The following is a 59,701-nucleotide window of genomic DNA, read 5'->3' as shown; positions in this document are numbered from 1 at the left end:
CGCCAAGTCCTAACAAACGGATGGCCAGGGAATTCCTATACATGTTGTTATTTAGTACATAATAATTCTAGGTACCACCACATCCAATTCTGAACATGTATTTGCTATTTCCTCATCTGCTTTAGCTTTTGTTCAGTTGACAACCTCAGATAGTCCTGGTTCCATTCCATCCCTTCCACACTTTTCCTCTTCTTTCCAGCCTCCTCAGACTCATAGTGGAAGGATGGGGACTCAGAAGACTTAACAACACTGTGCACCCCATGCCTGCCTGCACCTCTGCCAGTCTAAACCTGGTGAAGGAAATCAGCCTATTTGGCTCCATTTTACTTGTAAGTTAAAAAGAAAGGGCAGAAAGAGGTACTGGTGTCTGAGGAGGCCTCTTGAAAAGGACAGAAGATCCAGGCACACCGATAGTGACTCTGTACTATCGTTCCTGCTATCAGCAAAGACGGGTGATGGTTAGAGCCTGCCATCCGTGAGGGGACCCTGTCAGAGGCCAGCAGTGAGGAAGATGTGGGAGGGGAGGTATGGAAAACACAGGCGGAGGCTTCTGGACTTGTTTTTCTCCTGCATTCTGAACTTTCACTTCCCAGTGGGAACTGAGATCCTTGCCCCCCAAATCCTTGCTTCCCATCCCATGATTTGAAATAACAAAGTTCATGCACCAAGAATGGAATGTCTACAGCTCTCCTAGAGGGAGTTTATTTTTCAGGAACAGCACAGAGTGGGAGGGTTGGTCTTTTGCCCCACCCCATAGTGTCCTAAATTGTTGAAAATTTTAAACCGGTACAGTAATAGAAATAATGAGTTAAAGTTTTTTCCATAGAAGCAACTGAATCGTACTGGCATGCTTAGGTTTATAGAAAACATTAAAAAGATTCACAGCACTATAGAATAAACATAGAATAAATATTCCCTAATATCATACATGGAGCTAAGATAGTGACACAACAAATTCCCAACCAATGTAATAGTTTGAGTCAGTGGGCTTATTTGGTTGAAGTTGGCACTGGGAACCAAGATTGCTGGCGGGGTCCCTGTAAGGGCCAAAGACCTCTCCTTTAACAGAGCATGTATCTCTCATCCCAGCTTTAACTAGGTCTTGTTGCCTGCACATTCAGGGGTATTTGTGAGTATTTAGTGAGGTAGTCTATGTGACAGTGGTATACACATGCTGTCACCTATCATATGCTTCTCTGTAGCTGATGATGATCCAAAAGAGACCCCTGCGAATGTCCCAGGATAAACTTCCTGCCACTGATGACAGAACAACGCAAAGCACAGCAGACACCTGAAGTAGCTTCTTGGTGCGAAAAAAAAAGGTGCATTATCACACATATTGTACAGGTAATTTATACAATATACCCATTGGAATTTCCTCTGACAGCATCCCAATACTTCATGTAAAACAGTTCTTGAGCATTAAAAGGACCAGACTATATATCCTAGCCCGATCACTTTCAATTCCAACCAAACTTCTGTGGGAAGCTCAAGTTTCAGGCTGTGGAGTGAGTGTGAAGTTGTGAAATGCTCAGAACGAGGGGCTATTTGTGGCTGTAATGCAAGATGAGGCCAGTATGCACACTTGATCCCCGAGAGGCGGTGTCTGTCGGAAGGGCTAGCATATTTCAGCGGTTTCTGCTGAGGAGAGCACGCCAGGAAACAAACTTAATACGGTTAGGCTGGAAGGGGGATGGCTCTGTCCCAGGTGCAGCCTATCACAGCAGGAAGGCTGTATGAGGGAAACAGGTTGCTTAAATGCTTTTCCAGCTCAGTGGTGCAATCAGGGCTTCTCACTTAGAAGCACAGGACTGGCAGTGCCGGGACGTCAACGTTTCCTCCTTCCCAACATCAAGATAAAGTGAAAGCAAGCAGGCGCCCGGAAAATTACTGGTGTTCTTCCTCATCAAGGCACATGGAAAAGGGTGGCAGAAAATTGGTTATGTTTCATTTGGGTTCAGTATTTCCTGTACTCAAAGCTATCCATAGCAGAGCCCCTAGAAAGTAGTTTCTTCTTGTTTTTTTCTTAAAAAAATTTTTTTTAAAAAGTTTATTTATTTTTTATTTTATTTATTTTTTTGGCTGTATTGGGTCTTTGTTGCTGCGCGCGGGCTTTCTCTAGTTGCAGAGAGCGGGGACTACTCCTCATTGCGGTGTGTGGGCTTCTCATTGCGGTGGCTTCTCTTGCTGCGGAGCACGGGCTCTAGGCACGTGGGCTTCAGTAGTTGTGGCACGTGGGCTCAGTAGTTGTGGCACACGGGGTCAGTAGTTGCAGCATGCAGGCTCAGTAGTTGTGGCACACGGGCTTAGTTGCTCCGCGGCATGTGGGATCTTCCCGGACCAGGGCTCGAACCCGTGTCCCCTGCATTGGCAGGCAGATTCTTAACCACTGTGCCACCAGGGAACTCCCCGAAAGTAGTTTCTATATGGCTCTCTTAAAGCACAAACTTTTATAACTGGCTTTTCTGCTTATGGTCGCTCTAAGAGGCAGAGGCATCTGAAAAGGCTTTGTGAGCCACCTCAATTTGCATTTCTGTGAGAAAGATAATTTATTCTTTAAACTGAAATTAGACATTCACCCCATATCTAGTCATCTGAGGCAGCAACATGCTTTTCCTGAGAGGAAGAGGAACGAGGCCATTTCCTGTAGTGCTCTTCCTGCCTTCAAATTTACATACTCTATCAAGATTTTTCTACTGGGTGAATTTTATTTTGAACAGTGATAAACTACCCTCAGGGAAATTGTTTACTTTGCAATTGGGTCTAAATTCAAACATCCCTATGTCTGATTCCTTGAAAATAAAACAAAGACTGACGTAAGAAGGACGTTAAAATAGTTAATCCAAACTGCGGACTCCAGCGTTTGCCTCTGTTTCTTTCGTAACTCTGGTTCCCAGGGTCAGTTGGCATGCTCATTCCCCCTGGATTTGATTGTTAGGTGGATAAGGACATTCTACAAGGCAGGTTTCAAAGGCTGGACCCTGTGAAGGAAAGTGTTCAATAAATCAGAGTGTGAGCTCCATGGGAAAAGGGGTTTGCTTTTTTCACGCTGTATCCCAGGTACAAGAACCAAGCCTGGCCCCTGATGAATGTGCGGTAGATATTTGTTGCATAACTGAGAGGAGAAGTACTTTGCCTATAGTGAACTGAGCTATTCTCAGATACTTTCAAAACCATTTACCAATGACCGCCACTTATAACTTACTTTGACGTGAGCACATCATTAATGCATTAAAAGGTGTTGCACATTTAAACTGCTTTTTTGAGAAGAAAACAACTTATTGAAAAAAACAATATATGAGATTTAAAAAATTCAATTCATTTAACAAAGGGTTATTTACTAAATATTTGTTAAGCAACTAAAATGTTAAGACAACACATATTGTTATGAGGAAGATCATGCTGAGATTAATCAAATGGACCACCCCCAAGATGCTTGTGGTGTGGGGCTTCCCTGGTGGCGCAGCGGTTAAGAATCCGCCTGCCAATGCAGGGGACACGGGTTCGAGCCCTGGTCCGGGAAGATCCCACATGCCGCGGAGCAGCTAAGCCCGTGCGCCACGACTACTGAGCCCGCGAGCCACAACTACTGAAGCCCACGCGCCTAGAGGCCCTGCTCCGCGACAAGAGAAGCCACCGCAACGAGAAGCCCGCGCACCACAACGAAGAGTAGCCCCCGCTCGCCGCAACTAGAGAAAGCCCGTGTGCAGCAACGAAGACCCAACGCAGCCAAAAATAAATAAAGAAATAAAATTGATTCTTTAAAAAAAGGTGCTTGTGGTGAATAACAGGGAGACAGACACAGACATGCGTTCCTGGGTATTGTACAGAGAATGCTGGGGGAGGAGCTGGGGGATCAGGGAGGCCGACAGTTCCAGGGAGACTTGCAGGAGGAAGAGGACTGTGTCAGCCACATATCTGTGTATCCTTACAGCCGAGCAAAGAGTAGATATTCATGTTTGTTGAATGAATGAATGACCCTTTCTTCATAACTGAGCCTGAGTCCTCAAGTTTAAAACAAAGCAAAAAACTCAAAATTAATAAATAATATGGTGTTGTAGTGGATCAAAGGAAGAGACCACATCTAGATCACAGAGGGTAGAAGAAATCGAGGGTCCTGAAGGAGGTGGGGATGAAGTGCAACCTTCCAGGCTCAAGGAAGGAAGTTCGTAAAGCTAAGGAAGGGGAGGGAAAAATGGAGAGTGCGGGAAGTCCCTGGATGTAGCTGAAACAGGCGTGGGAGATGAGGATGGAGCGGACCGAGCCTAGGAGTGAGGAGGGCAGGCTGCTGGGCAAAGGGATTGATTCCCGGGTGGGCGAAGGGAGGTGCGGGGGAGCGGGTTCACCTTGGGGGAGCATCCTCAGCCGGGAGAGGGGATGCATTGTACTTGGACCAATGACCCAGCACAGGTGCGAAGCTGGACATTAGAGGTTCAGACTAAAGGCAGTGAGACCACTTAACTTTTCTATTCCAGGTGGAAACAAGAGCCGCAGAGATCTTATTTAGGGGATGGCCAGAGGGATTTAAAAAAAAAAAAAAAAATCCAGAGACTTTAACGAACTGGAATGGAAAAGACAGGTGGTTAATTATACACAGGGTTGAGGGTGAGGTGGGAGATGAGGGAAGAGGAAGGATAAAAAACGACTCCAAGCCCCGAGCCTCAGTGACAGGGGTAAGGAGAGTGGCAGGAACAGTTGGTTTTATTGGGGGTGAGGGGTGAGGGGTGAGGGGTGAGTGTGAGGCTGGATTTAAACTTCTCAGGTGCAGTGAAGACAGCTCGCTGGGCATGTCCGTCGTGCAGTGCAAAGCCTGGGGGTGATCACACAGTAGCCTGAGCAGCAGGTGTCTTGTTTTTTTAAATGATGTTTTTACTTGGATAGGTTATACTGTCACATTCGGTAAGGTGAAAATGAATTCCCCGTCCCAGCCCTGGTTGCCAACTTTTTCTCTCTAGTAGGAACCACTATGTCCAGTTTCTTGAGTATCATTCTAGAAATATTATATATATATTTTGTGCATGTGTGCCGCGCCATGCGGCTTGTGGGATCTTAGTTCCCCAACCAGGGACTGAACCCGGGCCTTGGAAGTGAAAGTGCCGAGTCCTAATCACTGGACCACCAGGGGATGTGTGTGTGTTTTCACGCCCCCAGGAGAGTTAGGTATTTTTGTTTTTTTTAAAGGCTAGAAGGCTTGTGTGTCTTTGAGACAGAAGGGAAAGAACAAGAAAAGAGGTAGAGACTGAGGAAGAGGAATTACTGAAGCAAGGTCTGGAGGAGGTGAGAGGATATAATCAGTGATGCCGGCATATGCTTTAGCAGGAAGAGTGGACCCTTTTCAGAGTCAGGAAGGGCAGGCTGATGGCAGTAGGGGTTTCTGATGCTCCATCACTTAGAGGACCTATGTATCCTGGCTGCATGGTGGCAGAGATGTGGGTAGAGGTAGATCAGTGGTTGAGGAAGATGGCAGAAAAGATGTAAAATAGCCACTGTGGCTACTAGAAGGTATCACAGAACTGTCAGATCAAAAAAAAAAATCAATCCAAAAAGGTTTATTTTGATAATTTATAAAAGAAAAATCACCATAGCAACTTAAAGTTATTTACAGATTTAAAAATAAATTTACAGAAATGTATACACATCATATTACATTAAATAGCTTTAGTTAAGATGTTACAGGTAGTGTTAAACATACACAACAAAACATAAATCAAGTTCTAAACCACATAAATGCCCTCAAAGCACGCTCAAAAACCACTGGAAGATGGCCCAGGAAAAATCAGCAAAATGAGCTTTCAGAAACCAGCAGTAAAGATGGTCACCCCACTGGTTGCAGGTGCTGCGGAAGTAAGAGTCACCCTAACCTTGAGCTGCGACCAGACACGCATTAAGAGAGAGAGAAAACACGTGAGGGTGCTTTTTTTTGAATTTAATTATCCTGGTGGAGCTCATAGAATGCAGGGCTTGAAAATTTATACTCTGATCCACGTGAAGGTGGGATGATGTTACTTGTGGCTAAACTGGGCATCATACTTTCTTTTGCAGGTTACATGCCAGTCAGTATTCCAGCGTGCTGGGAAGGGAAGGGAGAGGGGCACGGAAGCCATGGCTGAGGACCGCAATGTCCCTGCCGGCTCAGGGCTTCATCCACTCGTTAACAGCCCCGGGGGAACGACACCATCCAAAGCCTTGGCGCTGACCCTGGTCAAGCCAGAGAGGGAATGCCTGGCAGCTGCCTGGGCGTGCTTCCCTCAGTGAAGCTGCCAGGCAGAATGATACAGTGGCTGGCGGCTCTGTGGAGATGCTAAAGTTTGAGATCTAAGTGTCAGGGAATGTTGATGACTGACAAATCATTTTTTGAGGAAAGGGTACAAAAAAAAGGTGTTTACCAAGACCTGAGAATTATTATCCAGCTTAAGCAAAGGTATAGAGGGGGTCCATTTCTGCTCATCCCTTTCAGTGTGGTCTTAAAAATAAATAGAACTCCCCTATTTCAGATTGCCTGACTTGCAGCCAGGTATGTGACCCTGAAGTGTAAGTTCCAGCAAATGTGTTATTAATCATTAAAAACAGCTAATTTTACGAATCTGGCAACTAGTGACATTTCATGATTACAAGCCTTAAAAATTTAATACAGTACAATTTTTTTCTTGTATATAGATTGCTTACACATTAAAATATCAAAGGCACTGTTAGGTTACATGATAAACAAAAATACATTGAGACAGGATTATTTATTGGTTCCTTCAGTTTCTGTGTCCACGGTGATCCCTAACAGCCCAGTTTTGTACTTCACCTTTGGCGAACAGTGTGAAGAAAATGGCACCAAATACGTTGATAGTAGCGGCAGTGCAGAAAACAGTTTGCCATTCTCCAACAGTGTTCTGCAGAGAAAGAAAGAAAACGATGCAAATGGAAAAGGGTTTTGTTGGTAGTCCGCTTTCAAAAAAGGTGGCGTCACAGGATTGTTTTTATACGGCAGTAGCATTATTCATAAAAACTGGAAACAACCCAAATGTCCATCAACAGTGAGATGGTGGCATATGTGTTCAACGGAATAGAGCAATGACAACGAATGACCCACAACAACATCGATACGCCTCACAAACAAAGGGTGCACACTGAACGATTCCATTGATATAAAGACCGTCATCAGACAAAAATAATCTACAGTGTTAAAAAGGATAGTGGTTCCTCTTGGTGGGGGTGAAAGAGGAAGGAAGGGCTACCTGGAGGCTTTGTGAAGGAGGTGACGTTCTGTTTCTTGACTGGGTGGGCACTGGTCACACAGATGTATTAACTTTGTGAAAATTTGTCCAGCTTGTCTACTGAGGATTTGTGCATTTAAAAAATGCATGTTACACTTCGATAAAAAAGTTTACTAAAAATAAAACATTGGCATGTCCTCAACTCGTGTGTTACTCGGAAAGTATTAGTATTATGCCTGCACATCATCTCCCAAGTTCTCAGGTAGGGGGTGTCAGGGGCAGATCAAGGAAGGATGAGTTAAGATGGACGTTGAAGTTCAAGTTCGAGGCCTGGCCTGAAAGATCTTGCAGGGCTCTTGAATGGCACACAACACAGGACACGGATGGGATCTGTCAGTAAGAGATCAATAAGACACAGTGTGTAATCCAGTGGCATAAAAATATCCAGTAGTTATCTACATCTCTGGGTCGTGTGACTATCTTTAACAACCTTTGTTTTTGGATTTTCACAATTTCAATGTAACCAGAGTGCTTCATTTGCAGCAGTTAGAAAAGAAAAAACCAAGCAGCTGAATTGGCAGTGAGGAAGAAAAAGGAAAGGCACCAGCAAGTTGGCATGAAGTCATTTATTTAGGAAAAAAGGAAAAACACGGAGAAAGAAAGGAGCACTCCATGGTTAATTATACTTATCTGAGATGAATGTATTTTGGTGAAAAACAAAATCTTAGAAATCATCTTAAATTTTAGGGACTATTTAGATATGCTTGCTAACAACGTGTTACCATCCTAGAGTAGAAGTCGGTCAGTAATTACTAATTACGTCATATACCTGAGAGACAGGTTTAAGACAGCTTCTTAGGATTCTAAGAAAAAGCTGCTGTGTGATCTGCAGGATAAAATAATACCTCAGTGTTATCTGGAGGCAACGGGTGACTTAAAATCAGTCAACTGTACCAGAAATCGCACAAAGCGCCTAGTTTTGTTTTGTTTTGTTTTTAATTAATTAATTTATTGTTATATTTTATTTTTGGCTGTGTTGGGTCTTCGTTTCTGTGCGAGGGCTTTCTCCAGTTGCGGAGAGCAGGGGCCACTCTTCATCACGGTGCGCGGGCCTCTCACTATCGCGGCCTCTCTTGTTGCGGAGCACAGGCTCCAGACACGCAGGCTCAGTAATTGTGGCTCACGGGCCCAGTTGCTCCGCGGCATGTGGGATCTTCCCAGACCAGGGCTCGAACCCGTGTCCCCTGCATTGGCAGGCAGATTCTCAACCACTGCGCCACCAGGGAAGCCCCCTAGTTTGTTTTTTAACAAAAACTCCACCAGTTTTTAGAGAATACTGTTTTGTCTGTAACAGAATTGAACCTCAGACACACTTTGACCTTTATTTCATTATTATTATTATTATTTGGCCACACTGTGAAGCGTGTGGGATCTCAGTTCCTCAACCAGGGACTGAATCTGAGCCATGGCAGTGAAAGTGCCAAATCCTAACCACTGGACTGCCAGGGACTCCCTATTTCATTATTTATTTATAATAAATAAATTATAAATTATAAAGTGCAGTAAACTTTAATTGTAAGCAATTACAATTGTGCAGGTAAATGTGTTTTTCCTTTTTAAAAATAATGGCCTTTTTAAATAACATTAAACAAATGCTCTAACAATAGATCTGAAATCCAGTTCAGTTCCCACTTTACAAACATTCAAGACTTGAATTCAGGAGTCCATATCTTCCCAGCAGAAGTGCCAGGGCTAGTGATAATGAATGAAATTACTCATGGTAGTGTGCTGACTTAGGTTCTTGTGTTGCCACAATGCTCCATGAAGGTAAGGGTAAACATCTGTGATGTGACATACTGAGCGGTCCCAACATTCCTTTCTGTTAAGCGAGAGAAAATGGTAACAAGGAGGCACTGATTCACTTGAGTAAGGAATTAGAAATGGTAGAGTACCACCTGCAGTGAACACCCCTGTGTCTGAAGTCAGAGTATTTGGTAATAAGACAACTTGTAGGCATATACTGAAATTCTAAGGATTAGACAGTGTTAATTTCATCACAGAGACAAAACAGAAATTAATTCTCTTTTAGAGGTTTAAGTCAGCCTCTTGAAGAATACATTTCACTAGTCCTTTAGATTTTCTTAAGTAGTAGAAAACTGGAGTTGGAAAGGGCCTTTGAGGTCGCTGAATTTGACTTCTTACACAGTATAACTCAGTGTCTCTGCTTCAGGCCACACCAACCCCGGGCCCGCCGTGCTTCTGGGGCCTCAGTGCCCTGACACAGGCCAGATGCCAGCCCTTCCCACACCCTGGCTCACTCCTCCAGGCTCCGTCCCCACAAACTGGTTGTCCCCTCCTCTGTGTCCACAGCAAGAGCATACATTTTTTCTGCAGTTTTTGTCACACTGTACTTTCATTACACATAATCTCCAAATAATGAATTTCTCAAATGTGGGATCTTATAATTTTGCCTTTGAATCCTTAGTATCTGTCACAGTAATAAGCACTCAAGAAATGCCAGTTGAATACATGTTTGACCGTTTCAGGGCTCACTAACTCAAACGGCAGCCCATTCTACACGGTAACAGCTTTAAACAGAAAACTTGCCTGTTGTCTCCTCGTACCTTCTCTCCATCTGGCTTTGTGGAACCACCGAGAATAAGTCACCATCTTTCAAATATGTGAAGACACCTATACGTCTTCCTAAGTATTCTGCTCTTCTAAACGTTCTTGATTATTTCAACTGTTCCTATTCATTCTCACCTGATTTCCTGACACTTTCGTGGTTCCATTTCTGGAATAATTCTACATTGCCAATTTTTATTTGTTCAAACCAAAGATACAAGTTATTTATCTGGTATAATATCACAGCTTTTAAGTACCTGTGTGGTTTCAGTTACAAGATCTTCATTTAACTTAGTTCTATTGTTCTGCCTAAAATTCAAACAGTGTTCTTTGAAAATATACTTTCCTACCTATTACGGTATTTAGCTTTTTGTTGCTGTAAATAATTGCATAAGAACAGACATTCAGAATTTTACCCTTAATTAAAATTTACTCAACTTTGACACAGATGTGCAGCTTCAAATGAACTGTTTAGAGCTTTTCAGTTTATAGGCAAATTATCTACTTACCTCAGGGGTCAGACTTCTAGCAATGATGGGCCCGATCATTCCAGGTATAGTGGCAAATGTATTTGTGATGCCCAGGAGGATACCAGCATACCTGCAGAAACATTTTCATAGGGGTTTATTATTGTGTTACACATTTTTGGGGGGGGCGGGGGGCACCGCGCAGCTTGTGGGATCTTAGTTCGCCAACCAGGCATCGAACCCGTGCCACCTGCGAATGCAAGTGTGGAATCCTAACCACTGGACCGCCAGGGAATTCCCTGCATCACACATTTAAATAGCTTCTGTCCATAGATAGCTAGACCATTCCCAGGCTGTATTCTTGTGAAATTTTATGTCTAAATGAGACGTCTTACTGAAATAGGACTAAATATTTGGGGAGTTAAAAACCTGCATTTCAATAGTTCTAACATCACATAGAGAAACAGAGCCATTGAAATGATCCCTTTTACAGTGAAACAGAAAAGTGCTGAGATATGATTTTCATACAAGGCTGTATCTAGATAGGAAGCTTCATGTGCCTTAAAATTTTTTAAGTTAAAAAGAGAATTTATTTCCTGATTACAAAATTTATGTCATTGTTAAAAATTAAAAAAAAATATTACAAAGAAAGTAAAATTACTTATAATCCTTCTATATAGAGATAATCAACATTAACATTTTGGTAAATATCCTAATTATTTTTTTCTGTATATATATTATAGAAATGAGATCATACTGAACACACAATTTCACAACTTACCTGTTCAACTTATTACGTATCTTCTTGTCGCTAAATCCTTGCACACTGTCCCAGAAATAGACAAGTTTGGTTTATATATATTGTAGGTGTATGACAAAAATGCATTTTGAACTCTGTCTTTTCAGAATCTTTACTGCCCTCAAAGCTAGTAGTTTGTGCTTTAAGAGGTACTCGTTCTCTAATTCAAGTTCGCTAATTCTGACTCCATGGTCTCCCTGAAAACTCATGTTTTATTCCCCTTTATTATTTCCAGCAGCCAGTGCGACATCTATGCCCATTCAATACATGCTGACCACAGAAATGCGTGTGACCCGCAGCTGTTCAGGCCCATGCGTGGTCCTGTGAGGCTGCACTGCACGGACTGCTGGAGCTTGTCCCACGGAGACCAGCACCCCTTCGGTGCTTTGGCTCCAAAGGGTCGTACAGTATGCAACATTTCGGATTACATGCTAGGGTTGCTGAACATTATTTTAAGTTGTTGTTTATGTATCGATAGCTGTGTGTGTCAACTGAAGAACCTGGGATTTTGTCCTGTAGATGGCCCTACGTTCTGGAGTTTGTAGACTGAGGCATCATTTGACATAGAGTTATGTCCCCTGTATTTCCTGCACACTGGTAGTATCTAGACTCGAGATCCTAAAGGGTTCATTAGATTTAGGTTTGACATTTTTAGCAAGAAAACTTAATGGTGGCGGTGGAGTTAAAAACTAGTTAAGCAGGGACTTCCCTGGTGGCGCAGTGGTTGGGAATCCGCCTGCCAATGCAGGGGACACGGGTTCCTGGTCCGGGAAGATCCCACATGCCGCAGAGCAACTAAGCCCGTGCACCACAACTACTGAGCCTGTGCTCTAGAGCCCGCGAGCCACAACTACTGAAGCCCGCGAGCCACAACTACTGAAGCCCGTGCGCCTAGACCCCGTGCTCCGCAACAAGAGAAGCCACCGCAATGAGAAGCCCACGCACCGCAATGAAGAGTAGCCCCCGCTCGCCACAACTAGAGAAAGCGCGCATGCAGCAACGGGGACCCAAGGCAGCCAAAAATAAATAAATAAATTTATTAAAAAAAAAATTAGTTAAGCAAGTAAATGGCATTTATTAACTTATTTTTCATAAAAGTCACCTAGGTATATTCAAAGTCCAATTAGAGCTTTTAATTGTTTAATGAGATAATCAGTATTATAAAATTGTGGTCAAAATTAAAGAAACTTGATGTTTATTAGACCATATAGTCTTATTGTGGGATAATACTGTTTCTGTTAGGGTTTAGGATACTCAATACCTTGGTTGCAGACTACTTATCTGAAATTCCTCTCCCCATTTTAGACATGGAAAAGTGCCTGCAATGGACTGAATTGTGTCCTCCCCCAATCTATACCTCCAATGTGACTGTATTTGGAGATAGGGCTTTTAGGCGTTAATTAAGGTTAAATGAGGTCATAAAGGTAGGGTCCCAACCTAATAGGATTGGTGGCCTGACAAGAAGAGGAAGAAAGAGAGATCGCGTTCTCTGTCTCTGTGAGCATATATGGAGGAAAGGCCACGCGTGAGGACGCAGTGAAAAGGTGACCGTCTGCAAACCAGGAAGAGAGCCCTCACCAGAACCTAACCCTGCTGGCACCCTGACCACGGACTTCCAGCCTCCAGAACTGTGAGAAAATCAATTTCTGTTTTTTAAGCTACTCAGCCACATGGTATTTTGTATGGCATGCTGAGTTGATTGACACAGTGCCTAAATAAAACATCCTGCTGAACCTAATTCAGTTATCTAGAAACGTCACAAATTTTTATGTTGAAAACTCGTGTATACAGGGCACAATAACAAAACCACGTGGCACAGATCTTTTTGGCTTATGCCCTTTAGGGAGTGGATCTTAAATTAACCAAGCTTGGCAGAACCTGTCCTTTTTTTTTTTTTTTTAAAACCATTAACACCTTGGCAGTAGGAGGAACCGACTGCAATGTTGCCAGGCCTTTTCAGTGACAGATATTAAGTGCAGATGAATGCTGTGAAATTCTAAATGTCAGCACCAAGAAGCTCATTCAAGTATTTATATTACACTTGGCCAGGAAAGGCCATGAAAGATTGATGAGAGCCTGGAAAAAAGAACATGTTGTATGGACTCAGTCTGGATTCTGTGCTATTGGAGTCCTAGAATTCTGTGGGATTAACGGTTAAAAATCTATCCCAATCCCTTGAATCTGGGCAACAAAATTATCCACAGAAAATATCTATTTTAGTCTACAGAAGAAAAGACTTAGAAAATACCATGTAGACATATATTTATATGCTAATAGGAATACTGACTGCCTATTGAAAAACCTTATGTCAGGCAGGGCTCTAAGTATTTGATATATCTTATCCCACTTTAATAGTAAAATGAACCCCAAGAGGTAGGGATTAGTACCTTCATTCTATGGATAAGAAAGAAAGACTATAAAATGTTACCCAATTTGCCTGATTCCAAATCCGTACTTAATATTGGGATGTTATATCTATAATGCTGGGGCTTGTGGTGAAAAACTAAGCAAGAGAAAACTGATCTTTCCTACAGATTGAATTCAGTGGTGACTATGTTTTCAATAAGGCAGCATTATAGATATATAAAATGTCCATCAACAGAGGAATGGATAAAGAAGATGTGGTATATATACACAATGAAATGTTAATCAGCCATGAAATAGAATGAAATAATGCAATTTGCAGCAACATGGATGGACCTAGAGATTGTCATACTGAGTGAAGTAAGTCAGACACAGAAAGACAAATATCATATATTGCTTATATGTGGAATCTAAAAAAAAATGGTACAAATGAACTACTTACAAAACAGAAATAGAGTCACAGATGTAGAAAACAAACTTATGGTTACCAGGGGGTAAGGGGGAAGGAGGGATAAATTGGGAGATTGGGATTGACATATACACACTACTATATATAAATAGATAACTAATAAGAACCTGATGTATAGCCAGGGAACTCTACTCAATACTCAGTAATGGCCTATATGGGAAAAGAATCTAAAAAAGAGTGGATAGGGACTTCCCTGGGGGCGCAGTGGATAAGACTCCACGCTCCCAATGCAGGGGGGCCCGGGTTCGATCCCTGGTCAGGGAACTAGAGCCCACATGCATGCCACAACTAAGAGTTGACATGCCACAACTAAGGAGCCCACCTGCCGCAACTAAGGAGCCTGCCTGCTGCAACTAAGACCCGGTGCAACCAAATAAATAAATAAATATTAAAAAAAATAAAAAAGAGTGGATATATGTATATGTATAACCAATTCACATGAAACTAACACAACATTGTAAGTCAACTATATTCCAATTAAAAAAAAAACAAAAAAAACTATAGTCTCCTTGAGGATAGAATCTGGGTCTGCCTAGGGCACATACCACTTTGGACAGCTGACGCTCAGTAAATATCTGTTGAATAGATTTTTAAAAATGATGTTTTATTTTCCCACAATTTATCTACTATTCTCAGAGTAAGGGAGGAAAAGGATGAACCAAACCAAATTGTTGATTATGAAGATACTCCTCAAATGTGCGAGAAATACATCCCTCACCCCACTGCCTCGCTTGGATGCAGCCAATTCTCATCACAGTTTCCAACCAATTATAATTATAATGCACGAAGGAGAGCCAATGGTTCAAACCATTTTAAAAGTAAATACCAGTTACTGTTGCCATCCACCCATCCATTCATTCATTTAACAAACAATTCTTAGGTATGTCATTTGTGTCAACCACTATGGAAGACTCTGGTGTCCAACAATGAATTAAACACAGTTCTTGTTCTCAAGGAGCTCAGTTTACTTAATGAGAAAGACTATGGGCCAGTAATGTAATTAAACGTAATAGCCTGAATAATCAAACTATGTTAGAGATTCGTACCAGGTTTTATAGAAGCATAGAGGTGGGGCCTTAATCAGCCCTCTGTGTGGGCGGGGGACATTTGAGGGGACCAGGGAGGGGACACCTCAGGAAAAGCTTCTTAGAGGAAGTAGTGCCCGAGTTTGGCTGTAAGAGATGCGTGGGGGCAGAGGAAGTACAGGAAGGGGATGAAAACGTGTGAAGTCTCGGCAGTTGTCGAAGTAATAGGACAAGGGCCCACGCGGCATGTCCAGACATGGAAACTGCTGGGCTTGCCAAATTTCCACTCATTTTCAGCCATTTAGCTTGAGATTTGAACTCTAATGAGGCCTAGGAACTGTAGCCTGTTAGTATCTTCCCAAACTTTCTTTCACCGTATTACTTTCTGTTCTAAGCTTAAAGGCAACCACGTGCCCACTGCATTCCTGAAATATGCCTTTGATGTTGAGAAGCTCTACTGTTTTCTGTGATCGCTCATTGGTTTTTGGCTTATTTTTCTAAAACAAAGTGTGCGCTTGAAACATTTATAATGAATACTATATTAAGATGTGATATTGGTAGAATGTCTTTGTTTCATAAAGGTTTTCTTCTATATGATTTAATATGTGTGAGAAAATTCGAGGTTATAAAAGCCAGATGATTTGCAGTGAGACTGATGTGAAGTCATGTATCACAGCTAGTGTAACCTCTTAAGTCAAATAAAAATTAGATCCTTTATTTCAGCCATACAAGGTTTATTTTGTGGTTTAAATGGAATAACTATGTTATTCTTATATTATTTTGAATTCCAAGTATTATTTTATTTCTAGTCTGTTTTACTGATTTGTACTGTATGGAACTTTAATAAAATTACTGTCATTTTAACAGCAAAATAAACAAACAAATAAATAAACAAACAAATAAACTGTTTAGCTTCATACCATATCTAGATAAATTTTTTTTTTTTTTTTTTTGACTTACAGGATTCATAAAATGTCAGGGCTGAACCAGGGCCTTTAAGACCGAGAGTTCAACCACCCAGCTGATGCTTGAAGCCCAGTTCCAGGATACTGCCTGCAGGTTGTCCAGTAAATGCTTCAGGACAACACCATATCACCCTCCAAGCCAGCAGAAGCTTACCCAGGTGCAAGCAGGGTTTCACGTTTATGTCTTCAACATCTGCTACGGTGTTTGGCACAGTGCTTGCTTAATGACTAGGTCCATTAATCAGCATGCTATGACACTGAAGTTTAGTGATTACAAATCCACCTAATTGTACATCCAGTTCATGTCTCTCCATCCTGTCTAAAAGGACATCATGGGAGACCTTGTTGAAATCCTGATATACCAAATATATTGTGTAGACATGGTCGAAAATGATGCTGAGAAATTTGCTATTTTGGGGCTTAGTGACCCAATGGTGTGGCTCCTTAGTGATCAGTATTTTCTTTTCCAAGAGCTCACCAATCATCCCTTTAGTATTTTGCTTGGATTGATTTGTGACCCTGATCATGGTACCTGACTCAGAGTTTGCCAGAAAATAATAATGAAGTTTATCGCATTATGTGCAAATGCATTTATTACATTATAAGCTAAGTGTTCTCTCTCTCTCTCTCTCTGTGCTCGATTTAATCCTCAAAACAATTTTATAAGGTAGGTACCATGGATATTTGTCTTTTTCCTTCTCTAGCATGCACTTTCATCTTCTTTTGACAATAGCTCCAATTTCTATTTAATGATCCAGTTTTCCTTCACTACCAGTTTAAGAGAGCATAGTGGGGCCCTTGCCAGATTCCAGAGCTCTGACAGACTTCAGGCACCTGATCAGACCCAGACTACATTGCAGCTTCAAGAAATGGAGTGGGTAGCTTACCACCCTCCTCCTGGCTGGGTGGCTGCTCGGCCACTTTTACGTTCCTTATCGTTTCTATTTCCCGTATTTATTTACTTAGTTTTATAATAAAATCACATTAACTGAGGCAACCAAAGTACGTATCTGTTCTCGGCAATGAGTTCTTTTTCCTGAGTTTTCAAAGTAACTGCTAGTGCCTCTTCAATGACCAATTCTTAAGATCTTTTAAATAAGTCATTGAGAGGCACCTTGATGTAGCAGAAAGATCCCTGGACCACAGAGCTGGGAGACCTGGATGCAAGCCTTCGGTCTGCCATTTGCTAACTGTGACTTTGCAAGTCACACAGCTCCTCTGTGCCTGAGTTTCTTCATCTTCCAAATGAGTTCTTTTCTTTGTGTTCATATCTTCACGTGTTGTGTGGACGTCACCAATGGCTCCCTCAGCATCCATTCCCATGAGGCTTAGGGGCACTGACTCCTTCACCTCTAACTTTAGGGGCAGGTGTGCTGATTGTGCGGAAGTCTAATGGCATTCCCTTGGCCATGGGGGTTGGTTCAGGGGGTGGATATGTGACTCAGTCTGGTTCCAAATGAAGCCTGTATTTCCATGATGGAAAGAGGAAAAGATTATTTTCTTTCTTGCTTGATGTGAATGAAGAAGCATGCAATCCTCGTTGTTAACCGGCAATCATTTCACTGTATGATTTTATAAGCAGATCCAGCCTTAGGATAAAACTGGTATGCAAGGCAGAGTAGAGAGTGGAAAAGAAACGAGTCTTGGGTAAGATCAGTGGACAGCTGGATATCAACTCCTGCTTGAAGCCTACCGTCTCTGGACTTTACACTAATAGATTATGATGGTTAGCCAGCTTGAATTAGGATTTCCATTCCTTCAACTAAAAGTGTCTGAGAGATAACACAGCCTGGGCCTCTTCTGTGCCCAAACTCCCAATTCCCAGATCCCTTTGACTCAGCTTGTTAAAATCTCAAGCCTAGATCAATTCAACAGCACATTTTCAGTCCTACGCTTGGGCTGCTGAACAGCGCTTAAAGAAAAAAGCACCTTGTAAACTAGTGAGAGTACACGATTCCTCCCCAACTTCAGCTGAACCTCATCAATGCCCCAAATCCCTTCTAGGAGTTCTTAGTGACTATTTTTCTCAGGAGCCATTTTGAACTTTTATCATTCTCAAGTCTTTGGTTTTTTTTTTTTTAAACGTATTTTTTAAAAAAATTTAATTAGTTAATTAATTTATTTATGGCTGTGTTGGGTCTTCGTTTCTGTGCGAGGGCTTTCTCTAGTTGCGGCAAGCGGGGGCCACTCTTCATCACGGTGCGTGGGCCTCTCACTATCGCGGCTTCTCTTGTTGTGGAGCACAGGCTCCAGACGCGCAGGCTCAGTAGTTGTGGCTCACGGGCCTAGTTGCTCCGCGGCATGTGGGATCTTCCCAGACCAGGGCTCGAACCCGTGTCCCCTGTATTGGCAGGCAGATTCTCAACCACTGCGCCACCAGGGAAGCCCCATTCTCAAGTCTTTTACTCTATTTTTTTCTTAGTCTCAGCAATGAACCTGACTCCCATGTCACAGAGAAAATCAAAAACTAACAGTGAAGATTTTTTAATCAGTTATTTACTGCCACATAATAAATTACCTCAAAAGGCAGCAGCTTCAGATAACAAATATCTGTCATCTCACAGTTTCTGCGGGTCAGGAATGTAGGAGGGGCTTAGCTGGGTGATTCTGGCTCCGAATCTCTCAGGAGGTTTCAGAGACGCTGTTGGCCGGGGCCGCGCTCATCTGAAGGTTTGCCTGGGGCTGGGGGACCAGCTTCTCATCCCACTCATGTGGCTGCGGGCTGGAGGCCTCGTGCCTCCCCTCTGGGCCTTGTACTGGGTGCTGCGTGTCCTTACCATGCGGCAGTTGGCGCCCCCAGTGTGAGTCATCTGAGAGAGAAAGAGCAAGCAGGGTGCTACGCTGCCTTCTAGGACCCACTCAGACACCATCCCTTCCGCCGGATTCTACTCCTTAGAAACAGGTCACTAAACCCAGCCCACGCGCAAAGGGAGGGGACATAGGCTCCACCTTTTGAAGGGAGGAGCGTTGAAGAACTTGTGGAGTTATTTTATTTTATTTATTTTTAAAGCTTTGTATATGCATTTTATCTTTTGAACCAGAATCTTTTAAAAAAAAAATTAATTAATTTTTAAATTTTTGGCTGCATTGGGTCTTCGTTGCTGCACGCGGGCTTCCTCTAGTTGCGGCGCGCGGGCTTCTCATTGCGGTGGCTTCTCTTGTTGCGGAGCACAGGCTGTAGGTACACGGGCTTCAGTAGTTGAGGCACGCGGCTCAGTAGTTGTGGCTCACGGGCTCTAGAGCGCAGGCTCAGTAGTTGTGGCGCGAGGGCTTAGTTGCTCCGCGGCATGTGGGATCTTCCCGGACCAGGGCTCGAACCTGTGTCCCCTGCATTGGCAGGCGGATTCTTAACCACTGTGCCACCAGGGAAGCCCTCTTCTCAGTTATCTTTGCATCAGGCTCTTCTTTCTCTTAATGGATTCCCAAGGTTCTCGTCACAGTTTACTGAGTAATTTTATCCAATCCCACGGTTTCATCTACTACTCATATGTTGACCACTCCTACATCTTTATCTCTTGTTCAGCTCTCATTCTTGAATTGAAGACTGGATAGTCTTGGCTTCCTTGACACCACATTCTTGATTTTCCTTCTATCTCCCTGGTTGCTCCTTTTTGGTCTCCTTTTCTGGTTATTTCCCCTCTTTCTGGTCTCTACATGTTTGTCAAGATCCAGTCCTGGGGGTCACTTATCTTGTCATTCTACTCTCTCTCACCCGGCAATCCTTGTCTTTAAAAACTCTGAAAAAGTGGACTACTATTCCCTAATTTTCATTTCTGGTCAGACTTGATTTTCTGAGTTCCAGATCCAAATGTCAAACTGCCTACAACTACTATTTTCTAAACGTTTTTCACAAATATCTAAAATTGAAGGGACTTCCCTGGTGGTCCAGTGGTTAAGACTCTGCGCTTGCAATGCAGGGGGCCCGGGTTCGATCCCCGGTCGGGGAACTAGATCCCGCATGCCTCAACTAAAGATCCCGCACGCTGCAGCGAAGATCCCACGTGCTGCAACTAAGACCCAGCGCAGCTAAATAAATAAATATTAAAAAAAAAAAATTTAACATGTGAAATTTTTATCTTGCTCCAAGACTCTTCTTCCTCCAGACATCCCAGTTTCGGTAAGTGGCACAACTATCTGCCCATGCGAGATACATGGAAATCATCAACCTTGGTATCTTCCTCACTCTTCAGGTCTAATCTACTGTCCAGTCCCATCTATTGTGATCACAAAGATCTCAAGGCTACCTACTTCTTTACACCTCCGATCCCCATTCCAGGCCGTCATCACCTCCTGTATGGATTACTGCAATAGCCTCCCAACTGGCTTCCTCTACTTGTATTCATCCTCACAGAGTGACCTTAAAATACACAGAATGCCACTTCTTACTTGCTTTGGATACAATATAAAACGCTTACTATAGGCTCCTGCTTACTCCCCAGTGGCTTTCTTCCCTGCATCTCAGCCACAAATGACCTTCTCTCAGTTAAGTGAAATACACTGTTATGGACTGAATGTTTGTGTGCTTCCAAAATTCGTATGTTGAAGCCCTAACCCTCAGTGTGATTGCATTTGGAGACAGGGTCTTTAGGAGGTGAAAAAGGTGAAATGAGATCATAAGGGTGGGACCCTAATCTGACAGGGCTGGTGCCCTTATAAGAAGAGTAAGAGACACCAGAGCTCTGTCCCTCTCTGCACACACCCGTGCACGCATACCTGAAGAAAGGCCGTGTGAGCACACAGCAAGGGGTCAGCTCTTCTGCAAACCAGGAAGACTCCTCACCAGAAACCAATTGTGTTGGCACCTTGATCTTGGAATTCTAGCCTCTAGAACTGTGAGAAAATTTCTGTTGATTAAGGTACCCAGTCTACGGTATTTTGTTCTGGCAGTCCAAGCAGACTAAGACACACACCAATTTCTTCTTCCTGTCATGTAAATTCCTCTGTCAGGAATACTACTTCCTTTTTGCCTTAACTTCTTACTCATTCTTCAGGCTTTAGCTTAAATACCACTTCCTCAGAGAGACCTTCCCTTGTTCCCTGATCTGCATTGTATCTCCCTACTATATGCTCTCAACTTTCTCTTCAAAAGGTTGGTTTTTATTTCTTTCATGTCCACCACCCTAGACTAAGAGCTCCACAGGCCACAGTTGTGCTGTTGTGGCTGGTACCTGGTAGGCATTTGATAATTACTTTTTGAAAGAATTAATTATCATCACAATATATTACAATTGTTTATTTTTTATTGTTTCTTTCCTGAACTAGACTAATCTCCTTGTGAGCAGGAGCTGGGTTTTATTTCCTGTAGCACCAAGTGGAGGACTGAAGGTATAGCAGGTACTCTATAAATGTCTGTTGTATGCATGAGAGGACTGGACCAGACCAGGGTCTCACGCTCAAAGGTACAAGGGATCTAAAGGATCCCTTAGATCCCTGAGGATCTAAAGATGCAGATTCTAGTTCAGTTAGTCTGGGGAGATGCCTGAGAATCTGCATTTTGCACATGGACCACATGTGCATAGTAAGAGACAAGAATACTCTAAATCCTTCCTAGTTCTAACTTTCTATGATTCTATAAACCACGCACTTATAGTTTATAAAAACAATGTCATTTGTTTAACTTATTTCAAGGGAAATCCTTTCCAGATTCCTTTTCTAATCAGTAGCATAAAGGAACAGTCCTTTAATTACTTCCTATTCCTTGAATCCTTTTCTCTACTTTGTAAATCTCAAGTCCAAGTCTCAAGCCCAAGCAGAGATTTGTTTAGGGCAGTGGGCTCCTCCTAGTCTCCACTGAAATGGCATCTTATGCCTTTACTCCTTCCACTTCAATGGGCTCTTTATTATTTCAGTTATGTTTGTATCCAATCTTTCAAACTTTCACTATGTTTTTTGTTTTTTTTTAAAGGGAATGCTATTTATTTATATATTTATTTAATTAATTATTTACGGCTGTGTTGGGTCTTCCTTTCTGTGAGAGGGCTTTCTCCAGTTGCGGCAAGCGGGGGCCACTCTTCATCGCGGTGCGCGGGCCTCTCACTATCGCGGCCTCTCTTGTTGTGGACCACAGGCTGCAGACGCGCAGGCTCAGTAATTGTGGCTCACGGGCCCAGTTGCTCTGTGGCATGTGGGATCTTCCCAGACCAGGGCTCGAACCTGTGTCCCCTGCATTGGCAGGCAGACTCTCAACCACTGCGCCACCAGGGAAGCCCTGAACTTTCACTATGTTTAAAAAAGTTTTCTTGAGATTAATTTACTTTCCAAGTAAATTAAATTAATTTACTTTTTATTTTAAATTAGTTATTATTTTTAACTTAATTAATTTACTTTTCAAGTTAATTTACTATTCTTCTTCTCTTTCCTTATGTTAAACTCCTTTAGTTCTTCTTTTTTTTTTTTTGGCTGAGCTGCACGGCATATGGGATCTTAGTTCCTTGACCAGGGATTGAACCCATGCCCCCTGCATTGCAAGCGCAGAGTCTTAACCACTGGACCGCTGGGGAAGTCCAAAACTCCTTCAGTTCTTAACTCACCAATATGTATACTTAACAAACATTTTCTAGCTTGTAAAGTTCACAAAATTCTTCCCTTATTTCTTATTTCTCATAAGAAACAGCTTTAAAGAAAAGTGTTGACTGACACACAGTAAGGTCAACACACAAATAGCTTTTTAGAAAGAATTTTGACATGGTACTGAATATGAAAGTCTATTTTCATTCTTCCATTCATGTAATTGATTGAGCACTGACCATGGCCCAGCACAGGGCCAGGTGCTGGTACTGCTGGGGTTAATAAGACAGACTTGGGCCCTGAACTCTCAGAGATGATAGCCCTAGAGCTTTTGCTTAGGCTACCTTTTGTTTCAAATGGTTTCTTGGCCCAATACACAAGTGTTGCTGGTTTTCTTTCTTTGGTTCCCCACTGTTAAGGGTATGTAGCACTGAAGCTCCTATTTGCTTAGTATGATCAGATAAATCAACCACTCAGCAAGTATGGACTGGGGGTGCCTCTCCTTCTGCAGAAGCTGTGATATGGATATATAGGATGCCTCAGTCTGAGGAAGCTTACATGCAAATTGGGGAGGTAAGAAAGAGAAGAGTTAACATTTAGAAATAATTACAAATTAAGGTATGGTATCCAGCATAAAATTATAAATTGAGAAAAGGAAGAGAAAAAAGCACAATGGCCTGGAAAGGCTTAATGAAGAACTGGGATGTGAACTGGAAAGGGTTCAGACGGATGGAGAGGAAAAGGCAATGGACCACGGGCTGAGAACGAGCCCCCGTAGGAGGCATTATGCAGCAGCAGACAGGACTCCGCCCAGAGTTAAGCACACGAAGACTCCGATGCTATATGGAGCCGTCCTGGACTTCTTACATGAAACGAGAGACTGGATTAGAATGATTTCAAAGGTCCACTCAAGTTCCGTGAGCGTCAGTTTGTTGGAGCTAATTTAGAAGTGTTTATTGAAGGGATGGGAGACAAGGATTAACAGGAATCAGAAGATTCTGTGGTAGTCTAGGTGGGAGGAACTGGGGGTAGGGGAAAGGTGGCAGGAGACCACTGGTCTTTTCTCCAAAAATAAATTCATATTCATTATTTAAAAAAAAAAAATTAAGTGCATCAAATCCCCTGGGTTAAAATAGTTACATAGTCCCCTCCTCTACCTCGTCAACTGGCACAGGCCCAAAAAGAATATTTCCAGAGAAATAGCTGTAGATGGAATTCTGGGATTAAAAGTAAGATCTTAGGGGGAAGTTTTGGCTCTATCATTTATGAGCTGTGTGGTGTCATTCCTAGAGCAGTCAAATGCATGGAGACAGAAGGTGGTAGAATGGCAGTTGCCAGGGGCTGGGGCGTGAGGGAGGGGGAATGGGAGTTAGTGTTTAATGGGTCCAGGGTTTCAGCGTGGGAAGATAAAGAAGTTCTGGAATGGATCATGGTGATGGTTGCATAATAGTGTGAATGGATGTATTTAATGCCACAGAACTAGACACTTGGTTAAAATGGCACATTTTATGTTATATATATTTTACCACACTTAAAGAAAATAAAGTCAGTCAGAACGAATCTTTATATCAGTACTCACGAAGGAGCAATGTCCAGATGGTTGATGCTGAATCCAGAAGAGCAGAAGCCCCCCAGTGTTGTTGATATGGTTAGGAACGCAACAGCCAAAGAATAATCGCAACCTATAAATCCGGCGGCTACCAGGAATACTGCAGGTCCAATCATTCCTGGAGTTAAAAAATCATAAAAAGAAAAAAAGGGAGCCCCAGCATTAATATTTGCTTGCCCTTTAATAGAGTATAAATCTGAGATTTGATATTACTGCCATCTACTGTAGAAACAGTATACTGCCTAGAAGACTCAGTTTAAATTACAGTTTCATGAAAAAAAAATTTGCTGGAAAACATATAGGATTAATGCAACTATCATAAAACGTAAAAAAAAAAAAAAATCTCACTATGCAATGTTATTAAATCTACGTGTGACCAGGACTCGGTTAAAAGTTCTACAATACTTAAGGAAAGAACAAGAGAATGACTGAAAAATATAGTTCTAGAGAGAAGCAATAGTTGATACAGAATGGGATTCAAAGTTCACATAACCAAAGAAGATAAACTCAATAAGAAACTTTGCTGGATAAAGTTAGAAAAACAGTCCATCTAGGTTTTGACAACTGAAAACAATACGTGGAGTTTATTACAGGCAGTTAAGCATAAAATACAAGTAATATAGGAAGGGGCCTAACGGGTGGGCTATTGTTTTCTCTCTGTGTCAGTAGCAGTGCCATCCAACAACTCTCTGTGATGATGGAAATGTTGTATTTGTATATACTGTAATAACCGAGGAACTTATTTTTAAATTTCAATTACATTTAAACAGCCACATATGGCTAGTGGCTACTGTACTAGATAGAGCAGGTCCACAGAAAGTCAAAAAAGAAAAAATCGAATTAAATCTAAAGGGATTTATTTCACTTGTAGATGTGGAAAAATTTCTCGAGCCGAGGTCAGTAAGCAGTGGGATTGGACAGCACATTCTAGCTGTAGGTGCTCAGAAGGTGTTTTCAGAATTACATTGAATAGGGTCCCTTTACAATGTAATTATTGAAGTACAGTCATCACTGACTTTGAGGGTCTCTACTTACTCGAATAATTGTCCTACATGGGTTTTTGTTTTTTTAAAAATTTATTTCCTGGCCACGCCACATGGCATGTGGGATCTTAGTTCCCAGACCAGGGATCAAACCCGTGCCTCCTGCAGTGGAAGCCACTGGACTGCCAGGGAAGTCCCTGTCCTACATAGTTTTAAAATTCACTTTTCTGAAATCAGACTCTGAAACACATGATTATTTAAGGTTCCTTTGACTTACAGCTTTGATTTATAGCTCCTCATTTGATATAATGATGTTAGTATACATTTTTGATTGAAATTTAAAATAGAAAAGGGATGGAGACATTTGATATAACGATGTTAGTATAATTTTTGATTGAAATTTAAAATAGAAAAGGGATGGAGACTTAAAAATCTTATTTTCATTGCAAACTTAGAGTTGAAAACAAACTGATTTTTAAAATCCTGGGGAAGACGGACTTCCCTGGTGGCGCAGTGGTTAAGAATCTGCCTGCCAATGCAGGGGATATGGGTTCGAGCCCTGGTCCGGGAAGATCCCACATGCCGCGGAGCAACTAAGCCCGCGCACCTAGAGCCCATGCTCCGCAAGAAGAGAAGCCACCGCAGTGAGAAGCCCGCGCACGGCAACAGAGTAGCCCCCCGCTTACTGCAACTAGAGAAAGCCCGCACGCAGCAACAAAGACCCAACACAGCCAAAAGTAAATAAATAAAATAAATAAATAAAAAAAAAAATTCTGGGGAAGATATTCAGCAAAGCATGCCATTTTTTATAGTTACAAGAGTATGGTAGAGATAATAGGATATTATAAATCTTAATCCTCAAAATGCATCATTCAAAAAGAACCATCTTGTATAGACATGCACTACATGCATTAAAATATATTGTTTTAATATGTGAACAAATGACTACTATTATCATTTTTATTTTGCCTTGCCTTGTAAACACAGTAAATAATTGTAAACCAAAACAAAACCTGATTCATTTTTACCTACCTATAAGGCTAAAAACTCTTCGAACACATAGAGTTGAAAAATTCCATTTTGCCCTTAAATTGTCGGCGGCCTGACCAGACAGGATCATACATAACCAACAGCCTAAATAAGGGACTGCAGATAAAAACCCGTTCTGGAAGGAATAAGAAGATCGGGAATTAATTATGGAGGGAGGAAGAACCAAAACAACATATACACATACACATCTGCTACCATATGAAAGCAAAGGAGATACACAGCAATCTTCTGTTAATTTTTATATAATACAGTAAATAAGTCTGATTTTTATAAGGATTATGGGATTCAGTTCAATGCAGTCCCAGAGAGCCTGTCTCAGAGGGAACCAGAGCTCCCCATAGTCTAGCATGCTCAGGGTAATCCTGAATGTTATTTTGGGACTTGGGCTGTAGCTTCAAGTGAGAGAAGACGTCTTCCTGTTAGCCTATGGATTTTCCCCACGGGACAGTTTTCATTTATTTCATTATTTATTTACTTTAAAAATATTTTTTATTATAAAATAAAATTCAGATAGAGAAAAAGCACGTAAGTCAAATGTATAGCTTAATGAATTATTCTAAAGTGAGCACCGTCTAGGTGCTGTTCGAAACTGTACTGCTCTCTTCCGGCTTCTCGCTGGAGGAACCCCAGACCCGCTCCAACCGCCTCTACTGCATGATCGAGCTGGGCATGGGCGCTGATGAGGATGAAGTGACAGCACGGGAGCCCAGGGCTGCTGTTCCTGATGAGATCCCCCACCTCGAGGGGGATGAGGCTGCCTTTCGCCTGGAAGAAGTAGATGAGGAGTTTCTACCTGCAGACTTTGTTCCCTCCGTACAGTGACCCCATGGCTCCCCCAGCGGCAGCCCCAGTGGCCCTGGCCCACCTGGCTCCCTCTGCTGACGTCTAGTGGTTTTATTTTTGTCCTTCTGTCTAAGGCAGGATACAAGGGCCTCAAGTCCTATCCCTTTCCACATTTGACATGGGGTTTGAATGTTGTGTATTGTGTTTTTTTGGTTTATTTTGTTCTGAAATTTAAGTATGCAAAATCAAGATGCAGTTAAAAAAAAAAAAAGTGCCTGGGGCACTCGCACATGCTTTGAGCAGAGCACAAAGGCGGTGAGGTGATAGAGAGAGCTCTATTTTTTCCTCTCTTCTTTCACTTTACATCACCACCTAAACAAAATGAAAACACCACGAGATGTGAAGCAGAATTTATCATGGAAATGTGTTATTTGCTTTGTAGGAAATGACTCGACAGTCAGCTTTTTAGGAAATCACAAATTCTGTAAAATGAAGAAAATATACTCAAAAAAAAAAAAAAGAAATTTCTTTCTTCTATTCATTTTTCCTTAAGCACAGACCTGAGGTGCTAAGCCTAAATGGCCCAATTCTGACAAAAACAAAAGTTTTTTACAGCCTGAGAGAGATGGGTACACCTGTTAGAGATTTACAAACACAAAAAAGGTAGAAAGATACTTTATCGTTGATATTTAAATCTGGTAATAATTCTATCTAAGCATCATTAATGGTACAGACCAGCAAAATTTGTTAATATTTTGAATTTAAGTGTGCTTAAGAAAAGATTTAATTTTTTTCATCATAGTCTGTGGTCTATTTTCAGATGTTGCATGCTTCCAGTTTTACTTCTGTGGCTGAAGAGTTTTGTTTCTTTCTGGTATTAAGCTGAGTAATTTCCTCTTTAAATTTTATTCCATTTAGAATTCTGCACAGTGGGATCACATCTATCATTATCTGTGGCAGAACCCTACACATGAACTGCAGCAAACAGAGAAGAGAATTTTCTGATCTTGGCTTTGTCCTCTGGTGGGATAAGACCGGTACTTCATCAGAGTTACTGAATTTTCCCACTTAAAATTCCAATGGTAAAAACTCCCCTGACAGAATCTTCAACATTTATACATCCATGGGTATCTCCCACAGTTGTTAAGCATTCTGTTCAAGGATATGGTTCCTTGTATTCATTTATTTAAAAAAAAACGGATTCCAAAATAGGGTAACAGATATTTCCCCAACTCTCACTGAGCTGTAAGAAATAGGGACACTAGGAAAAAGGGAGGAAAAAAGAAAAGTGGTGATAACTAATGAAAATAAACTTATGTAACAAAGCAAGCTTAAAACAAAGGATAAAGAGCTTTAAAAATTTTAATTAACTTGATTATAATTTTAAATACAATGCTTCTCAAAGCAAGCTTTATTTTGAACAAAGGCCATTTCACGAATGTAATATGCTGATTTTTCAAGAAAAGAAATCCATTAAAAAAGAGGCTTCTATACAACAAGAGAATTATTTTCAAACTCTGTTCACATTTCTTTTAATTTTGATTCAGAAAGAAAATGCCTTTTTTGGTATGAAAATGCAAGAAAAAAATATTCTAGTTTTAAAGTTTCTCATTATAGAATTAAAAAAAAATTAATAAAAAATAAATGAAGGCAATTAAGTACCTATACTAATTACCAGTCAGCTATTGATATTTCATTCTTTCTATAGTTCTCCTGGGAAAATTTCAAATAGAACCATCAGTGGAATGATCTTTAAATTTGCATGCAATTTGTCACTACAGTAGGAGACTACAGTCGGGCTCTGTTAACAGAGAGCTTAGGAAAAGCAAGGTTGCTTGCAACAAATCCATCCCACGCTATTGGTGAAGCCTCATTTCTGTTTAACTTCTGTCAGTACAATTGGTGGCTATATTTCAGTATAATGGATCTCTTTTTTCAAAAGTAACCAGAGGAGTTCTTCACAGCTTAGCTGTTCGGGTGAAGTTTAAGGTTCGGTCCATGTGGCCAGTGTTTTCGGTATGCCTTGGAAGTGAGGTGACGGACCGGTTCACTTCAATGCTGTTGACAGCTCTAAGTCCTTGTAACCAATGCAGTTGTGCAGTCAGCCTTGCTACCGTCACATTCACCACCCAGGCTGCTGCTTTACTTCCAGGGCTTCCGCTCCGTGGCTGAGTAACAACCCACTGTGGAATACACCATACTTTGTTTATCTATTCGTCAGCTGATACATATTTGGGTTGTTTCCACTTTTTCATGATTATGAATAATGCTATGAAATTCTGTGTACATGTACATGCACATGTTTTTGTGTGCACGTATGTTTTCAGTTCTCTTGGGTATAGACCCAGGAATGGAATTTCTGGGTCATAATAATGACTTTATGTTTAACTCTTTGAGGAATTGCCAAACTGTTTTCCATAACGGCTACACCACTTCACATCCCCACCAGCAACGTATGAGGGTTCTGTTTCCTCTACATCCTCACCAACACTTGTTATTTTCTGGTTTTCTGATTCTAATAGGTGTGAAGTGGTATCTCATTATGGTTTTGTGTTCCATTTCCGTATTTTTTTTTGGCAAGTCAATTTTATTTTATTTTATTTATTTATTTTTTAACATCTTTATTGGAGTATAATCTCTTTACAATGTTGTGTTAGTTTCTGCTGTATAACAAAGTGGATCAGCTATAAATATACAGATATCCCCATATCCCCTCCCTCTTGCGTCTCCCTCCCTCCCTCCCTATCCCACCCCTCTAGGTGGTCACAAAGCACGGAGCTGATCTCCTCGTGCAATGCAGCTGCTTCCCACTAGCTATCTATTTTACATTTGGTAGTGTATATATGTCAATGTTACTCTCTCACTTCGTCGTCCCAGCTTTCCCCCTCCCCGTGTCCTCAAGACCATTCTCTACATCTGCATCTTTATTCCTGTCCTTCCCCTAGGTTCATCAGAACTTTTTTTTTTTTAGATTCCGTATATATGTGTTAGCACATGGTATTTGTTTCTCTCTTTCTGACTTACTTCACTCTGAATGACAGACACAGGTCCATCCACCTCACTACAAATAACTCAGTTTTGTTTCTTTTTATGGCTGAGTAATATTCCATTGTATATATGTGCCACAACTTCTTTATCCATGCATCTGTTGATGGACACTTAGGTTGCTTCCATGTCCTGGCTATTGTAAATAGTGCTGCAATGAACACTGTGGTACATGTCTCTTTTTGAATTACGGTTTTCTCAGGGTATATGTCCATTAGTGGGATTGTTGGGTCGTATGGTAGTTCCATTTTTAGTTTTGTAAGGAACCTCCATACTGTCCTCCATAGTGGCTGTATCAATTTACATTCCCACCAACAGTGCAAGAGGGTTCCCTTTTCTCCACACCCTCTCCAGCATTTATTGTGTGTAGATTTTTTGACGATGGCCATTCTGACCGGTGTGAGGTGATACCTCATTGTAGTTTTAATTTGCATTTCTCTAATTATTAGTGATATTGAGCATCCTTTCATGTGTTTGTTGGCAATCTGTATATTTTCTTTGGAGAAATGTCTATTTAGGTCTTCTGCCCATTTTTGGATTGGGTTGCTTTTTTTTTTTTTTAATTAATTAATTATTTATTTATTTTTGGCTGTGTTGGGTCTTCATTGCTGCGCACGGGCTTTCTCTAGTTGTGGCACGCGGTCTCAGTAGTTTTGGCTCGCGGGCTCTAGAGCGCAGGCTCAGTAGTTGTGGCGCACGGGCTTAGTTGTTCCGTGGCATGTGGGATCTTCCCGGACCAGGGCTCAAACCCGTGTCCCCTGCATTACAGGCAGATTCTTAACCACTATGCCACCAGGGAAGACCCTTGCTTGTTTTTTTGATATTGAGCTGCATGAGCTGCTTGTATATTTTGGAGATTAATCCTTTGTCAGTTGCTTCGTTCGCAAATATTTTCTCCCATTCTGAGGGTTGTCTTTTCATCTTGTTTATGGTTTCCTTTGCTGTGCAAACCACTGAGTAATGATGTTGAGCATCATTACATGGGCTTATTGGTCATTTGCATATCTTTGGAGAAATGTCTATTCAAATCCTTTGCCCATTTAAAAACTTGGGTTAGTTATCTTTCTATTATTGAGTTGTATAAATTCTTTATATATTTATCAAATATATGATTTGTGAATAGTTTCTCCCATTCAGTGGGTATTTATTCTTGATAGTGTCCTTTGAGGAAGAAAAGTTTTCAATTTTGATGAAGCCCAATTTATCTATATTTTCCTTTGGTCATGTGTGCTTTTGGTATCATATGTAAGAAACTGTTGCCCAGCCCAAAGTCACAAAGATGTACACTTCTAAGAGTTTTATCATTTTAGCTCCTAACATTTACATCTTTGATTTATCCTTCATTTTGAAGGCAAAAACACTACCAAACTTCCTTACGAACTGTGCCTCTTTCTCTTTAGGTTTTTCTTCCATCTCTTTAAAGACAAAATCCGTCAACATAGAGATAATAGGAATTGCCTCAGTTTGATGAGTTCAGAAGGAACTGGCAGTTTAGTGGGGGGTCTGTCTTACACAGCTTTGCAACTATAGCTCTGCCAACACCTGGATAACACTGCAGAGTGATTTCTGAACAAGAACCTTGTGTCTCCCAACACCCCTCTCAGCTCCCAGCAGAGTCGGGCTACCATCCCAAGGGAATATGGTACCACCTGCACTTATCATCTGAGATCCTGGCATGTTACTGGGGACTAGTAAGACCTTCACAGTTAAAGGGGATAACAGCCAAGATACTCTGAATCAAGAGTTAACACACACAGAGGAAAGGAACAAGCAAGGCTAAAAACAGCAGGCTCTAGAATTTAGTATATCAGAGTAAAATGGAAGATGCAAAATAACTGAGTCTCACATAGATAAAAACAAATTCTGTATACTCTCTATAAGAAGCGGATACTTATTTTTTCTTACCTCTTGAATATTGAACCTTAGGACCTCCTTCATATAAGTAGGCAATAAGGTCAATAAAGTATAAAAAGTCCAGTTGTAAGAAAAATGTGCAACTACAATAGCCCAAAGTGCTAGTGATTTCAGCATAGGTGTCCATGGCACTGACTTCTGTGAAGAGAGCTGAAAAAGAAAAAAAAAAAAACAAACAGGCATAATTAGGATAAGCTACAGCTATGTTCATGCTATGTTTAGATCTGTATCTGATCAGCTAAAATTCCATCTAGAATACGTTATCAACCTTGATTACTAAATCCCAGATTTTTAAACAACTCTTTTAAAATATTAAACAGCAATAGAAACTCCATGATTCAGATTTGAAGAAAAAACAGAAATGTAATCTTAGAGCTAAAATGTCAAACTAAGTACTCCTTATGAATGTCAGAAGTCACCTGCAATATTAATTTCTCCACCTAAAAAACAGAGGACAGTTCAATAATCAAATTCAGAGGCTGACGTAAGGGCAAGGGAAAGAGATTGGAAGTCCTATTAGAATTCATATTTCATTCTCCAATCTTTATTCAATTACAATGATCTATAAGAACTGTGCAATAGAAGGTTTTTTATGTAGCCATCAGGAGTAACGGTCTTCAAAGCAGGATGTAAGCATCCCAGCAGTAGCAAGATAATCCACCATGGTGTGGAAAGACATAACAGATCGTCTATCTATAATCACTTTTATTGTAAAAAGAGAAATTAAGCTCTATTAATATTTAACAAATAGGTTGGCCCTGGAATATGTCAGACCATCACATGTTGTATGATCTCTCCAATTAAAAGGGGTTAATGGCATCCTTACTTGTTGGTCTGCCCTCGGTGTAATATTAAAGCATATTACAGTTTACACCTGCCTTTTAAAATGGATTTATGGATTTTATTAGCCAGTTTTAATTAAAACAAATCTACAAGATCAACAATGTCTTCAAAAGATTCTTAAAGAGAAAGTAAATAGAAGGTTTAAAATGACTTAGAAAAGTAATTTTTCATAGATTTAAACTAGATTTAAATAAATTTCTAGATTCTAAATTTCATAGATTTAAACTAGAAAGAATTGACATTTCTTGAACAAAACAGTACTTTGTACATTTATTTAATTTGCCTGCTCTACTTTGCCTAGAGTGTGCACAACAGAAATATCTATTAAAAAAAACTGGTATCTTAATTCTGAAGGAAAAAAAAGGTTCTGAAATTATTTCTAAAATGTGCCAAAGTCCTTACCTGATTTCTTAATGATGAAAGAATGTATTCCTTTTCATAGGGGGAGATTGTCTTGTGAGTTTCTGGTGTATCACTAACTAACCAGATCCATAAAATAAACCAAATGATTCCAACTATACCTGAAAATAGAAAAATAATAGGTAAATGAAATGAGAGTGCACCAACAGCAATTTTTCTGTCTTGAAAAAATTACGTAATCATAAACTTAATGAAAAATTGGTTTCAGCTTTGTTTTCAAGTTCTTCTCATAATTCTTTAATGGGATAACTGCAATCTGTATTATTTCCTATAAATTTTTAAGAGGAAAAACTTTTTAAAAAAATTGCAGTATAATTGACATATAACATTACATTAGTTTCAAGTGTACAACATAATGATTTGATATTTATATACACTGCGAAATAATCACCACAATATGTCTGGCTACCACCTATCACCATACAAAATTACAAACATTTTTTTTTCTTGTGATGAGAACTTTTAGGATTTATTCTCTTGGCAACTTTCAAGTATGTACCACAGGGACTTCCCTGGCGGTGCAATGATTAAGAATCCACCTGCCAATACAGGGGACATGGGTTTGATCCCTGGTCCGGGAAGATCCCACATGCTGTGGAGCAACTAAGCCCGTGTGCCACAACTACTGAGGCTGTGCTCTAGAGCCCACGAGCCACAACTACTGAGCCCGCATGCCACAACTACTGAAACCTGCGTGCCTAGAGCCCGTGCTCCGCAACAAGAGAAGCCACCGCAAGGAGAAGTCCGTGCACCGCAATGAAGAGCAGCCCTCATTCGCCACAACTAGAGAAAGCTTGCGCGCAACAACGAAGACCCAACACAGCCAAAAAAAAAAAAAAAAAAAGTATGTACTACAATATCACTGTGCTGTACATTACATCCCCATGACTTATTTATTTTATAATGGGAAGTTTGCACCTGAAGAGAACAACTTTTAACCACATGACTCTGCCTATCAGGGTCTACCAGACAAACCTTTTAAAAAATAAAAGTCTACAATCTATTATTTCCACAGGTATCTGCTTTTGTTTATTGATTTGTTTTTTTTTTATTTTTTTATTTTTAGAAATTTCATGTCATGTCTGAAACATTTATATTAACATATTTCCATACAAATAACCCAATGAAAGTTTAGTATTAGTTGTTTTGTTTGTTTGTTTGTTTATACTGCAGGTTCTTATTATTTGATTGCAGATATATTTCCTGCATAAATGTTTACATGGCAATCTAATTTATTAAATATGTGTATCATCCTGCTATTGAGATTGAGAAATGAAAGGCCCTGGGACTAAACAAAGAAACAAAAAAGATTAAAACTACCAAGTGAGAGCATCCTACTTTGTTTGAGAAGAAATATTTTCAAAATATACATTTTTTATAATAAACAACACAGCAATTTTTATAGTAAGTATAGCATTTAAGTCCTGGATCCAACAGCAGTTTCTATTGAACAAATATTCCAAAATTAACATCAGATCACAACTCAGCTAGATCATTTTAACCACATAAACTTGAAAAACAGGTTATCAGTAAGTGTTTCAGAGCTTTGTGGTTTAGGAGATGGTTACTTCAGTGAATTGGAATATACATATTTTAACCAATTATTAGACCGCTATTACATTTTGGATCTGTTACATTATAATTTAGGTTACATTTTTGAATAAACTTACCAAAGAGGTAGAAGACGTAAGTCCAATTCATATAGAAGCAAATTATTCCAGAAAGAGGAAGAGAAACTACTGTCCCAAGCTGTGCTCCTAGAATAACAACAAAGACTTTGTAAACTTTGGAGAAAAATGAACAAAGAGGGGACACAGGTCTACAGCCTAAAGAAGATGGGTAACAGACAATAGGGAAAAGAAAGAGTGATTCAAATCCTATAGGAGTTGAGTTAGTCACATGTAAATATAAACAACCCATTCTCTTAAGGGATCATTTACTAGAAAACCCACAATATGCAAAATGTATACATTAATATGTAGTTATATTAGTTACAATTATGTACTGATGAATTAGATGAATTCATCTACTGATGAATTAGAAGGCATCAATCGATAGAAGACCTATTATAATATGAGCTAGTGAATGCCACATTACTAGTAAATGTGTTAGAAAGCCAAGTGTTTGGGGAAAGGCTCAAAGATGGTCTCTAAACATAACCTACTGCAGCACAAATCTAATTTGCCCCAAATATATTACACACAATTGTTTCGGATAAATAAGTGATAAAATTCATTTTAACCACCAAACAGAAGACATCTTAGTAGGTACAGTGGGAGCTAAAATAATCAGACATTGTTTCTGGTCTCAAATTTTAGTCTTATATAGGAAGTAAATATAAACAAATAATTATTACATGTTAGAAAGTGTTGAGTGTCACAGAGCAATATGGAAGTTCAAATGTAGGACAGATTACCTCTGACCTCTAGAGATCAGGAAAAGATGTAAGAAGCAGCAGTGGGACTGTGAAAAGACGGGCAAGATCTGGTCCCATAAGAAAGAAGATATAGAGGCAGGTGTAACAGGGTGAGCAAATGAATGAAAGTAGGAAAGCAGAAAGTGGGTTTGGGAACTTCGATTGGGTAAAGTAAAGGAATAGAAGGCTAGAAAACCGGGTTGGATAGTTGCTGAATATCTGTTCCATGCCAGGCACTATGTGTCAAGGGCTAGGCTGGCTAAAATGAAGTGGTGAAGACCATGAAGAATCTTGACCCCTAGTTTGAGCTTAGACTATTCAACAGGCAAAGGGGAACCACTGATACTGCCTGTTCTTGAACTTCTCATCAGATTTCTTACATCGATCTCCACATAGCTGTAAGAATCTTCTTAAAATGTACATGGGATCATGTCTCTCTCTCGATTAAAAACTTCTGATGTCTCCCCATTGTATTTTGGAAAAAAAATTCTACATTCCGCCCTGTGGCCTGTAAGCCCTGATGTAATCTGGCTCTTGTCTATTTCTCTAACCCCATCTTATGCCATTAGCCCCTTTATTCAGTGTGTTCTAGACACCTACAGTGGTTTCTCATTGCTTTGAACCCTTATGTTACTTCCTGCCTGACAGCCCTTGTACGTGCTGTTCTGACTGGCTGGAATGTTTTCCTTTTTGCTCCTTGCATGACTGGTTCATTCCCATCCTTCAGATTTTAGCTTAAAAGCCACCGCAGAGAGGTCTCTCTCAATAACTGTATTTAAAAGCAGTCAGGTCAAAAAGTTTTCATTCAGTGTGTGAGCTGGAAAAATTATAATTCACATATAAAGCTCATGCTATCTTACCTATAGATCAAAATGATAGCAAATAAATGCATAGAAAACAAGGTGTCTGAAGGGAGGGGTTGAAAGTCATGACCAGCTTATCAGATGATCAAATCAAATCACAATTTAAGGACAAAAGTGTTCAATTTTCCAGCTTTTTTTTTTTTGGCTTTGTTTTGTTAAAGCATTCTCTATATCAACATCTGAAAAGGCAACATGTTTTGAAATAAATGATGGCAGAGGGAGAAAATGACAGTAGTCAGTGAAGCCACATTGTTATATGCTGGTGAGCCAAAGAAGAACATTAATAATAAATTTATACCCCTGCAACTTAAGTTTTCCCCGAAGAAAGCACCTGACATTGCCTGATTCTGCTGTGCGCCCTTCCCCCAAGGTTGATATACAGATAACAAATTGTAGCGAAAGCCTTCACGACAACAGCTATCTCACCTGCATATGAAATGCTGAGAAGCTTGCTTCTTTCAAGAGGAGGAGCCCAGGAAGACCACATGGCATGCATGGCTGGAAATGTGACACCCTGGGAAGGGAAAAAGATATTTCTGACGAAATACAAGGTAGTTCTGTTAATGTTTTAAATTCAGTTGAGTATTTTGTTGCAAGAGAAGTTTCTGGATAAGACTCAAACTAGAATCAGATTTCACGGAGTGAGATGTCTTTACAGTGCTGAGTGCAAATACCTCATAATGAAGTACTTTCAAAATCTGAACAAAGGGGCTTCCCTGGTGGCGCAGTGGTTGAGAATCCGCCTGTCAATGCAGGGGACACGGGTTCGAGCCCTGGTCTGGGAGGATCCCACATGCCGCGGAGCAACTGGGCCCGTGAGCCACAATTACTGAGCCTGCGCGTCTGGAGCCTGTGCTCCGCAACAAGAGAGGCCGCGACAGTGAGAGGCCCGCGCACCGCGATGAAGAGTGGCCCCCGCTTGCCGCAACTAGAGAAAGCCCTAGCACAGAAACGAAGACCCAACATAGCAATCAATCAATCAATTAAAAAAATAAATAAAAATCTTAAAAAAAAAAAAAATCTGAACAAAGATTTGTGGATTCTGTCAACTGATTTGAGGACTGCAAGGCAAGGGTTACAAGAAATGTAAAAGAATGTACTGAATGAGGATATAAAGGTAGCCTCCCACGGTGGATTTTACTCATTTACTTTATTTATGGCCTGAATGCAATGGGAATGTTACCAATACATAACTTTGAAAAATACTGAGCTAATACTGTGGGATACTAGAAGAAAATTCAGATTCACCTTACTCAACAGGAAAAATGGTGCTACCAAAAAACGCTCAATTAGAGTGTTCACTGGTATTTTTTTCTTTTCTGGTGATAATTAGCTTAGTAAATGCCAATTAGGGGAGGGGCAAGACAGGAGTGGGGGATTAAGAGGTGCAAACTACTATGTATAAAATAAATAAGCTATAATGATATATTATACAGCACAGGGAATATAACCAATATTTTATAATAACTATAAATGGAGTATAATCTGTAAAAATTTTGAATCGTTATACACCTGAAATTTATATAATATTGTACATCTACTATACCTCAATTTAAAAAAATGCTAATTACTGATAATGGAGAAGCAACAAAACAGTGAAGGCAGGGAGGTTCACAGAGGCTTGGGAGAGGAGGACATGCTACAAGGGAGCAGGAAGGAATAGATCCTGGTAGACTTGCAGCAGTCGCTTCACAGCTCTCCTAGGCCATTCACAGCTCTCCTTGGCCATTCACAGCTCTCCTTGGCCGTTCACTAGCTGTGTAGCCTCAGAAAGATCAGTTAACCTCTTAGAACTTCAGTTTATCTGTAAAACATATATTTTACCTAGATAAGGAGAAAAGGAACCTGTTAGTAGGGGGGTAATTTTATTTTGTAGTCAAGAAGGGTTTATTTGGTACACCCCTATTCGATAAGGACAAAATAAGAATGTCCAGATGAGTGACCAAAGCTTAAATTTAAAAAGCACTTGGCAATTTCCAAAGTTTTCTAGCAATTATTATCACATCTGAGCTGTGACTGAGGATGGGGCAGGTATTTAATATATTTATATTATATATTATACACTGTATTTGTATAATATTTATATTGTAACCTATGGTTCCACCGTTAGATACAGTGGAGTTATTATTCAAACTCTGATTTTACTACTCCAGTCAGTGTTTTTCCTACACAGCATGATACAAAATAACCTTTAAGCTGTATACTAAACCCAGAGGCCACTGTCTTGCTTGGTTAAAGAAATGTTAAGAGAGAGCAAAATAAACCTATGCCTTGAGAAGTTCAAAGTTAGAAATGAAACGAGATCATTATTTAAAGGTGGAGGTACACATGACGAAATGCAAAAGAGAAGTGGAAAGGAAAAGAAAAAATAAATTTTTAAAATTAAAAAATGATAGAAATCTTAGGAGGAGAGGAAAAAAAAAGATAAAAATTAATAATAACAATCTAAAAAGCAGCAGAAAGGCCAGAAGAATCACAGGACTAAAAAAAAGATAGCTACATAAAACGATAAATTATTTGTCTCTAAGTTAGAGGACCGGAAAAAAGAACAAATGATAAAGAAGAAGTTCTATGAAAGACAACAAATGTAAAGGAAAACAAGGCAACGTGACAGTCTATTGGGTAAAATATGTTTTAGACCTGGGCAATCAATGATGGAGCAGAGGTAAACAGTGGCAAAAGTTCAAGAGGTAGGATGGTCTGTCTTCATGGTTTTTACAAAAAAATTTAATTAATTAATTTATTTATTTATGTCTGTGTTGGGTCTTCGTTTCTGTGCGAGGGCTTTCTCTATTTGCAGCAAGCGGGGGCCACTCTTCGTCGCGGTGCGCGGGCCTCTCACTGTCGCGGCCTCTCTTGTTGCGGAGCACAGGCTCCAGACGCGCAGGCTCAGCAGTTGTGGCTCACGGGCCCAGTTGCTCCGCGGCATGTGGGATCTTCCCGGACCAGGGCTCGAACCCGTGTCCCCTGCATCGGCAGGCGGATTCTCAACCACTGCGCCACCAGGGAAGCCCCTGTCTTCGTGGTTTTAATAGTGGTTTCTTATCTCCTCAGTAGGAGGGAGTAGGGGCAGCTACGAAGTGTCCCCCTAGAAAATGTTTTCTCTAGTCTTTGAGTAAAGCTTCTAATTTAGAAGTGCTCCCACTCAAGACCTCACTGACCACAAGTGAAATCTACTCATGTTATTTCATAGTTAATCAGCTTCTAACTAAAAAATAAATCCCTATTATCTTCCAGTGTCATTTTTTCTGGTTCATATTCATATCAAAGAATGGTATCTTTAAGAAGACAAGAAAGTGACACAGGGTAAGAAGAATAACAGAAGAGAAAAAAAATTACCTCTCCTAGTCCTTCTAGAGCCCTGAGTGCGACGAGGGCTCCAACTCCGAAATCTGCAGCGAGGGGAGTGAACAGGGTGAAGACAGAGGTGCCAAGGATCCCAAATCCCAGCAGCAGTTTTCCCCCACTTCTGCTGGCAACATATCCTGCAGGGATCTGCGTGATGATGTAGCCATAAAAAAAAGACCCGAGAATCCATCCTTGAGTTTCTGCATCCCATCGGTACTTTTTACCCTGTGACGAGTAGGAGGAAAAAGAACAGCCTTTTAAGACCTTGATGAAACGGCTCCTTTCTCTTACTGGCATGTGAGTACATATAAATGTAATTTTGAACCACTGTTTTTTGTTTGTTTGTTTGTTTGTTTGTTTTTTTGGCCGTGAGGCTTGCGGGATCTTAGTTCCCTGACCAGGGATTGAACCTGGGCCACAGCAGTGAAAGCGTCGAGTCCTAACCACTGGACTGCCAGGAAACTCCCCAGAACCATTGTTTTAGACTGAAGAACATGCAGACTTTCTACTGGGTAGGTGAGTCACCCTGATACAGACATGCAGATTCTAGAAGTGAATCGAAAATCATTGAAAGTCATAATGTTCAGGAAGGCTTGCTACTTTATGAAACTAGACTATGGGATGAATTGTAGATACTTTGTAATGACCATGACAAAGAAGGCTCAAAAAAAGGCACAGGTTTAATCCAGAAAGCTACTGAACAGGATACTGCAGTGGCCAAGCTAGGCTTTGGAGCCAGGCCTGGGTTCAAGCCCAGCTCTGTTACTTACTGGATTTGTGATCTGGGAAGATTAAATGAAAAAGGCCCATAAAATAAGGCCTGACACACACTAAATATTCACTTAATGTTGGCTACTAGTATGCAAAAATATAGATAATTAATAGACCATTAATTAATAGACCATTTCAGACCAAGCACTTCGACAAGGACATAGAGCAATACAAAAGAGCAAGAATTTAAACCAAGCCAGAAACTTCACGTGAGTAGGAAATGTCTTTTAATTAGTAGCCGTACACAGTGAGGTGAAAATGAAGATTTGGTGACTGAGTATCTGACATCTTTAGCACACATAGCCCTGTAACCTACCCATGTGTTAAGAACCGTTCAGGATTTCTTTTTACTGTCGATGTAGGGCAAGTAAGTAGGTGGATCATCAAAAGCAAAGACACAAAGCAAACCCCTAATTATCCTTGTTTAGAGTACCAATCTGCAGCTTCTCTGTAGAATTCCAGGGCTTCATGAAGTGCCCAGCAGTTACAGGTTGAGGTGGGGAAAGTGGGTGACGTGTACCCAAATATATATCCGGCAACATTACTGAAGTCCAATGTAAAGATTTTTGATAAGTCATTATTTTGTACATGTGCTTGTTTGGGCAGAAACCCTCTCCCCTGTTTGAGTGATCTTGTCTGTAAATGGCAGGAGAGACTCACCCTACATGGGATTTGGCTCCTTTGTGAGCACTGAAGATGGATGAAAATACGCTTATAGAAAAGGACACCTGGGACTTCCCTGGCGGTCCAGTGGTTAAGACTGTGGGCTTCCACTGCAGGGGGTGCAGGTTCAATCCCTGGTTGGGTGACTAAGATCCCACACGTCGCACAGTGTGGCCACAAAAAAAAAAAGGACACCAGCCTTTCCCGCCTGTATTGTCTCCCCATGTGAGACAAAATAAAATGTTTAAAGTGTGTAAAACTCAATTCTGAACAAATGATGAACATGCACTTATCAATTCCACTATAATATGAGGGAGGCAAAATGACATCAGCAGCTTAGGTGAGGCATGTATAGACTTTTTTTTTTTGAAACTGACCCATTCTCATTTTTCATCCTGTAGTTGAGATTACCTTAATGCTCCTGCAACAGGAACCTTTTAAGTAGTACAGCTATTAAATAATGGTCCCATAAAAACTATTTAGCAGCATCTAAAACAACCCAATTTTCTAATACGCCAGACAGGTTTTTCCAAATTCTCTTCAAGGACAGTATGTTTATGGAGGAAACTGAAAAGCTACTTTTCAAACAGATCAGGGCTCAGCAGCAGCAGCTACAGTTATAAGTTACTGTCTAACCAGTTACTGGGAAAACACAAAAGAGAATGATTCAGAGTTTACATGAAGAAAGTGTCCGTGTTTCCGTAGGATGAATAAATTCAATATTTTCCCTCGGAAGTATTTTAGGATTAAGATCATTTGCTTGAAGAACAGCACTTACCGTTTGGTTGTGAAGAACTTTTATGGGAGCTGCATGCTCTGCACACTCGTTGGCAGTTCTATTCTCTGCTGCAGTTGTGTTGGAATCCACCATATCCACTAATGCCACACTCAGATTCACCCGTAACGAATAGAGGACGAAGAAACCAAAGAAGGCCAAAAATGCTAGGTTGTAACGAGCAGAGCAGCACACTGGAGCTGAAATAAAGATTGGTGGAAAAACTCTCATTAAAAGAGTAACTTAGGATGGAGTTAGGGTCTGTCATACAGAGTGAAGTAAGTCAGAAAGAGAAAAACAAATACAGTATGCTAACACATATATACGGAATCAAGGGAAAAAAAAAAAAAGGTCATGAAGAACCTAGTGGTAAGACGGGAATAAAGACACAGACCTGCTAGAGAATGGACTTGAGGATATGGGGAGGGGGAAGGGTAAGCTGGGACGAAGTGAGAGAGTGGCATGGACATATGTACACTACCAAACGTAAAATAGATAGCTAGTGGGAAGCAGCCGCATAGCACAGGGAGATCAGTTCGGTGCTTTGTGACCACCTAGAGGGGTGGGAGAGGGAGGGTGGGAGAGGGAGGGTGGGAGGGAGGGAGATGCAAGAGGGAAGAGATATGGGAACATATGTATAACTGATTCACTTTGTTATAAAGCAGAAACTAACACACCATTGTAAAGCAATTCTACTCCAATAAAGATGTTAAAAAAAAAAAAGTAACTTAGATGATACTGTCTAAATCACTAAAAAGGTCACTTCTTAGATGTACACAAATTAATAAACCATGAATATTTTTCTGAGAATATTCTCAGATGAAGCATATCTAAAAACATGTATCAGAGAGACTTTGTTCCCAGTACCTGTGGTTTTGATAAAGATTTAACACATGAGAGCCTGAACTGTAAGACAGGTTCTTAAAACACGGAGGCAACAACTTTGCTCAGAAAAATCTGCATGCCAGAGTCAAAACCAAACCCCCAATCCCTGTCAGCTGGCAAGATAAGAGAAAAGCGGGTAAGGGGGTTTAACGGCATCACTATTTCTGAAAAACCGTCTCCAACATGGCCAGTAAGTCCTCGAGCGCTCAGCGTGACACGCACATTACTATGGGCTAGCAGGCATCGCATCATAAACGTATCTCAGCACAAAAAATTTACTGCCAAGGCCAGGGCAGGAAGCCCCTCCTGATCAATTTCTTACCTTGAAAAGTATCCTCAGAGGCTGGGTGTGAATTGGAAGCCATGATTCATACTTCAGGCTCTCCTAAACTAAGTGTATTTAAGAATCCAGAAGCAAACTTGCAGAACCTATGACAGTTGCAGCCCCTGTGACAGTTGCTCAGTTGGTCTTGCTTACAGGGCCCACAGTAAAAAGCACAGTTAGTGAAAGTACCACAATGATTGAAAAAAAAAAAAAAAAAAGGAAGGCAGAGTGGGTTGCAGGAACCAATGAAAGGCAGATCATGTGACAGGAGGAATCTGACCTATTGTTTTACTCTATAGGTGTATGCACATATTTTCTCTTTTTTCTTCTTTTACTGAGTTGCAGAACTGGAGGGGGGATGAGAATTCAGGAAGTTGACTTCAGGGTGACTGACCCCGAGAAAGTGGCTAATCCAGGTTTTTACACCTTAAGTTTGGTCAACACTGAGTGTTTGATAAATATCTGTTGAAAGATATGAACATCTGTTTCATTTGCTAATGACAAGTTAAAGTTAAATACATATATATGAATATATGTGTGCTTTTATTTGGCAATGACTTATTAGCATTACACACACACACACACACACACACACACACACACACACACACACACGTGCATGTTTTTCCCTACTCAGGAATCCTGGTGTTTTCATTGACCTAACCTCACACAAGGATACATTTTTCAGAGTACAACGGTCTTGGTACAGATTCAGATCGAAGCTTTAACGAATAGAGCACAACTGTATTTAGGTGTATATTAATATACTGTGATCGAACTCACTTTTCTACAAGCACTCATACACTCACAACTGCTATCAATTTTTCCTCTGTGCAAGATTGACATCTTTTAACAGACAACTTTTCATTTGGCATTCTTGGCTCCCTTTTCAGGAGTACAGCTGGTATTAGAACTATGGCACCACTGCCACAGTTCGATCCAGACCTGTGAAAACTGTATTTCTAAAGCTTCATTCACGCTGCCTCTGTTACCTAAATCTAGACACACTGGCTCTCTGCCCCAAGCAAAAAGGCATCTGTCTAGTTAAGGACAGTTGCAGAATGCAAGGCATGTTTTATAGGTGAGCACATTTTCCTTATCATTGCTCTGTGTTGGACAAGAATATACAGAGAAGTCTGGATGGGGGGGGACTCATAATCTTTCCAAATTTGGGCAATTAAAATGTGTTACTCTGGGTAATTTGGAGCAAGAAAAATCCAGATTAATGTACTGTCTGCTTTGCCAAGGTACTATATACAAAGTTCATTATCTGCTTCAGCAGAGGAGTGACAAAATGTGATTTACGGTTTAAAGAGCTTTTCTGGTTGCTGTGTGGAGATGACAAAGGGGCAGAAGTGTGAACGGTGGTGAGGGATGTAGACTCAGGGAGATCACTCAAGGGATTATTGTAAGTTTCCAGGAAAGAGGTGATGGTGGCTTAAAGTAGAGTAAAGCCCAGGCAATGGAGAGAAATGCGTGGATTTGAGATAACTTTAAAGGCAGAACTGACAGGCCATGCCAACACACTGGACATGGGGGTTAGTGAAAGGGAGGGACAAAGTTACCAGCAACGCTCTTACTCTAAACAACTTTATTTTTGCTACTCTGACTTGTAATGTTATCACTCCATTCTATCCTTATTTGAGTTGCCTTATTTTACCGTATGTTATCAGTTTCTCCCCACATGATAATTGATTAGGACTATGATATACCTTACCATGTGAATATCATGTAGGGGTAGAAGCTTGGGAAGTGGAGGAAAGGTGAGTAAAATGATTTCAAATTACTAGTGATACTACTTGGAAATCTGACCTAGAAGTTATGGATCCGGCAACGTTAACTTTTGGGGGCACAGTCAATAATCAGAAAAGAAAAAGCCAACACAGAAGTCACAAAGTATACGACTATGAGATTTTAAGGACATTACAAATAAGGGGTTACTAGTTTTAAAAAATGATCGTTGATTACAAATCAGTCAGAAAGATTTTGTTTCAAGAAAGTATGGTGACAGAGCAAAATGTGCCTGTGAATTTGGCCAGTGTTTGAAATTGGTCCAAGAAAAGCGTGCTTGCGTGATGAGGGGAGAGAACATTCGTCCGGCACCCGCCACACTGAAATCAAGTTCAAAGCAAAACCATGCTTGCGTAACGAACGGAGCACGCATCAAAACAAACATCAGCTTCTAAAACATGGTTTAAACTTAGGAATGTGGAGTGGGCGTAGCTGAAAGCACAGAGGCTGATTTAGATTGAAGCCGACCTGGTGATGGAGCTCAGCTCTGAGTTTCACTGGCTGTATGTCTTTGGGGAAGTTAGTTAATAGTTTTCATTATCAGGTTTCTCAGCTCCCAAATGAGGTGACCACCGCCCACCTCACTGGGTTGTGTGTGCGTTAGATGAAATACTGAAGGGCAGTCAGTAAAAGTGAGCTCCCTTCCCGTTTATCCTGGAAAAAGTTATACCAACGAGATAAACGGCTACAATACACGTATGTGTGTAACACGGGACAAAAGAGTGACATACATGTGCTGTGTGTGAGGTAGGGGATGGTCAAGGAAGGCCTCTGGGAGAATGAACACTTGCACTGAACCTTCATCAATAAGCAGGAAGCCACCGGCAGGTTCGAGGAAGGAGAGCAATGCAAGCAGAGGCAGTGGCAGGTACAGAAGTATGGAAAGCAAGCACAGAAGGAGCAGGAAACAGCAAATGATCTTATGGGGCTAGACTATGGTGCTGCAGGAACTCAGAGTGGGACGCTGGGCACTGAATTTAATAACAAAAACAATAGGTAATAGGGGCAGGACAGGAATAAAGACGTAGAGAATGGACTTGAGGACACGGGGAGGGGGAAGGGTAAGCTGGGACAAAGTCAGAGAGTGGCATGGACTAATATACACTACCAAATGTAAAATAGATAGCTAGTGGGAAGCAACCACATAGCACAGGGAGATCAGCTCGGTGCTTTGAGCCACCCAGAGGGGTGGGATAGGGAGGGTGAGAGGGAGACGCAAGAGGGAGGGGATATGGGGATATATGTATATGTATAGCTGATTCACTTTGTTATAAAGCAGAAACTAACACACCATTGTAAAGCAATTATACTCCAATAAAGATGTTAAAAAAAAACCCCAATAGGTAATAGTTATTGAGCCCGATGTGCTCGATATCAGTCTAAGTGCTTTGCCTATATTAGGGTTATAAAGATTAGCTGAGGTGGTACATGTAAAATACTTAGAACAGTGCTTAGCACGTAATATGCCTTCAATAACTGTGAATTGTTGTTATTATTATTGCTCTTCCTGGACATTAGGAATTGAGGTAATTTGTTACGGATCAAGGTTATTTCTCATTTGTGAGAAATCAGAAGTTGAAAAAAGAAGTTAAGAAGCTGCTGAAGCGGGTGTTAAGTTCCCAGTGAAACATGCAGAATTGCTGAGCGAGTGGACACCCACCCAAAACTGGTGGGCGCAACCTGCCCTTGCGTGTGACCTTGAAGCACGACTTGCCTGTATGCAGAGGCAAGCACCAGGCAAGCAGATAGTTGGCACTGAGATGGTGTGGTGACAAGGCAGGGAATTTAGAGTGCTGACAAGAAAATAAAAGTGTCAGACTGTGATTCTGACCCAAGAAGCAAGTAAAATGGAGAAGGATAATGGTTTAGGAAAATGCACACTAGAATATAAACGCTCAGGGAGGGCAGGAGCTTTGGTTCTGTTTTGTTCACTGCTGTATACCTTCAATGCCTAGAGCAGTGTCTGGGAGAGTTGGCATACAAATATTTAGGGGGCTTAAAAGCAGAGAGGTGTTTCCTGCTGGAACTTCACAACTCTACCTATGAAGTTCTCTTGACAATAGATAAAACACACAGATCTTCTCTCTACTTTTGTATATGTGTGAACTCTTCCATAAAAAGATGAGGGGTCAGTGGGTGGAAGGTGCAGATGAAATGAGAGTGGTCGAAGTGGAGCAGTTACACAGGCAGGTAGGAAGGAATTCTAGTTGTGGTTAAAGCAGTTATGGGAGATGACGAGGTCCAAGGGGTAACTGAGAAGGGAAGGAAGTCATCAGACACGTAGGAGTCTGAGAAGTTGAGGGGACATGGTGCTGGATGAGGAGTCACTCAAGATGATGGTGGGAATTAGAGTGTAGAAGATGGAGGTGTGTCAGGTGGTAAAGCCTATGATGACTGAAGCAAAGTGCTGGGAAGTGGGCACAGGAGAAAACCATGTAGGGGAAAGTAGCCTAGCCTAATGGCATTGAGAGTGGAGGGATGATTGTCTGGAAGCATCAATGTGGAGTAAGGAAGAGTCGATCCCACCAACTACTACAAGATAACAGAAAATCACCCCTTGAGACAGCAGGGAGGAGTGGGAGTGGCGTGCCCAGAAGGCCAGGTTTCTGTTGCAGCAAGGAGGTGCCTGAGGCGAGGGAAGGCTGGTGAAAAGCTGAGGATGTCCAGCCTTTATTCATTGTGGGAGGGTCTGGCAGTGGGGAGGAGCAAGGAAGTACTGAGCAGTGAGGGGCTGAGACTGAGGCGGAAATCCACGGTCGGGGGCACTGACCTATGCAAAGACGATGACTTTCTCTAGAGGAAAGCCTGGACTAGTGAGCCCCTTGACCAGGGGACTGCATTAAAAAAGATTTCCTATCTAAATGGATAAAATAAGTTTTGCTTTTAAACAGGGTAATATTTAACTGGTCTTAGTCTGCCTTATGGGTAATTCATTCCTGATAAGTCCTTATGTATTCTTAGCTCCCAAATTAATACCCATTTACAAGAAAACACCAAATTCCATTAAAATGGACTCACTTACTTTAATATTAACATTGATCATCACATGACCCAAGGCCATTTCCCTTCCTTCTGTAATATGGTTGCTGTCTACCAGCGCTCCATACCTTATATTTAAGACTATATTTACACACAAATTACATTTGTGAAACACAACGCTTATGTAACTGAACCTTGAATGTAACCATCTGCCTCCCACCCCAAAAGAATAGTAGAGGTAAAAAACAAAACAAAAAATGAAATAAAGCAGAGGATGTGCCATGATAAGCTAGAAAATCACAAGTTCCAACAGAGTGTGACATGAAGAATGGGGCCCTTATTTTGTGGTGCCAGCTTCTCTGTGGAATGCAAAATCCAGTCTTCATTGATGATGATAATAATGATAATAATAGTAATTAACACTTACTATATGCCAAACTCTATTCCAAGCACTTTCTATTAGCTTATTTAATCCTCACAATAACCCTATAAATTAGGTGCATTATTTCCCCTGATTTACAGGCACAGAGAGGTTAGGTTAGGCAGCAGAACTAGGATCGGCAATTAGGCACCCTGCCTCCAGACCCATGTTCTGCCTTTAAGCACAAAGAAATGTCTTAGGAGACCTAAAACTGATTTTTCGTAACATGAATGAGCACATCTTGGTGCAACAGTATTTTGAAAATCCATTTAATCAAATACAAGACACATCTCATTCATACAAAAGTAAACCTTCAACTGGTGGAAAGTGTGAGGAATGGAATTTTTATGTGTGGGAATTTTTATGTGTGTGCCTAATTCCCTCCTCACTCCTACCTAAATTAGGCAGAAGAATCTATACACTTCCTGTGGTTTACCAGTATTGAGCCGCCCTTCCCCCATCACTTTGTTTTTTTGTTTTTGTTTTTAATTTTTATTGGAGTATAGTTGATTAATAATGTGTTATTTTCAGGTATACAGCAATGTGAATCTGTTATATACATATATCCATTCTTTTTAAGATTCTTTTCCCATATAGGCCATTACAGAGCACTAAGCAGAGTTCCCTGTGCTATACAGTAGGTCCTTATTGGTTATCTATTTTATATATAGTAGTGTGTATATGTCAATCTCAATCTTCCAATTTATCCCTCTCCCCCTTACCCCTTGTAACCATAAGTTTGTTTTCTACATCTGTGACTCTAGTTCTGTTTTGTAGATAAGTTCATTTGTACCCCACCCCTTTTTGTAAGATTCCACATATGAGCGATATCATATCATGCTTGTCTTTCTCTGTCTGACTTACTTCACTCAGTATGACAATCTCTAGGCTGGAGGAATCAGGCTGCCTGACTTCAGACTATACTACAAAGCTACAGTAATCAAGACAGTATGGTACTGGTACAAAAACAGAAATATAGATCAATGGAACAGGATAGAAAGTCCAGAGATAAACCCACACACCTATGGTCACCTAATCTATGACAAAGGAAGCAAGAATATACAATGGAGAAAAGACAGTCTTTTCAATAAGTGGTGCTGGGAAAACTGGACAGCTACATGTAAAAGAATGAAATTAGAACACTCCCTCACACCATACACAAAAATAAACTCAAAATGGATTAAAGACCTAGATGTAAGGCTAAACATAATAAAACTCTTAGAGGAAAACATAGGCAGAACACTCTTTGACATAAATCGCAGCGATATCTTTTTTGATCCACCTCCTAGAGTAATGAAAATAAAAACAAAGAAAACAAAGGGGACCTAATTAAACTTAAAAGATTTTGCACAGCAAAGGAAACCATAAACAAAATGAAAAGACAACCCTCAAAATGGGAGAAAATATTTGCAAACGAAGCAACCGACAAGGGATTAATCTCCAAAATATACAAACAGCTTATGTAGCTCAATATCAAAAAAATAAACAACCCAATCAAAAAATGGGCAGAAGATCTAAATAGACATTTCTCCAAAGAAGACATACAGATGGCCAAGAAGCACATGAAAAGATGCTCAACATCACTAATTATTAGAGAAAAGCAAATCAAAACTACAATGAGGTATCACCTCACACCAGTCAGAATAGCCATTATCAGAAAGTCTACAAACAGTGAATGCTGGAGAGGGTGTGGAGAAAAGGGAACCCTCCTACACTGTTGGTAGGTAGGAATGTAAACTGGTACAGCCACTATGGAGAACAGTACGGAGGTTCCTTAAAAAACTAAAAATAGAGCTACCATATGATCCAGCAATCCCACTCCTGGGCATATATCTGGGGAAGACCATAATTAGAAAAGACATATGCACCCAGTGTTCACTGTAGCACTATGTACAATAGCCAGGACATGGAAGCAACCTAAATGTCCATCGACAGATGAATTGATAAAGAAGATGTGGTACGTATAGACAATGGAATATTACTCAGCCATAAAAAAGAATGAAATAGGGCTTCCCTGGTGGCGCAGTGGTTGAGAATCTGCCTGCCAATGCAGGGGACACGGGTTCAAGCCCTGGTCTGGGAAGATCCCACATGCCGTGGAGCAACTGGGCCCGTGAGCCACAACTACTGAGCCTGCGCGTCTGGAGCCTGTGCTCTGCAATAAGAGAGGCCGCGATAGTGAGAGGCCCGCGCACCGCGATGAAGAGTGGACCCCACTTGCCACAACTAGAGAAAGCCCTTGCACAGAAACGAAGACCCAACACAGCCAAAAATAATTAAAAAAAAAAAAAAAAAGAATGAAATAATGTCATTTGCAGCAACACGGATGTCCCCCATCACTTTGGTGTGCATCTCTGAAATCTACCTGGCTACGTAAAACCAAATGCTCGAAAAGCAAACCAGTCAGGTTACTGACAGGTTACTGAGAATTCTGTTGTATTCTGTCAACCCGAGACATATTCTTTTTTTTTTAAAAAAATAAATTTATTTATTTATTTTTGGCTGCGTTGGGTCTTTGTTGCTGCGCACGGGCTTTCTCTAGTTGCGGTGACTGGGGGCTACTCTTCTTTGCAGTGCACGGGCTTCTCATTGTGGTGGCTTGTCTTTGTTGCGGAGCACGGGCTCTAGGCACGCGGGCTGCAGTAGTTGTAGCACACGGGCTCAGTAGTTGTGGCTCGCGGGCTCTAGAGCGCAGGCTCAGTAGTTGTGGCGCACGGGCTTAGGTGCTCCGTGGCATGTGGGATCTTCCCAGACCAGGGCTTGAACCCTTGTCCCCTGCATTGGCAGGCAGATTCTTAACCACTATGCCACCAGGGAAGCCCCTGAGATGTATTAATTCTTAACACTATAGAAACATACTTTAATTTTAGTTCTCTCAATAAAGCATAATGCATAACACAAAACCATGTCCTCTTATTCATGATGGAGCAGGGAACTTTCAAATTTGTGAAGGATTCAACAAAAATGATTAAGCATTTTGCAAATAGGAATTTCTCAAACATAACACAATCGTGGCAGTGTTGTGACGAGGAAGGAGGATGGGACTAAAAGCTAGAAGAACGCTGGTTAGTCCTTAATATGGCTACAGCAATCTTGGAAACTTAACCTCTCTGGCCCTCAGTTGTTTACATATAAAATGATGCCCACCTGATAGGAGTTAGTCTCTAAGGTCTTTTAACCGCTGTAAAATTTTATGACTAACATTTTATCAGCTTTTCTCTTCTGAAAAATAAAACTATACACATAGGCATAGATAAGGTACAGCTGATTTCATAGAGGTTTGTTCCAGAAACAAACATAAAAGATAAGTAAAACATATGCAAACATATAGAAAGAGAGGTTTTAAGGTCTGCTGAAGATTTCCACCTTCAGGCACCAAAACTTAAAAAAAACTAATTCTGGATGGAAAGTGTTTTTTTTTTGTTTTCTGTTTTTTTTTAAACACCTACACTTTCTGAAATGTGCAAAGTAAACATATAGAACATAACTTAAATAAAAAATATAACTAAATAAAAATAAATAATATATATTATTTATTATATTATATATAATATATATAATTATAATATAATATAATAATATAATTATATAATATATTATTATATATAATATATAATATATAATATATATTATTAAATAAAAACATATATAAAATATAATGGTCATCGTGTTTCTCCTATTAGATGTACATGGTAATATTATTACTAAAGCTAGGACAAAGGGCACTACTGAGAGAAAATGAGGTAATACCTGGTGCCTCTTATAAAGCTGTTACATCCATCTTTGTTTTCCCCATTCCCTTCTCCTGGTGCTCCTCTCCTGTCCTTCTACTCACAGCACCCCAGACACAGAGCTTAATTTAAAATTTTGTTGACTAATGCAATACCCTATAACGGCAGGCTCCTCTTCTCTAAAACCCTTATCATATTTTAAATAGCAAAAAAAAATGTGTTGCTGCTATTTTTACTTCACTTTTGCCCTCCAGTGGTATGTAAAGAGTAAAAATAAGAAGGAAAATGGTTATAATGAAGACAGCCACCTCAAGGCACGAGGAACAGGGCTAAGATCAATACACTCAACCCATGAATCAAGCAGGGATTGTTTTTAAAAGGAATGAGTTAATTTTTTTCTTTTTCAATCTACTTTATTGAGGTATATTTTACATACAATAAAATGCTCCCATTTCAAGCGTACAGTTTGGTGAACTTTGACAAATGTATACATCTGTCAATCCTAGTCAAGCTGCAGAACTTTTCCATCTGCATCTTGTACCCCAGAAAGTACCCTAGTGCCTCTGCAGGCAATTCTTTCCTGCCTGTAGCTTCCAGGCAACCACTGATCTGCTTCCTGTTATTACAGATTAGTTCTGCTTGTTTAGAACTTCATACTGATGGAGTCATGCATTAATACGGTGGTTTCTTTTGTGTCTGAGATCTATCCACGTTGTTATATGTATCAGTAATTTCTTCTTATAATATCACTGAGTATGCATGAATATACCACAATTTGTTTATCCATTCACCTGCTGATGAACTGATGAATACGTTGTTTCCAGTTTTTTACTATTATGAATTAAAGCTGCTATAAACATTGTCTGGTATTATGGTAATGTATGTTTAACTTTAAAATAGATTGCCAGTTTTCCAAAGTAGTTGTACCATTTTACACTCTTAAAAGCAAAATATGAGAGTTCTAGTTATTCTGTATGTTGGCCAATATTTGGTATCTTCAGCCATTTTAACTTTAGCCATTCTAGTAAGTGTGTAATGGCTCACTGCGGTTTTAATCTGCATTTTCCTGACAACTAATGACGTTTGAGCTAAAATTTGATTATATTTATATATGTTTCCCAATTGCAACAGAATATAGTAGTCTCTAGGGAATATCTTTATTATTTCTGTATTTACAAACTAGATTTTTTTGCAGAAGAGGATTATAGAAATCTAACTCATATGCCATAGAAAAAGATCAGTTTATGGAACTAAGTCTGACTTCCAGGTAAAATGACACTATGGTACAGTGTTTACATTGAGCGCCCACAAAAATAAGCTCCCAGTTGCCAGATAGAGCTATAATGTTACCACCTCTACTGCCACCATCTGGTAATGATAAAAACAAATTTAGAAGATACCACAGGATTGTACTGTTCTTGGTCAGGAAAAGTCAAATTTCGAATTCAACTCTGTTTCTCATGCACACATCTTTGAAACTATATAATGCATGCAAACTGATTTATTCTTTAGTTTTAATTTCTTTTAAAGAAGTAGAGCAAAATATTTTAATTTCCCCAAATTCAGGGAAGATGCATTGTGAAGTAACTCCTTTTCCATTTGTTGCAAGACTTTGTTCAAATTATCTTAGTGCTCTATCAATAGCCTATTTTGACGATAACCTGTTTCCTAACTTAAGTCGTAGACTGCTGAAACTTAATCGTAGACAGCTATACAGGGGAAAAACAATGTATGCAGTACTTTTAATCTCTTACTGCACAATTTCAAGATATTCGCTGGGTTATCCAATAATTTTCCTCCGCATACTCACAAATGTTAACCTCAGTCCTTTTCTGTGTCTCCTCTTCACGCCCAGGGAGCTAGCTACCAGATCACGTGCTAGAGGGCGAGCAGCTGTGGCAACCTGGCAGTGACACGGAGGAAGAGCCCGCGGCTCCGTCCCGCCCTCTATCCTTCAATTGCAGGTTTCTCCCCAGTTCGCTCTTCTAGGGGGGGTCCTCCCCTCCGCCCTCTGCCCATTGATTTCAAGATTCTCCCCCAGTTCGTTCTTCCACAGGGTCCCCGGCTCAATACTACCGAAAATCGCCGGGAGCCCAGCGCCGCCGGCGCCCAGCAGCTCCCCGCTCGGGCGCGCCGGCTGCACCTGCCGAGGCCCCCGGGGCTGCACCTGCCGAGGCCCCCGGGGCTGCACCTGCCGAGGTCCCCGGGGCTGCACCTGCAGAGATCCCGCCCGAGCCTCCGCCCGACCCGGCCCGGCCTCACGGTCCAGTCCGCCTCCTGGGCCCCAGAGCTGCTTCTTGGGCACCCGAGAAGGCGGGGGCTGAGTGGGGTCCTGAATGGGCTCCCCGTTCTCAGTCCCCTCGCGCTTAAGCAGCTCTGGACACCCTCTACCTTGGGACCGCCTCCCGCCCGAAGCCCCTGGTTCTCGCAGCTGCTCACCGGTTTCCGCCCGCGGGGCGCGCTGCAACAGCGGCGTGCGGTCCTCGCCCTCCTCGCCGTCGCTCGGGGTCTGGTCCGGAACCGGGGACTTCATGACGCCTCCAAGGAGCGGCGGCACCGACCACCCAGCGGAGAAGAAAACTCAGACTGAACAGCCGCAGATCCCCCCGGGCCGAGGTGGCCGGGCCGAGCTGGGCCGCTGGCACCGCCCCCGGCCTGGCACCGCCCCTCGGCCACGTCTTGCCTCGGGCCCCGCCCAGGGGCGGCTACGCAGACTCCGCCCCTGTCGCCATCTTGGGTCCCGGTTACTCGGCAGCCGGTTGGGTGGAGACGGCGCGCTTCGGGCGTCCGGGCTCGCCGCGGCGCGGTGGACGCCTGGGTAGCCGGCCCGCCGGGTCGCTGGTGTTCGAAGGAACAGCGTTCCCCTCCCTGGCCCTCCGTGTACAAGGAGCTCAGGGAGCAGGGGTGGCTGGGAGCCTTGAGGCGGGCGGCAGGGGCTTACATCGTGCATAATTGAGGGGAGGGCTTGGACCGAACTTGGAGTGGATGTTTTGTATTTGACGTTCAGTTATAGTAGTAAATTGCCGTGAATATTAGCAACCCTGGTACTATCTGCCCGTGACAGCATATTGTCTCCAGGATACCCTTTGAGGCGGAAAAACGGGCAATAGAAACATATTGTTGAGTCCTATGTAATTGCCTACTTTGTAGGTCAAAATAACCCAGTATCAGCAGTTTCATATGGTTCACTCTATAGAACCATCGGACGTATGTCTCCACAGGTCTAAATCGAACAGGTTCTCCTGGCATCTGCTGACTCTAAGGTAGAAGCGCTAGGAAAATGCACTAGCCTGCCTTGCGGGGAGGGGGTGGGAGTGGGACATACCTCTTCTGACCACAGGCAGTTCTCTGTGGGTAATAAAGAACTGGAGATGAAGGGGAAAATGAGATACGGTAGGTGCCCTTGGGGAGTTCATTGCAGCAGGGAAGAAACCCACAAGCCAGCAGTTAAATCAGCCAGGTCAGAGGCTTGGTGAGGTCCACGTGGGAACAAATGAGAGGGTCAGCCTTGTCCGGAGGGGAGGGTGGCAGCGACTGCTGGAGGCAACCGTAACCTCCAGATCGGTAAATGCTAGCAAGGTCATCACGTTGCAAGGAGGACAAATCAAGCCTTGTTTCTGAGTTACTGAAGTGATCATGTATGAGATTTAAACTGTCCGAGGAGGATTCTGGCCCTCCAGGAATCCTGTAGAGCAAGGCCCCTTAAACTTGAATGTAGGAAATCACCAGGCAGTTCCTTTTAAAATTCAGGTTCAGATTTATCAGGTGTGGTATGACAGTTAATTAAAAACTTTTAAAAAATCATTGTTTGGTTTTTATTTTTTAATTTGTTAATATGATATTATAAATTACATTGATTTCTAAAAAATTGAGGTTTGATTGATTTACAATATATTAGTTTCAGGTACAACATAGTGATTCAAAATTTTTATAGATTATACTCCATTTCAAGTTATTATAAAATATTGGTTATATTTCCTGTGCTGTACAATGTATCCTTGTAGCTTATTTATATTATACATAGTAGTTTGTATCTCTTAACCCCCTACCTCTATCTTGTCCCTCTGCCCTTCCCTCTCCCCACCGGTAACCACTAGTTTGTTCTCTATATCTGTGAGTCTACTTCTGTTTTGTCATATTCATTTGTTTGTTTTATTCTTTAGATTCCACATATAAGTGATAACAGTATTCGGTGACAGTTAATTTTATGTATCTACTTGGAGGGTGCTTTTGGATGAGGTTAACATTTAAATTGGTGAAGCAGATTGCCCTCTGTAATGTGAGTAGACCTTATTCCATTAATCTAAGGCCTGAATAGAAGACCTACCCTCTGAGCAAGGGGGGGATTCTCTAGCAGACTGCCTTCAGACTTCATTTGCACCATGGGTCTCTAGGCTGCCAGGCTACACTGCAGATTTAGACTGGCCAGCCTTCATAATTGCACGAGCCATTTCCTTATAATTCTTATTCTGTGCCTGCACGTACACACACACACTATTGGTTCTGTTTCTCTGGTGGGCCCTGACTAGTATATCTGGGATGGGCCTGAGCTTCTGTATTGTTAGGAAGCTCACAGGTGACCACATTTTGAGTAGCAAGGTTATAAAAGACTTGAACCAGGGAATAAAGGTTCCAACAGACTTGAAATATTTCAAACCACAGGAGGTCCTGTAAAAAAAAAACAAAAACCCACACTTTTTATTTTAGAAGTTTTAAGTTTACAGAAAAGTTGTAGAGATAGTCCAGAGAGTTTTTCATACCCTTTGCCTTGTTTGACTTGTTGCTAAGGTCTTACATTAGTATGATACATGATCACAACTAATTAGCCAATATTGATAGATTTTTTTTTAATACATTTATTTATTTATCTTTGACTGCATTGGGTCTTCATTGCTGCACGCAGGCTTTCTCTAATTGCTGCGAGCTGGGGCTACTCTTTTTTGTGGTGCGTGGGCTTCTCATTGCGGTGGCTTCTCTTGTTGCAGAGCACGAGCTCTAGGCGTGGGCTTCAGTAGTTGTGGCATGCGGGCTCAGTAGTTGTGGCACATGGGCCCAGTTGCTCTGCGGCATGTGGGATCTTCCCAGTCCAGGGCTCGAACCCATGTCCCCTGCACTGGCAGGTGGATTCCTAACCACTGTGCCACCAGGGAAGTCCCTGATAGATTATTGGTTTTTTTGTTTTTTGTTTTTTTATAAATTTATTTATTTATTTTTGGCTGCATTGGGTCTTTGTTGCTGCGTGCAGGCTTTCTCTAGTTGCACTGAGCGGGGGCTACTCTTAGTTGCAGTGTATGGGCTTCTCATTGTGGTGGCTTCTCTTGTTGCGGAGCACGGGCTCTAGGCACGCAGGCTTCAGTAGTTGTGGCACATGGGCTCAGTAGTTGTGGCACACGGGCTTAGTTGCTCCGCGGCATGTGGGATCTTCCTGGACCAGGGCTCGAACCCGTGACCCCTGCATTAGCAGGTGGATTCTTAACCACTGCGCGACCGGGGAAGCCCTGATAGGTTATTGTTAATGGAAGTTCATAGTTTATATTCAGATTTATTTAGTTTTTACCTAATGTTCTTTTTCTGTCCCAGGATTCCATCCAGGATGCCACATTATATTGTATTTAGGCATTGTGTCTCATTGGGCTCCTGTAGACTGACAGTTTCTCAGACCTTCCTTGTTTTTGCTGATCTTGAAAGTTTTGTAGCGTACTGGTAGCTTTTGTAGAAAGGCTCCCAATTTGAGTTTGTTCGATGTTTTTATTATAATTACACTGGGGTTGTGGGGTTAAAGACCACAGAGGTAAAGTGCCATCCTCATCACATAGTTTCAAGGGAATATGCTGTCAACATAACTTATCATTGATGGTTATCACTGGTGGTGTTAAACTTCATCACATGCCTAAGATGGTGTTTGTCAGGGTTTTCCTCAAGTTCCTCTTTTTTTCCCCCCTCCCGTTCCATTTTTTTCTCTCAGTATGTGCAGCCTATACTTGAGGGGTAGGGACTTTATGCTTCACCTGTTTGAGGGGCAGAATTCTTTTGTATGGGAAAAGTGTCTGTTTCCCACCATTTGTTTATTTTATATATTTTTTAAAATTAGGGACTCTAATTTTATTTATTTATTTATTTTTACATTTTTATTTAGTACTGGAGTATAGTTGATTAACAATATTGGGTTAGTTTCAGATGTACAGCAAAGTGATTCAGTTATACATATACATGTATCTATTCTTTTTCAAATTCTTTTCCCATTTAGGTTATTACAGAGGATTGAGCAGAGTTCCCTGTGCTATACAGTAGGTCCTCGTTGGTTATCGGGTTTTTTTGGCTACAATGCGTGGCTTGCAGGATCTTAGTTCCCCGACCAGGGATTGAACCTGGGTGACGGCAGTGAAAGCACAGAGTCCTAATCACCGGACCTCCAGGGAACTCCCATGGTTATCTGTTTTTGAATATAGCAGTGTGTACATGTCAATCCTGAACTCCCAATCTCTCCCTCCCTCCCACCCCCATTTGTTGATTTATTCAATCATTTATTTGTATTAGTATGGACTCATGGTTATTTATCTTATACTTTGGGTTATAATCCAACACTTTGTTATTTATTTTATTGCTCAAATTGTTCCAGCTTTGGTAATTGGGAGCTCTTTCAGTTGGCTCCTGTGCCCCTTTTGTATGCCCCTGCTGTTTTTTTTTTTTTTAATTAATTAATTAATTTTATTTATTTATTTTGGCTGTGTTGGGTCTTCGTTGCTGCACGCGGGCTTTCTCTAGTTGCGGCGAGCGGGGGCTATTCTTCATTGCAGTGCGCGGGCTTCTCATTGCGGTGGCTTCTCTTGCTGCAGAGCATGGGCTCTAGGCGCGTGGGCTTCAGTAGTTGCAGCATGTGGGCTCAGTAGTTGTGGCTCATGGGCTCTAGAGCACAGGCTCAGTAGCTGTGGTGCACGAGCTTAGTTGCTCCGCGGCATGTGGGATCTTCCTGGACCAGGGATCGAACCCGTGTTCCCTGCACTGGCAGGCGGATTCTCAACCACTGCGCCACCAGGGAAGCCCCCTGCTGTGTTTTTTGAGCACTACCTTACTTTCTGGTGCTACAAGCTGTCCCAGCTCATCCTGTATAGTCTCTGCTCCTGCCATTTCTCCAAGGTGAATGATATTAGAAACCAAGATGGGTGCTGGATGTACTACTTGCTACTATGTTGTCATTGATTCCAGGCCCAGAGGAGGTACTTTTGTTTTGTTTTTGTTTTCTTTTATAATCTTCTCAAGAAGGTTTTTTAAAAAAGTGTAAGATAACACCTTTTTCTTCCTTATATCTGGCATTTAATTCCTGCTCACTACCATAGAAGATTGTCGTTGATGTTATTTATTTTTTGGTTAATAATTCCTTTCTTTAACAACACTCTAAACCAGTGCTGTTCAATAGAAATATAATGCAAGATATATATGTAATTTAACATTTTCTAGGAGCCTCATTAAAAACTTAAGAAAAAAAAACAAAAAAAGGTGAAATTAACTCTATAATATACATTCTTTAACCCAATATACTAAAAATTTTACCAATTCAACATCTAATCAATATAAAACACTTAATAAGATATGTTACATTATTTTTTTCAGTGCTAATTCTTCGAAACCTGGTGTGTATTTTATACTTACAGCACATCTT

At 41.1% G+C, this 59,701-nt stretch overlaps 1 protein-coding gene across 2 annotated transcripts; it reads right to left on the bottom strand.

Annotated features, from left to right (window-relative positions):
• Positions 1–5,533: 5,533 nt before the first annotated feature.
• SLC17A5 (solute carrier family 17 member 5) lies at positions 5,534–54,733 on the bottom strand. 2 transcript variants are annotated; one of them, XM_082474241.1, is made up of 11 exons: positions 54,481–54,726; positions 41,913–42,109; positions 39,692–39,925; positions 36,779–36,866; positions 34,744–34,830; positions 33,056–33,174; positions 31,802–31,960; positions 26,051–26,183; positions 24,006–24,153; positions 10,340–10,430; positions 5,534–6,881 (listed from the first exon to the last, which is right to left on the bottom strand). In XM_082474241.1, exons 1-11 carry the CDS (start codon positions 54,572–54,574, stop codon positions 6,744–6,746), a joined length of 1,488 nt encoding a protein of 495 aa, XP_082330367.1. In that variant the 5' UTR covers positions 54,575–54,726; the 3' UTR covers positions 5,534–6,743. The 2 variants fall into 2 exon arrangements, with proteins under 2 accessions (XP_082330367.1, XP_082330368.1); XM_082474242.1 differs by lacking the exon at positions 10,340–10,430 and having other exon boundaries at positions 54,481–54,733.
• Between the last annotated feature and the right edge of the window lie 4,968 nt (positions 54,734–59,701).

The sequence above is a fragment of the Balaenoptera physalus genome, assembly GCF_965194825.1.
Source record: "Balaenoptera physalus genome assembly, chromosome: 9".
NCBI lineage: Eukaryota > Metazoa > Chordata > Mammalia > Artiodactyla > Balaenopteridae > Balaenoptera > Balaenoptera physalus.
This window is presented reverse-complemented; position numbering and strand designations above follow the sequence as displayed.

What these genes read in the sequence shown, in the direction of transcription:
- SLC17A5 (XM_082474241.1), bottom strand. Translation starts at nt 54,574, where the DNA reads ATGAAGTCCCCGGTTCCGGACCAGACCCCGAGCGACGGCGAGGAGGGC. An exon ending in CGCCCCGCGGGCGGAAACCG is followed by an intron (nt 42,110 to 54,480) that starts GTGAGCAGCTGC and finishes TCTTTATTTCAG; the next exon opens with CTCCAGTGTGCTGCTCTGCT. An exon ending in CATCTGGACATTGCTCCTTC is followed by an intron (nt 10,431 to 24,005) that starts GTGAGTACTGAT and finishes ATGTTTCTGCAG; the next exon opens with GTATGCTGGTATCCTCCTGG.